A 60,802-nucleotide genomic window follows, 5' to 3' on the forward strand; every position below is an offset into this window, starting at 1 on the left:
AAACTCTTTTATAGTCCTTCCCAGCATGACCATCTTGGTTTTATTCACTTTTACCAATACACTCAATGTACATTCATGTTATGATATTACTTACAGTATATTAATGAAGCTGGAGTGGCCAAGCAAGGAGCTATAGCATGTACACAGGTATGGTACTTCTAGTCTATTTTTCAGCAATCATTACCTGTTTCTCCTGTAATTATTTACCATGTTTTACTGTATGATATGTACATTGTTTCGGCGACCATTGCCTGTTTCTCCTGTAATTAATACCATGTTTTACTGAACTGATGAACGTATTTAAGAACAGTAGGTATGATTTCAATCATATTTTTATTTATTTTGGTTTATGCAGCCAAGAAGAGTAGCAGCCATCACTGTAGCCCAGAGAGTTGCCATGGAGAAAGGTGTAGAGTTAGGAGCAGAGGTAAGTGAATGGCGCCCTCAAGTGGTGATGTAGAACTTATGTACATTTGTACTTTGATGAAAAGACAAATAAAATAATTGGTACTTTTCAAATGAGGCTCTAGTGGTGAAATTGAAAAGGGATACAGTTTCCACTGTATGATGCCCCAAGGGATAAACTATTCAATACTTATTCCTGGCATTAAGGGCACTAGTAGATGTCTATTTACCATGACAGCTGTTATGTAGCAAGTATTTCCCCAAGGTTGAAAGCAGAAGAAAACATTTGTTACATAACTGCACAAGGGGGTAATATGGCATTTACTAGTGCCCAAATACAGGCAATAAATGTTTTATAACACATCACATTCTTTAAGGCACACATTCTTTCCATACTCAAGCAAACCACCAATAAGACTCCCATGCTACATGGATAGTGCCCTAGAGAAAATATAAAATAATAATGCCCACTCTATGCAAATTGAGGTCACTAGTCCATATTTTATGATCTAAGCCAATCACCGAAGGCTGTATGAAAATGATGTTTTATAAAACCAATTATCTGGGTAAAATGACAAATAAATAGACTTTTACTATGAATGACACCTTCTAAATGACACCCTCTAGATGACACCTTCTAGGGCTGCTACAACAGTTATAGTTAGTTGAAGACATAAATGAATAGACGTCCAATATTTATGGCCTTTGGTGAAGGTGATGGTGATGGCAATAAACCCTCCCAATGAATCCTGTCCTGTTTTATTCTTGTTTTCTATAGGTTGGTTACTGTGTAAGATTTGATGATATGACATCATCAGACACTGAAATAAAGGTAAGTAACAAAAGACCTTGACAATAAATAGCGCACTGTAGAGTTGTAATGTAAACGTGAATGAAATTTGTAATTCAGACTGGAAACAACTTTATGTTTGATCCTCTACAGCAACTAAACTAGAAATACAGGAGTACAATATCTTGTTTTACAGGAAACAGCATCAGTCTTAGGTACTCCTGTAGAGCTTCTGAATTTATGAAACAGGAATATAGCAGACATTTTGAACAGTAATTTTAATTTGAAATGATTGTGTTCAGTATTTGAAATATCTACCGTTAATGTTGTAATATTGGCTGTAGTCAGGGGAAAGTTTATCTTACCAAGTACCGGTGCATTTGTTAGCTTTTCAGTTCAACGTATAAATTAACTTCATAATCATTTCATTGTAACAGTACATGACAGATGGTATGTTGCTAAGGGAAGCCATCTTGGATCCGTTGTTGCTAAGATACAATGTAATCATCCTGGATGAAGCTCATGAGAGGACTATACATACAGATGTTTTGTTTGGAGTTGTCAAGGATGCACAGAAGAAGAGAAAACAAACTTCCAAGCGTCCTTTGAAGGTAAAGTAATATACCATCTTAGAATGTACTGTATTTGCTTAAAATGTTATTGGTGGTATTTCATGCGATATATTTCTGTTATGTGCCAGCATAATTCAGTACCTAAAGACTACGTTTACTGATTATGATACAATTGAATTATTATTATTATTATTATTATTATTATTATTATTATTATTATTATTATTATTATTATTATTATTATTATTATTATTATTATTATTATTATAATAAAATATCTTTATTCAGGATAAAGTTTAGACTGGCACCATGTTCACCTGACTCTTTTGCACTCACTCACTCACTCACTCACTCACTCACTCACTCACTCACTCACTCACTCACTCACTCACTCACTCACTCACTCACTCACTCACTCACTCACTCGCTCGCTCACTCGCTCGCTCACTCGCTCACTCACTCACTCACTCACTCACTCACTCACTCACTCACTCACTCACTCACTCGCTAAAATCATTGTTTCACACAAAAGAACACACTTGTATTTTTAAAAAAATGTTTATTCAATTAAAGAATGAAAGAAAGTTTGAAGACTTGGGAATGTCTAGGCAAAAACTCAGTACTCAGTAATCATTACAATGTATGGCATTACAAACAGTGTGTCTACTTCTTGCCATTGAGGCCCACATATATCTACAATCACATAATGAAAATCAACTTAAAAATCTCAATAGATACATCAAAAATAAAAATATAAATACATTGTGATAATATACAGTATCTCAAGACATACACAGTAAAAATTAGACAGGAAAATTGTCTCAATAATTGTTGTTGAAATGTGTATAGTTTTAACCTGGTGTACGTTCAGCTAACTAATTCCAGATATTTCCATCAACAAAATTGATATTTCTATTTTCATGTTTCAGATCATTGTAATGTCAGCCACTATGGATGTAGATCACTTCTCAAATTACTTTAACAGTGCACCAGTCTTGTATTTAGAAGGAAGGCAGCATCCAATAGAGGTACAGTATGAGTTTATTTGTTCTGAACAAAAATCACTATTTTCATGTATGTCCCTGTTGTGACTGAGAGAGATAGGGATGTCTATATACATATACCCAGTACATTTCGCATGGTTTTGTCAAAACGTAGTAATTTGGGTTCAACACTTAGGCTGTAAAACTCAAGAATTAAGCAGAAAGAATATTTAGTAATAGATTTTATTCCCCTATATTTTTCTTGGCTCAGCCAAGGAAAATATGAGTGACCTGAGGGGCCTTTGTCCTTACAGGTCACTAGACGAGTAGTGACAAAACCTTCATCTTCATTTAGTTTGATAAAACTCTGATACTTGTATGATAAGAAATAAAGTGACTGAATTTTTGCATGCTTAGTAACATCATACTGATAGAGTTACTGACCATGTGTTTGTTTGTTTGTTTTTTAGTTATTTTATTCTGGTGAATCACAGAGTGATTATCTATTTTCTGCTCTGGTGACAGTATTTCAAATACATCAGAAAGAACCACCAGGGTAAGAATCAATATCATTTCTGATTTGTACCTATAGAGGGTGCCCTTCTATGCCAACTACAGGTGGAACACTAGATATTTCAAGTGATTAGTGTTTATGACACTGTCCCAGACCAAGTGAAGACAAGTTTGAGAGATCCATAAAGTGTATTGTCTTTTTCACATTTTTTCACTGCTATACACGGGACAATAAGTACAGATTTGATTTGATTTGAGTCACGGCTAAATTCCACTTATTTGGTATCATTATTTTTAAACATCTTGTCATCTTTCTCCACTATAGACATGATATTCTGGTGTTTTTGACTGGTCAAGAAGAAATAGAAGCCATGGTGAAATCAGCAAGAGACATAGCACAAGATCTACCTCCAGGTAGGCAACAAACTTTTCAGACACTTGACAACTTGTAGTGACTTTCTTTCAGTTAGTACTAGATAGATAACTAGACCTTTTGATAAAGAGCGCCCTCAATTGAATTATCTTCAACTTTGTGAATAGATTGACACTTTCAAGTGTCTTGATAGTCAAGTGAATAGACCCAGCTGGTAGATAGCGCCCCCTAGTGGTGTACTTACATCAACATGACAACTTTCGGAACACAAAGACCTTTTGTGATTGACTCCTGTGTTGGAAATAAATCTGACTATATATCTCTTTGATATACCTTTTCATTTAGTAACATACATTGATAAGCTATGAAGTAATCACTGCTAAAGTGATGTAATCTTGTTAGGTACCCTTACATACCCCAATCCTGGTAACATTTTAACCTAAATATCACCTAAGTGTAAGTGACATTCAGTTAGCTGGATACACTTATCATAGACAGCTAGTTGTCTGAAAATCTGATAAGCATGCTGTGATGGGACACCCTCATGAATTGGCCAATCCCTTTAGGAGTAGGCTGATGATGACAGAGCAACATGGCGTATCTTTGAGTCTAATTTTCTGATAGCTATCGTACCCCATCTATAGTAAATAACCCTGTCGTACACTGCTGTCAACTCTTTATTTAAGATATTTTGTTAATTTGAAGAATGAATGTTATGAATGTAAATTAATACTCGTAACAAATTAAGCATCTCATGACATTCTCATCTCTATATCTTGTATGTATTGTTTAGATTGTCCACGTCTTATTGTGTGTCCAATGTATGGAGCATTGCCTCCAACTCAACAAATGAAAATATTCCAGCCAACACCTATGGTAAGGATCATACTGGATTTCTCTACACTTATATAAACATCATCCCTGCAGGCATATATATCAAAATTGAAGTAAAGGAGCACAAACTGAGTTTATATGTTTCTTGGCATAGGGATCCATCAATTCAATACTTTGTTTGCCATCCTTACATTTCCCCAAAAAATTATTAGACAGACAGGGGTTATAGGTATAGGTATAGGTATAGGTTATACCGTGTTACCTCCATTAGTCGGATCAGTGGATGTTTACACTCACGGCATAATGCATTAAATTTGGGAAATAGTGAGTTTGTTCTAGCAAGCTACTAATTAATGCAAAGCTGATAAACTCAGATAAGACATTGATATCAACACAGTCAAGTATACTTGTCTGTGATATCAGGTAGGAAATAGAAAGAAAAAAACAGAGGAAACAGTATTTAAAACTTTATTTGAAATATACAGAAAATAATATTAGAAATCCGCAAAATCGCGACAAAATTGATTATTTGTCCTTTTCCCTGTGCCATAGGCTCGATTACCAGAGTAATATATACATGTGTTACTGCTAATGTTTCATATTTCCAATGTTGATATCATACAGGGAGCTAGAAAAGTTATCCTTGCTACAAACATAGCAGAAACATCAGTAACGATACAAGGAATCAAACATGTGGTTGACACAGGCAAAGTCAAAGCCAAGTAAGTCATAATATGTTCTTATAATGTGAACGAGTAATATATGTGATGTCTTTTTTACAAACCTTGATACATGTAAGGGAAGGGGACCTTGTAGAAAAAAAACCTTTCCAGTAATTAAGCATTGCAAAGCGAATCTGTTTCAGTGGCTTGACGATTTAAGTTAAATTTATTTTGTCACAGGTGGAACACTATAAGCATACCCAGCTTAATGTCCAAAAAAATTAAATTATGAACATCAGAATAAACTTTTGTATTAATTTTATCTGTGAATGCAGCACATGGTGCTACTTAGCATAGTTTTATTATCAGTAGAATTAATATACTGTGTTATATGTTTTGTCAATCTATGCACATTGATGTAATGTAAATAGCTGTGTTTGTTAATTTCTGTTAATATTTGATGTTACAACCAGTTTAATAAAAATCATGTCTTTATTTGCAGGAGTTACCAAGCAGGCAGTGGTTTAGATTTATTGAAAGTACAGTCAGTTTCTAAAGCACAGGCCTGGCAGAGAACTGGTAGAGCTGGTCGGGAAGACAGGTATGTATGTTGAATACATACGTATGTACATACATACATACATACATACACACACACACACACACACACACACACACACACACACACACACACACACACACACACACACACACGCACACATACATACATACATACATACATACATACATACATACACACATACACACATACATACACACACACATACATACATACATACATACATACATACATACATACATACATACATACATACATACATTTTTTGTTTTTGTAAATTTTTCATTACACGCAAAATCAATGCACATTTCATTATATATGTATCAGTATATATATGACAATAAAACACATATCATACATACATACATACATACATACATACATACATACATACACACACATACACACACATACATACATACGTACGTACATACATACATACATACATACATAATACAAACATCCCACAGACTGACAGAAACACATACATTCACATCATTTTTCTCTCTTTCTATCTGTCTCACAGTGGTACATGTTGGAGACTATACACAGAAGATGAATTTGAACAATTCAGAGAAAATATGATACCAGAGATACAAAGGTCAGTTTCGTATTAAGATTGATTATTCTCCAAATTATTGATCTTTCTCTATTGAATGATGTTAGCTGTTCATTTTCTTTTAATGGGAGAGTGTAAAATTATATAACAAAATGTAATGGGAACACAGAAAGATAAACAGCCAGACAGCCACAAGTGGTCATTTTTGTAAATCATCTGTGTATTAGCCATATGAAATATATAATATTGTAAAGCTTGTGGACATATGAACCACATAATTTTAAATGCTAAGCTCACTCTCATCAAATGTATAAGCATATAATTGGCAGTTGTTACAATTATGCAAGATTGAAAATATATTGTAATATAATGTACCACTGTGACATCATTACATGCACATACCATTGGTGTTTGTACTGTTAGTGTAATGCCAAAACACACTGAAAGGCAACATTGATGACCTATGGACGATTTTTTATGACATCCCTAAAATTTCCATTCCTGAATTAATATTTGTTGACTTCTTGTTTTAAGGTGTAATTTATCTAGTGTAGTTTTACAGTTGCTAGCACTGGGTATACCAAATATTGTACACTTTGATTTCATGGATAAACCATCTGCAGAGGTAAGCTTAGTTTTGTATCTTTTGAAGTTGATAACACCTTTTGAACTTGGTTACAAACTATAGTTGTTTATAGTAGAATAGAAATTGAAGTTTTTAGTAAAGATGCCTATTGGAATCTAGTTTTTGAAGCGAGCTTTCATCCAAATCACTCAGACGTCATCAGCATAATGATGTTATGCTGTTTGGTCAGGTGACCTCCTGGTGGAGTCACCTGACAGTAGACTGTTGTAAATAGGTTAGAGATGGTATCCACATAGTTGTGCCTTAATTAACATAGCATTAGTCCTGTAGCTACTCATTGACCAATCACATGAATTGATAGCTGTGCACATGAACAGTGTCTAATTACCATATAAGTCATATGACTACTCTCTGACCAATGAGATTGCTTGTCATGAATGAACATCTTACAAGATAATATTGTCATATGTTTGCAGTCAATAGTTGGAGCTGTTGATGAACTGCACATACTTGGAGCTGTTGAAAAGAAGGACCAAATTCAGGTAAATTTATTATTGTAAATGTAATATTATTATCATAACAAAAGATTCCATATTTTGAATTTACATTTTTCTTGCTATAAACATGAATCTGTTACTATGGTGATAATAGTAGTAACATTCTGTCCAAAAATCAAAGTGCATGAATACATGTAATTCTAAAGTATCAGACCATTTATATGACAAATGGTGGATTTAACCATATCATAGAGATAAGCTGTGAGAAGTGTCACAGGGCTTACCAAGTACACTATCATGGTAGACTCACAAATAGGGAACTTGTAAACCCGCCATGTTGAATGGTGCATCATGGGAAATGCGATAATAAATACTAATCAATTTGTATTGTAAACAATAATGTTACATTGTTTTTAACCACAAATGATCAATTCATAGTCTCCCTGACCATTGTGGGAGGTTTATTTTATTGGTAGCTCCTGATTACGTATTACGATAACTACAGATAATCCCATAGTCCTTTGCGTCTGAGCATGCTCAGTCTGGATTGCAAGTTCCCTACTGAATCAAACTTCTTTGAAAAGCCTTTTGAGGTGCAAAACCAGTGGAAAATTCAGGGTTTTTTGGGTTTTTGTACTCATTTACTGCTATGCCCTTTATCGTGTACCCAAATCTTGTATAATTTTAATCAATGCCATACATATATATCCATTTTACAATTCATTTGTGCTCTGGTGATCTTTTCATTGACAGTTGACACAACTCGGGAAGAAAATGGCCATCTTTCCACTTGAGCCAAGACTATCCAAAGTTGTAATGATGGCAAAGGAACATGGCTGTCTGTAAGTTTATTCCGAATAGTTTATGTGATAGTTAGTTTGTTTTATTTATTTGTTGTCTGTGGCCAAGTAGTAAACTACCTGTCTCTAACCACTGTGGTCTGACATTCTCGCAAACCAGAGCTGTTATTTCTTCCTCGAACTGGGGCATGTAATGGACGGTGCCGTAAAAGAGGCCGTGGTTTGTGACGATGTGGTCGGGGTTCGAGCTCTCATCTCAGTCTGTTTACATTTGCCACATTATAAGAAAGATTTGTACACAAGTTCTCTTCCACTTTTGATTGAGAAACAGGCATGTTTTGAACAAATCACTTGTCCTTCTTCAGTGTCTAACTGGATCTGAGAGTAAGATATAAATAATATGTTTGTCATTTAGTTTGACTCTACTGAACAGTGCAGGTTCCCCCCCCCCCCCCCCCCATCGTAGTAAACCACAGGCCTCTTTATGGCACTGTCCAAAACATGCTCACCAGAGCCTGATACAGAATCGAAATATGTGCTCTGGTGCACTACAAGGGAATGTGTGGCTGTGATCACAGCCCAAATAATTCCATATTTGTTTTCACCATATCTGTACCATTGATAAATGCTATATACCTATTTCATATCTCTGATTATATCTGTTTGTACCCTGGTAGGGATGAAGTCCTGACAATTGTATCTCTGTTATCAGTAGAATCAATCTTATTCACACCTCACAACAAGGTAAGAGCTACTTTTGTACATACTATGATAGAACCCTATGACACACAAGTTCAAGTGTGGCGTACTCGGGGTATGTGCTGAACAGAACTGTACGTTTATCCTGGAACTTCCTCATATGACCTGATGACAGCATTGTGTATTCGTATCCCATGAATCAGTTTTACACTGGTGCAGATGAAACACTTCGACACAAACATTTTCAGAGATAAATATAAATGTATTCTTTTTGATCTTCTGTTTTCTTTACTTCCTGGTGCAAGTTATCTGAAACTGTTGATAACTTTAGTCACTGCATTGCATTGCATTGTTGTGTGTGTTTTCATAATATATATATGTGTACTGTTCATCCAGTGTATAGATATCATAGTATCATAGGGAAGGAGTTAATAATGAAATAAATATTTAACACCAAAAAGACAAACATGGTTGTGTTGTAGACATGGTATATGTCTGTCTGTCTGTCTGTCTGTCTGTCTGTCTGTCTGTCTGTCTGTCTGTCTGTCTGTCTGTCTGTCTGTCTGTCTGTCTGACTGTCTGTCTGTCTGACTGTCTGTCTGACTGTCTGTCTGTCTGTCTGTCTGACTGACTGACTGTCTGTCTGTCTGTCTGTCTGTCTGTCTGTCTGTCTGTCTGACTGTCTGTCTGTCTGTCTGTCTGTCTGTCTGTCTGTCTGTCTGTCTGTCTGTCTGTCTGTCTGGATGACTGTCTGGATGACTATACATGTGGATACAACTGTACTATTGTGCTACAATGACATTGACTCTGTTTTTCTCCAGCGTGAAAATGCTCTGGCAGCTCGTAAGAAATTCACATCAAGTGAAGGGGATTACATGATGCTACTCAACATTTACAAGGCATACAAAGCAGCTAAAGGAGACAAGGTAGGGCACATTGTTAATGAACTTTGACCTCATTTACATATATGAATATATGTATTAGTATGCAAACGTCTGCATATCTCTGGGGTTCATATAAATGGTATGACACAAGCAAAGTTTAGCAAATAATTAATGCAGTGTTTAAATGAGAACTTATATATAATTCTGTATATGATAATACAATGCATTTGTGTGTCTACGTATAAGTTTTTCTATCCATTGTATGTGTTTAATTTCAACATTAAGTAAATTTTGTAAAAGTACAGGACCTTGGTAAATGTATTTGTCCAATGTCTGTGTTTTAAATACAGTTTTCCTATATAGGAGTTGACATCTTTAGATGGAGACTTATTGACATGTTGATATGGCTGTTAATGTAACACAGTTTGCAATTTTATTCACTTCTCAGCAGTAGAATAATTAAATACTCAGGGTTCTTTTCAACACTGAAAAGTGAAGAGGTTGGCTCATTTACATACTAATTTGCATATCATTAGAAAAGCTGTATATTTCAGATCTTAAGATTTGACAAAGAAAAAAATGTTTTCAACATAAAAAAACTTCAATCAAATAAATTCTTATTTTTGGCAATGATCCAATCAGCAAATGAGAAAAAAAAAGTATAAAGAAAATTTCAAATTACTTCAGTTCAACAATTTCAATCATGGCAAAACAGAGGGATGGCCCACAGAGACAGAGGGGTGCTGCATGAAAACAGAGGAGTGGTGCACCCCTGAAAAACCCCTCGTAGAGAATACTGAATACTAATTTAACTGAGTAATACTTACAAAAGTTCTGAAAGACGAATTTCTCATGTGAACTAATATATTGGTTCTGTTTATATCAACAGCAATGGTGTTTTGAAAATTATATAAACAATCGTCATATGCAGACAGCTTTAGATGTACGCCAACAATTACGTGAAATGTGTGCAAAAGCAGGGCTGTCATCACAGTCCTGTGGACAAAATACCAGTGCTGTAAGGTGAGATAATGCTTTAGATGTATGCCAATAATTACATGAAATGTGTGCAAAAGCAGGGCTGTCATCACAGTCCTGTGGACAGAATACCAGTGCTGTAAGGTGAGATAATGGTTGGACCATTAATATGCAAGTTATATGTAGTCAAATTGATCAACATAAAAGTAAATTGCAATAGTTCTGTGGGCAGATTACTACTATATAAAATGATTAGTATTTATAATCACATTTCCCATGATGCAACATTCAACATGGAGTCATTTATCCATTTCTATTCTACCATGTCTCCATATGCTAAAAGGTATGTATTTCATCGGGGCAGGAGTTTTGTTTTGAAAGTTGGTCACATGCTATAGTGACTTAGTCTAGCTGTTATTGTTTTCAATACGACAAGTGACAAAAGGCTGCTTTATAGTGGGTGGAACACCCATGATCTAGATAAAGTGATCTCTGCATTCAATAAATAACGGCCAAGCAGAGAATCTCATTGACGACTAGCACAAACAGAGGATTTTTTTTCATTCATAGTCAGCTTATAAAGTCAGTTTGTGTCACTTTAACAAAAGTGATGAAAAATATGGTTTGTTGTTCTTCCGTTCAATTTATTTGACACAGCAGGATATTTTATGATTTTATGATTTTATCTCATATTTTATAAAAATAGGAAGTGCTTCACAGCTGGCCTTTTTATGAACAGTGCAGAATTACAGAGAGATGGAAGCTATCTCAGTGTAAGTGGCTTATTTATTTATTCATCATAAACATCTGGCAAAATACAAAAGAATTGTGTGTTCTGATACCCCAACTGACCCTAGTTCAAGTGTCTGATCCTAAACAGTTTTTAAACATTTAAAAAAAAAACTTGAGATAAGAAATTCTTTGTCTTCTTGACCTTCATACACATCTGTTTTCATTCCCCAGTGATGTCTGTACATATTTTATCAAACTATCACAGAATGGGTATTCTGGCCGACCAGTGATGTCTGTACATATTTTATCAAACTATCACAGAATGGGTATTCTGGCCGACATTTCGTTTGGTTTTGTTTTGAATCAATACTTCTCAAAAACAACAATTAAAAAGACAAACTAAAGTAAAATTAAATCTCAACCTACCTCCCCTTTTTTCTGAGGCCATGTTATCGGAAACACACAATTTTTTTTCAACCTATTTTTTGGTTAAAATCTATGAGCCAAGTTGAATGAACCACTCATATTTGCATGGCTAGCTAAGCAGTGATGATAACAATTAACATAAATGATGATAACATATGATAAATGATGATAACATGACATAAATGAACAGTTATGTAAGAAAGAGGATAAGAAATCATAATGTTTAAAATGTCTTCTGTTACGACTTTTGTGAAGACACTTATAGCATGCAGCACTTGCTGACACACATGTGAAATATTATACCTGAATTCAACATCATTGCCTCTTTAATGATGAAATAATGTTCAAATTACATTAAATATTTCTACTGTAAAGCACTTCTTAGCATGATTTATATGTTTCATTTTTCAATGTCGTAGTATTCATGTCTGTTTGTGTGTAAATATTATCTTTTGTTAATATTTCAGCTGGACAGAAGACAGACGGTTTCCATTCACCCATCATCATGTCTATTTCAAAGTAAACCAGCATATGTACTATATAATGAATTAGTTTATACAACAAAGTGTTATATGAGGTAAGCATAAACTAGAAGTCGGTCTATAAAAAAGGAAGCCATCCACATTAAACCAGCATATGTACTATATAATGAATTAGTTTATTCAACAAAGTGTTATATGAGGTAAGCATAAACTAGAAGTCGGTCTATAAAAAGGAAGCCATCCAAATTAAACCGGCATATGTACTATATAATGAATTAGTTTATACAAAAAAGTGTTATATGAGGTAAGCATAAACTAGAAGTCGGTCTATAAAAAAGGAAGCCATCCAAATTAAACCAGCATATGTACTATATAATGACTTAGTTTATACAACAGTAAGCATAAACTAGAATTCTTTCTACAAACTTGACAAGAATACAGGATGCACAGCTATAAAAGCAGAAATTTGATTTTCAGAGTTAATACTTTGATGTAACAAGTGAATTAAATTCAACAGTTGTCAATAACAAGACAAATCTTGTTTACCAAAATGTGAGAACAAAAATAAATAAATAAAAAAATTTACCCTTAAAATGTAGTAGTCAAAAGATCTAATCTCTAAACTGTTCTATATTAGTTTTAACAAAATCTTTTGTTTTTAATTCCATCAATAAAATATTGTTTGATAAGTTTATCTATTTGTTTACTTATTGACTCATTGTAATGTTTCGTACCTTCATGTTTTTCTTTATCTATTGAAGGAATATATGTGTAGTTGATCCAGAATGGTTGTATGAAGCTGCACCAAACTATTTCAAGAGGAGATTTAAAGAAGATAGGTGATATATAGAAGACAAACATGTGACCACTTATATCTTATGATGTATATCAAATGTGAAAGCACTTGTTTGAAACTGTCCAACCAAACTTTATCATACCAAATGACAATTCACGAACTATAACATTTTCTGACTTTGAAAAGATTTATTTGTAGTCATTCTCCCATTTCACAGCGTTACATTTAATACAATTTGGACAAAAGCGTTAAGTATCTACTTCATATTATAAATCTGAACAATTCTTTTTAGTTATATAAAATGGAAATTAGCAAAAAAGAATATTTTAATGTTGTAGATTGATACATAGAGAGAATACATGCAAGTAACAATATTGTCATCAAAACTGTACTGTTTATACATTATATCAATGTCTCCCTCTACCAAAATTGTACTTAAATTGGTATTGAAACTGGGAAAAAATAAACATGCTTTCATATAATTGTATGACAGAACACCAGTGTAGGTGTTGTGTAGGTGTAGGTGTAGGTGTAGGTGTAGGTGTAGGCGTGGTGTACTTGGGGTAGTTGCACAAGTACTTGCAGTGCTCTCTGGGAAAGTTTCAGCAGAAAACACTGCAAGTATGAATTCAAATACCCGCGAGTACCCACACTGACTCTCAAATGGCATAAGTTCTGTTATTATTACAAATGTTTATCTGAAACAGCAAATTTCCCTAAAAATAACAATATGTGATCATATGCCTTTGTGTAGAACAAATAATGTTTTCTGTATAGCACTGCAGTGCAAATACACCAAGTAATATCTAGTAGACCTGTAATAATGTAATTTATCTTTCTATAACAGTAGATATTCACATATCTTATTTTCTGCCATATAATTGTATTGAATTCGAAAAATCATGTCAAAAATTCTATGATTAAAAAAATGTATTACATAATCTTTTGTTGTTAGAATGATTAATGAACACGCACACCTTCACCTACACGGTTGCCGCCTCACACTCCAAATATCATACCAGTTGATACAGTTGTAAACTCAAATAAACTTTATTACACACACATAACGGAAAGGACAGGAGCTGAAGTACAAAGTGAAATGATACAGGTAGGTTGTTGCCTTGCTGGCTACACAAAAAATGAATGTACCGGTGACCTGTGCGTTGGGCTTTTTATACCTGACACAGTACACCTAAAAGTATTTGACTATCTAATGAAATTCATGAAGGTAAAGAAATTTACATAAGTACGAGGACAGAAAGTTACATAACTAAAACAAAAACCTAACACTGAATAACAAAACACTTAACGGTAAATCGTAACTGTGACATACTCCCCCGCTTGAGGAAATGGCGTCCTCGTCATTTAGACTACTTTGTACATACATTCTGGCTAGACGTAAAGAAAAATTTATAATTCAAATTTACCAATCTTTGTTGTCTTAGGGATTTCTTTTGGGTGATCTATTAACATCACAGCACAAACGTAACTCTACGAAATGAGTAACAACGATTAAATATAACAAAAATCGAAAAGTATTTCTCTCTCAAATAAATTGACTTTAAATTTCTAAAGTGAAGTATGGTTTAAGCTGCTGGACATGTTGAACTAAATTTCTATCCTCGGACATCGTACCTAACATCTGAAGCAATGTTTGCTTAAACCTTTCACACTTACCATTACCTTGAGGATCCTACACCTACACCTACACCTACACCTACACCTACACCTACACCTACACCTACACCTACACCTACACCTACACCTACACCTACACCTACACCTACACCTACACCTACACCTACACCTACACCTACACCTACACCTACACCTACACCTACACCTACACCTACACCTACACCTACACCTACACCTACACCTACACCTACACCTACACCTACACCTACACCTACACCTACACCTACACCTACACCTACACCTACACCTACACCTACACCTACACCTACACCTACACCTACACCTACACCTACACCTACACCTACACCTACACCTACACCTACACCTACACCTACACCTACACCTACACCTACACCTACACCTACACCTACACCTACACCTACACCTACACCTACACCTACACCTACACCTACACCTACACCTACACCTACACCTACACCTACACCTACACCTACACCTACACCTACACCTACACCTACACCTACACCTACACCTACACCTACACCTACACCTACACCTACACCTACACCTACACCTACACCTACACCTACACCTACACCTACACCTACACCTACACCTACACCTACACCTACACCTACACCTACACCTACACCTACACCTACACCTACACCTACACCTACACCTACACCTACACCTACACCTACACCTACACCTACACCTACACCTACACCTACACCTACACCTACACCTACACCTACACCTACACCTACACCTACACCTACACCTACACCTACACCTACACCTACACCTACACCTACACCTACACCTACACCTACACCTACACCTACACCTACACCTACACCTACACCTACACCTACACCTACACCTACACCTACACCTACACCTACACCTACACCTACACCTACACCTACACCTACACCTACACCTACACCTACACCTACACCTACACCTACACCTACACCTACACCTACACCTACACCTACACCTACACCTACACCTACACCTACACCTACACCTACACCTACACCTACACCTACACCTACACCTACACCTACACCTACACCTACACCTACACCTACACCTACACCTACACCTACACCTACACCTACACCTACACCTACACCTACACCTACACCTACACCTACACCTACACCTACACCTACACCTACACCTACACCTACACCTACACCTACACCTACACCTACACCTACACCTACACCTACACCTACACCTACACCTACACCTACACCTACACCTACACCTACACCTACACCTACACCTACACTTGTTTTTGCCATTACCTATTCTTGAAATTAGACCACATGAATTTTGGTCACCCATCCAAGTGTGCTACAAAGGTGATTGTAATGTTAGGCTTTGAAGTCACCCACTACACCCTATAATCCCCTTGTGATTACCTATGTTATATGAAACCTTTATATCCTATGTTGATCAATGGCCATGAGGAAAAAAATTGTCCACCTCTTGTGGGAATCGAAACCTGTACGCATTTAACAGGCTTGGGCTTTGAAGTCCACAACTATAACCATTACACCACATGGATCTTGTGATTACCTGTGTTACATAAACCCATTATATCTATAGAATCAATGGCCATCAGGAAAAAAATTCTCCGACTGTAGTGGGAATCGAACCTTTAACCCTGATATAGGCTTTATAAGTTTCAAAGTCCAGAACTTAACCACTACTCCACATGTGTTACATTAACAATTTTTTTAATGATAACTAATTGCCCTTCAAATTATAATGGCAGTTGAACCTGGACACATGTTACGGGAAGGGGATCCTAGAAATTGAAGTTTAAGGACTAGGTCTGTAAGGTACGCCGTGACGGGGCGCCCTCAAACATCAGGCAACTCCTAACAGACTCGAGGAGGCTGGTGAGGGCGAAACGTCACAACGTATCTTACAGTCTACAAAAGTGCTATCTGGTGTTATTTTAAAGTGATAATAATACCTCTTCCTGATCACAATTGAAATTTGAATTTAGAAAACCAAGACTGAGAAAACTTCTCAAAGTACTATATATTTGTTGGATACGCCATACAATTTAAAATTACACTATCATGAAAAATAACTGGATTCATTCAAGGTAATATAAGGTTAAGTCAGCATTCTTAGTGATTCGATTTGATGTTTCGTTTATTTGCCAACAGTTAGTATAAACCTTTGACGAGAAACTTTAAAAGTTAAGATGCCGCCGCGCCGCTATCACTGACAGGGGCTGGCGCTATTACCACTAGAGGGCGACCCGAAGGGTTGCCTAACGACAGTGTCAGAAACACATCATCTATCCGATAACTTGACATTTGTAGCTAGTCTCTACACTTGTAGTACAACAAGTCTTTTTTTTTTAGCTCATACTCTGGAAATATTTTATTTCTGTTTTGAGTTGGTCAGTTTTCCTGCTTTTGGCCAGCAGAATTTTTTTTCTCGAAAATCGTCCAGCCCCACCCCAGAAATCAATGATGTGCTGAACACCTAAAGCGTGCAACCATCGTGCGATGTTGTCCAAACTTGATCTCAGACGTCAACAAGTACTTTTCTCGATGTATTATGACAATTTAAAGTTGCTGTAATGCAGAAGTTTATCATAAGTGGATACATCACTGTGTCATTTCGATAAAAATATTCTGAATCTTCGTACAAAGTAATCAATATTTTCAACATGTTTTGCATTCCAAGTCTCTTCCAGATTACAAATTTCTAATAAATTTCTAATTTCTCCTACCCAGATACCCCTAGTACATACACCACAATTTTCTATCGGATGGCTGAACATGTCATAGACGTGACATGTGTCATTCAATGTTTAAATATCTTATCCCCTTTCTATTTTAATAGGGAAGTTGCAAACCCGCCATGTTGAATGTTGCATCATGGGAAATGTGATGATAAATACTAATGAATTGTTATTGTAAACAATGTGTTTGTAACCACGAATGATCAATTCATATTTACCCTGACAATTGTGGGAGGTTACTTTTATCAGTAGCGCCAGATTAGGTATTATGATAACCACAGATAATCCCATAGGCCATTGCATCTGAGCATGCTCAGTCTGGCTTGCAAGTTCCCTATTGATCTGTGTTACCCTGTAGACAGTATGTTACATAGTTCAGTCGTGCTAAAAATCAACGTGAAACAACATTGACCAAGTCAGTGTTTGTAACTCATTACTTTGCAGAAAGATGAAAAATGTGTAACAAGTTTGTTATTGTATGTACAAGATCTTAAACATTTATTACTGTTTTGCAATTTATGTTTTGCAATGTATTGAGTTACAAACAAGGACTTGGCATATGTTGTCTCACATTGATTTTTCAAGGAGGAAGCCATCATGGTAAAATTGTTTTATAAATGAAAAGTTCATGAATAAATACCCAATCCTCATCCATAATAGCCACTTTTAGCAAAACGCTGACACCCAGCTGCTTCTAATTGTAAGTAAAAGCATTTTCTTTTCAAAATTCAACCAAAACAGCGTAGACAACAATCATTCAGGGTAGTTTTAGTTTACTCATGTACTTTCAAAGGAATCAGTTTGCCTAGTGTATTAAGGTTCATCGTGACAGGGCGCCCTCACGCATCGGTCAACCCCTTGGGAAGCCGGTGAGGGCGGAATGAGACAACATATCTTACAGTCTACTTGCCTCCAAGATGATAAACACGTTTTGAGTCCATTTGATATTAAGCATCATTTTAACTTTCAGGTACAAACTTGAAAATCGTTTAAGGCCTAAAAATACCACAAGCCGTATAAGATAACGTAAGAAGGTCAGGCGAAACTGTCAGAGTATTAGCAACGGCATTATACGTCAGTGTGTTCACGTCACTATAACTGGAGCTGAAGTATCGAAATCCCTGAAAAGTTCTCAACGATCGATAATGTGAGTAAAACGATGTGCTTGTGGCATATGCAGAAGTGATTCAAGATTTTAAGGCAGAGGTAACATGCCAGGTGTCTAGAACGTACCCACCGGAACACAGTCTGCTGTCCTCATACGACTTGAATCCCTCGTTTACGGTCATTGTCTGACCGATGACATATGATATAGGTAATTGAAAACATCGCAGTCCGAAGTCGGGAGTATTACTGAAGTCGGCAGAATACCCAGGAATTCGGAAGACCAAATCCTGTATAAAAGTGCATATTGCGTATGCACACTGTGAAAATCGATGTGCATACGTACACACATTTTTTTATATAAATATCTTCAAAATTATGACATGAGAAAATTATATATTTTAAGGGACCTGTTCCAACACCATCCAAATACCGTTTTCACACAGTGACAATTTGTAATTTAAATTTAATTTAAAACATATTCTAATTTCTTGGGTAAGAACCAACTACCGTACCTCAGAAAATGTTGTACCAAAATAGTTGCACAGCCAAGAGTGTCGGCATTCGGTCGATAGTGGCATAGATTTGAAAACACCAAAGTCATTAGATAGATGACAAAAAATGTTTTCGCGGGTTACAGATTTAATGTGCTGTGTTTTTTTATGACAACAGAATCAGGAAAACTCGGTTCAAAATTATATGTAACGTCACAAATTACGTCTCATTCTAGGCTTTCTGTGAACCTATGCACGTCCACACAATCTGGAGTTGGTTGTGAAAAGTCATTGATTTTCCCATTATTTTCCTTGGGTGTTCTTTCAAAGTATCGGTTAAGACTGTTTTATAATCGATTAAACTTGTCGTATTTCCAAATTAAACGTCTCATCTCAGAAAACAGTAAATAAAATCACATACATCACGTGCTCCTCCGACTTATCCCGAATGGGTACGAGTATCACTCGAGCTATTTCAAAACAAAACAATGCATACGTACGTACGTCGTGGTGAGTTTAGTTTAATCTCCGGTCTGTGTTTCCGTATGGCCATCCATATGTTGTCAGTCGATGTCATTCAAATCAAGATTATTATAATGATATACATTCAAAATATTGCAACGATTTATTTTGAATATCTATAAATATTAAAATAATACTGTCCACTGTTCCCATCGCAAGACATACATTACTGGTTGAAAACAAAATAACACTACGCTCCTGTCCACTGAGGGCAGTATACATTATTCACGGCATGCTGTAACAAACTTGCACATCAACATAGGACAATGTACTCGTTATTTTTTATCATCTTGTGAATATCGAGACGTGCTAGTTTGGCAATAGTTTATGACTATCTCACCAAAGATCAGTCTATTACAACAGGCATTCAATAGAGTGTCTGATACTTCTTTATCTCAAATAGAACTGTCTGACCCAGTTATGTCTTCACAACCACATGTACCAGTGGGTAAGCCCCAAAAACACGACAAAAACAAAATTTTGGAGATATAACAGTTTAGTTTAGAATGAAATGATATGATCTATTCAAACACATCTCAAAGGTAGGTATAACTACAAATAATCAAAACCTCACAACAAAACGTTGCCTGGCCAGACAAAAATCTAACTAACATTGCTACTTTTATCATTCCGGTGTTTCACAAATTTTATCAACATACCCCCCCCCCCCCCACCTTACATAGCAAGATAATCATCTTGTGGTGCGAAAAGCATCTTAACCAACATTACTACACTTTCTTTGCACCAACGGTAAGTTACCATTATCAGTTAAATGTACAAGGACAACACATGAAGGTAAACCTAACAACGGTGTGTTCATTCTGATATTTTTGAGACAGTTAATTGACTAAAATGTAACAATCGTACTTCAATTCTTGTCCTGCCAGATGATAACATGTGGAAATGTAAATTAGATTTTTGGTCGAACCAGATGATAAGATTTAGCAACATCTCTGGGATATTTGTCTGGCTAGATGATAAAATGTAGCAATGTTAATTAGATTTTTGTCAAGCAAGACAATATGTTGTTTCAAGTTTTTTGGTTGTCATAGTAATATACAGGTCTCATAATATATGTCAATAAAATTATTGTCTGCACACAAATATATGTTATATTGTTATTTCACTTCAAATATGTAAAGTATTTTGCATAAAACTTTTTACCCCTGATATATTTCAAGACAACAGCTTCCCAGCTACAACATTGCTTGTTTATGACTTCAATCATATCATAAATGAATAGCGCCCTCTGTAGATAATACATGTTTCATGACATATGACCCAGGTCAAAGGTCAGTAATTTGAATGCGATTCAACTGGATTTCACGCCAAAGTTGTCCTAGATCTTAGTTAATCCAGTGTTCTCTCCAGAAAACAATGTTACAGTTGTAAATTAGCATAACAACACAAACCATTGTTATATTAATTGATTATTATTGTTTTATACAAATAAAAGGTTGGAATCCACTTTGTATTAAAGGCCTGGGGTGAACATTTTTATAATTTCTTGGGTTCATTTTCAAAATATACACTGGATTGACTGCTTGTTATGTTGAGAAGGGCATGTTTTTTTAAAAAAGGATTGCGTTTGAGGCACAAACAAAAGTAACTCATACACTTCACCACTAGAGAGCGCTATTATATTTTATCCCACTGCAGTGTCTTAATCTGTCTCCTCTGCGTTGCTTTCACTGGCTTCTTCTACATACTTGATGACAGGAAAATCCATGTCTAGCCGATCACCCTCCCTACACATTACTTTCTCTATCACACCATCTATAGGTGCCATTATTTGATGCTGAAAGACAAAACAAAACAAAACAAAACAGAAATTAGGCAATGAAATGTCCCTAGCTTCTGATCTGTCAGTTAGTCTGCTATCTCAGCTGATTTTAGTCTCATCAATACAGTCCATTTCCCAAGACCGAGTCAAAGCTATTAAATGAACTATCAAGATCAGTGAACCTGATCACAAGGTTTCCTGTTGAGATAGACACTTAAACTAAATAAATGGCCCACACAGTGTAAGTGATGTTTGTGTGTTATCTTTATGATATGCAAATGACCAATCAGGACTCCACCGCCAGTCTGTTTAAACTAAAATCACGTGGGGACGTGATGACATCATCATGTTTATATGAATTGGTTTTACAGTTCCTTATTGACCACAAATTTGTTATCCATTAATCTACACTCCTTCCACATTTATTTGATTCTGTCGTTTCTAGTAAAATAATCAAGTGACACTGAATTTTCATTTAATGACATTGTTAAATGCAAAAACACAATAAAATACTGAAAATTATTCTGGAGAAAATCTGAGCTAACAGACTAGAATAGAGTGGGGTAAGACATACACAAGGGGACATGATGGACAACAACAATTTGGTGATTCCAAAATAAATGGTACCACAAACATTATATCAGTTGCTTGCTAATCATGATTCAAAATGATTATGGTCAATTAAAATATTAAACAAAATTATGTTGTGGTAATTTTCTTTTAGATATGATGTAGAATAAGTTTTTAAGAATTGTTGGTAGAGAATTCCAACATAAAATTTACCATTATAATATACCATTAGAAGTGTAAGACTATCAGAATACATTAACACCGACTGACTCTTAATAAAATCTTACCTCCATCTTCATGGCTAGTACCACAACCAGTACCTGTCCTTTCTTCACCTCTTGGCCATCTTTTACATCTACTTTGATGACTTCACATGGCATTGGTGTAACGGCCTGGTGAGCTGTAGAATGACTACCTCCTCCTATAAACTCTGGTAGGGGTAGAGCTATTTCATAATTACCGTCCTGAAATTAAACCACAATATAGACATTGCAGAATGACTACCTTCCCCTATAGAAAGTCTACCTCCCCTATAGAATGACTACCTCCCCCTATAGAATGACTACCTCCCCCCTATAGAATGACTACCCCAACCCCCCCCCACCCCCACCCACCCACCCACCCACCCCCATAAACTCTGGTAGGGGTAGAGCTATCTCATAATTACTGTCTAGAAATTAAACAACAATATATACATTTTAGAACAGTCTCACTGCCAAACTTCATGACTTATGTCTTCCTAACTAGGTGTACATAGCGTGCCCTGAGTGATGAAGCCATGAAAGTGAGTGACACTGTCACATAGTCTTACTAGAACAATTTGGAAAAGAAGTTGATGTCTGTAAAGTTGGTTGGTTAGCCAAAATATGCAAATAACTTGTCAAACTAGGTCACCATATGTAACCATAACAACGACATGAGTAGTCTACAGTATTTCTACTATAAAAGTTGGTCTCAATCTCTATCTCAACAAAAATCATAAACCCTGAAACAAAACGTCACCTGGCTTGACCAAAATCTCACTATTAATGCTACAGTTTTTCTCTGGCTTGACAAAATATCTCTTTGATATTGTAAATCTTCTCGTTTGGCTCAACAAAAATCTAATTAATATTTTCATCTGCTGGTGTCTAGCACAACAAGAACTGAATTACAATTGATACATTTTAGTCAATTGACTCTCTCAAAAATATCAAAGAACATGCCAACATTATGTTTACCAGGGACATTTAAATTTGGTGATGACCTCTTTAGACAATGGTAGCTTACGCAAAGAAAGTGTAACAATATCGATAAAGATGTTTGTCATGCCAGATGATTGAAGAAACACTGTATTGGTAAGATTTTTGTCTAGCTAGACGATAAAATATAGCAATGTTAATAAGATTTTCGTTGAGCCATGCAATGTTTTGTTTCAGGATTTATAATTTATGATTTTCTTTGTATGTATATTGTGGAATAACTACAAAGACTCCCTCCCTCTATAAACTCTGGTACATGCAGAGTGACTTAATATCAATAACTGCTATCTTGAAAAAGAAACAAACAATGTGTATATTTGTATTATCACCAGTAAGGGTTTTAATTTCACTGGAATGGAAAGCTTTCAAACTTTAAAAAGAAAGAAAAGAAACATCGATTAAACTGAATAATTCCTAATCCATATCATCTACCTAACATCATCACCTTCAGGTATGTGTTTTCAACTTTTAATTTCACTGAAAAGAAGTTTTCAAACACTTTTTTTTTTTAAAAACAGACAAAAACAATACTTACTAGTGCAAAGAAATGAAGTTTTTCATCAAAGAGAACAGCAGTACCAACACTCAGCTTGTTATTAATATTACTAATTAGTTTATATCCACCGTCAATTTCCTTTAATTCGCCACTAACAGTGTAGGTAACATCGTTCACCTGATCAAAGTAAAACATAAACTATTAGTTTGAATTTGTTATAAATGAGGAAAGAAAAGTGACACATGTAGGAATTGAACCCCTAAACATCCCCTAAACACTAGTCAGAGTGCTCTAACCAGCTGAGCTAACGTGCCAACTGGTAGATACCGTGAATTCAACCCACGTCCCCCAAACAGTAGTAAGAGTGCTCTAACCAGCTGAGCTAACGTGCCAACTGGTAGATAACATGAATTGAACCCACGTCCCCATAACACTAGTCAGAGTGCTCTAACCAGCTGAGCTAACGTGCCAACTGGTAGATACCGTGAATTGAACCCACATCCCCTAAACACTAGTCAGAGTGCTCTAACCAGCTGAGCTAACGTGCCAACTGGTAGATACCGTGAATTGAACCCACGTCCCCTAAACACCAGCTGAGCTAATGTGCCAACTGGTAGATAGTTTATCATTAGTTTGCTGGGGCTTGGGAACCAGGTAAGAGAGGCAGAGAGAAACCAAATGTAGTAAAACTTGCATAGATTTCCATAAATTGTACAGTAATATATTGGTGTAGAATCTGGGTTAAAAAGTTGGGGAGCTTGGGTATTACCAGTAAAAGTTACATACTTTCAATGTATCACTCATAACAAAACCATTGAATTATTACAGTCCATTTAAAGTTACCATTCAATGGCTCTGTTTGATACAACCACCAGAAAGCAATAACAAACTGCACATTCTACACTAAGATAACAAGATCACAGTTTCTTGCTACATTTTTTTGTTATTATGAAATAAACCATATAATGGTACTGTAACTAGATGCAGACATGCCAGCAATAATGTTTTGATGTCTGCATGGTGGCACATTAGTTCATCACATTAGACAAAATATTACAAGAAACTATTCATTCAATCTTGCTGTCTTTAAAGTGTAGTGTGTGCAGTTTCTTATCAGTTTCTTTGTGACATAGACACAGGCAGATACATAGACACAGACACAGATACAGATACAGATACAGATACAGATACAGATACAGACACATAGACACAGACATATACATAGACATAAACATAAACAGACACATACAGACACCTACACATACACAGACACCTACATACACATATGCATACAAATACACAGACACAGACACAGACACAGACATAGACACATACACATACATACCAATCTTGGAGAAAAGTAAATCTCTAAGTTACCTTAATCAAATACTTATCACCATCCAGATAAGTGACATTAATTGCTATATCATCATCACTCTCTTTGAGTACAATCTTTCTAGTAAAGTGATCATTTACTCGATGTCCAGTTGTAAGTGAAAATGGTGAAAATTCATCTGAAATTTGAAAAAAACAACATTCACTAAGACCTTTTCTATGGACTGTCTGTAGTAACAAAACTTTGACTGTTTTCATATATAGGCACAAATCTTTAAATCTTTTAGAATATCTTGAGGCTAGCTCTGATTTATAACATCATATTCAGATTGTGTTCATAAAATTTTACAAAATGTCCAATGTTATAAAAATCAGTAATCTAAGAGTATTTGGTGTGAATAAAACTGTGTAAAATAACAAAATATCAGTTTCATTATTTCACAAGTACATGAAGAAAAGAATCACACAGGGACAGGGAAGATACAGATGCATGAAGTACATACATAGTTACTGGTTACATACATTGTACATTGAAATTCTGACTGTCTATTCTGGTTAGTTATTTTCACAATAAGTGTCACAAGAAGGCATCCAAGATGAGGAAACAATGAAGTCTAAATGTTAGGAGTGGATGGCAATCACATGGGAGTTTGTAAAAAAGTCAAGAAAATGCATCAAAAACAACTCTGTAATCCTAACAATTATATCATCTAATGTGAAACTGATGATTTTTTAAAAAATTGTATAATTTTTGGACTGGTTGACAAATAACTGCAAAATGGGGAAATGACAATATTTTCAGAGAAGGCTGCAGTAATCAACTATCATACCCCTCACTTGTGGTTCTAAAGTTCATTTCAAACAGCACTCTTAGTGGCCAAACTATACAATCTTTTGTCTTTTTTGTAACTGTAATACTAATATGGCCTTTTCAAACAGCACTCTTAGTGGCCAAACTATACAATCTTTTGTCTTTTTTGTAACTGTAATACTAATATGGCCTTTTCAAACAGCACTCTTAGTGGCCAAACTATACAATCTTTTGTCTTTTTTGTAACTGTAATACTAATATGGCCTTTTCAAACAGCACTCTTAGTGGCCAAACTATACAATCTTTTGTCTTTTTTGTAACTGTAATACTAATATGGCCTTTTCAAACAGCACTCTTAGTGGCCAAACTATACTTTTGTCTTTCTGATTACTTGCATATGAAGTATTCTTGCATATTACCAAAACAAGTTGCTCTTTTTCTAATGTTCTTCTTTAATTAAAAGGTAAGACTTGCCTAAAGACTTGGCAATCTGGCTCGATAATATCATTCACCAGATGTCAAGTCAGCTTTCCTAGTCTCTGGACTATGGTAAGTATTAAGGTCAGTGACAGGAACTCATCTAAGTACTCACCTTTAGCAGATACTGATTTGTGATTAGAACTTTGGTCTATCATTGTCAATGCCAAGGCTGCCTGGGCTACCACTTCTGTTGATAATGTCTGTTCATCAGGAAATAACTCACTATAATGCTGTTCTATAAATCCTGTATGTACATTGCCTGCTTGGAATTGTGGATGAGATGATAACGACTTGAGGAACTCCATGTTGGTTCTAGGACCTACAATCTGTAAAAATCAATCAATATAATCAATCAATCAATCAATCGATCAATCAATCAATCAATCACTAAATTAATCAATCATTCATACATTCAATTACTCAATCAATCAATCATTCATTCAATTACTCACTCACTCACTCACTCACTCACTCACTCACTCACTCACTCACTCACTCACTCACTCACTCACTCACTCACTCACTCAATCAATCAATCATTCAATCACTGAATCAATCAATCATTCAATCACTTAGTCAATCAATCAATCAATCAATCAATCAATCAATCAATCAATCAATCAATCAATCAATCAATCAATCAATCTACCAATCTATCAAAAACATGTCTATAATACTCTAGTATAATAGTGTAAATGTAAACTTACGTGATAATCATGCAATGACTTCTTGAGTTTACTCAAAGCAGTTGATCGGTTTTCAGACCATACTATCAACTTAGATATCATTGGGTCATAGTAAACACTGACTTCATCACCTACAAACAAAAAAACAAAAAAACAAACAAACAAACAAACAAACAAACAACATTTGAATATTAGTTAGTGTTATGTGGTAACAGTTTGTGAAGACTGAAGGACCTACCATTGACAAACACATGACACACACATGATACACACATGACACACACATGACACACAACACACATGACACACACATGATACACTCATGACACACACATGACACACATGACATTGACACACATGATACACACATGACACACATGATACACACATGACAAACACATGATACACACATGACACACACATGGATTCAGTGGTCAGTGTTGTCTAAAGATTATCATTATTAAGTCTTGACATTTCACTATTAGCTCACTATTACTCCCTTCACTGTACATCAGTATCCAATTGGATTGTTGCACAGGAAGACACCCCCCCCCCCCCACTTACATTTTTAAAAAAAACCAGGGTGAGCCCCTACTTATCTTATCTGCTGCTCCCTCCACCTTCACCAACAAAATTAGCTGTTCCCTAAATTATCTATTTCTCACCTTGTTGTACGCCAGTGTCCAATCGGATTGTTGCATCCAGTAAACCAGGTGGTTTATGGTATATTAGAGGTCCTGCACCTGGTATAAAGTTCTTCTTTGGATCTTCTGCATAGATTCTAGCTTCAAAGGCATGTCCTTTCAGTCGAACCTCCTCCTGTTTAAGAGGCAAACTCTTACCAGAAGCAACCTGTAATATTAACAAGACTCATGTAAAGTTATATTATACAAAAAATACATTTAGTACTCAAGGATAGGCTATTCTTCAAAACAGTATACGTTCCATTGATGTTTTACTACATATCTCCAGTTTCTTTTTGATTCCTAAACAAAGAAATGCTGTGACCTAAACAAAGAAAAGCTGTGATCCAGAAAAATAATAATGCAGTTACTGTACCTGGAACTGCCATTCCACCAAATCCAATCCTGTGATCATTTCTGTGACAGGGTGTTCTACTTGAAGTCTTGTATTCATTTCCATGAAGTAAAAATCCTGCTTAGCATCCATAATGAACTCTACAGTACCTGAAATGTACCCAGTCAACGACATTAAATTTTAATCATGGCTAATGAAGTGCGCCCCCAGTCAACAGTCACAAACATTCTCTTGTTTTCATAAAAGATTTGACACTTTTTGATACTATCTCCTAAACATACTATCTTAACAGTATTAATAGTGCCAACATTCAATTCAAATTAGAATTATGGTTAATATTGTATAAATGAAGCTTGATGCTAAATAATTCATTTTGTCACAATGAATGTTTAACTTTAAGGGGTATGGCACAGAGATCTACAACTATAAGTTATTTTCTTTGTACTTGTTAGAAAGAGATGATGGTGTAGTCACTGTCATCATTGCTTTACAACAACCTAAATGTAGCTATGACATGATTTGACTTACCTGCACCAACATAATGTACTGCCCTTGCAGCTTGCACTGCAGCCTCCCCAATTCTGCAGCGAACTTCCTCACTGATTCCAGGCTGTCACAAGAAAACACACTAATGTCAACACTACTTCAAGTTCATTGACAAAACAACATCATATATGGTTCACACATATTGTACGTTTCACACATACCCCTGAAAATGCACTTTTCACTAATAGTAAACATAACCCTCCATACTGTTACACTGAGTCACTTATATAAGAGTAAACACAGTAACATGTACATGTACAACAACACTCACAGCTGGGGCTTCTTCTATAATCTTCTGATGTCTTCTCTGTACACTGCAATCTCTCTCAAACAAATACACATAGTTGCCATGGTGATCACCAAATACTTGTACTTCTACATGTCTGAAGTAAAAATAAAAACATGAAGGAGTGGTATCCATATTTTCCTAATCTCAAATGTTCCTCAAATTTGTCTTCCGAAGTTGATGAGGACAGCTGTGGTGTCAATATTTGCTAGCTGCATGGGTACATAGTAATAATATCCTGGTGACGTGACAAAGTGATGGATAACCAGGTTTTAGTACATCCGTTTGGTTCTACTGAACTTGTGATGTAGACAAGCACTGTTGTGATGTAGAAGAGCAGAAATGATGACATAGACACACATTGTCATGATGTACGACTACAGAACTGATGACATAGACACACATTGTCATGATGTAGGACTACAGAACTGATGACATACATACACACACATTGTCATGATGTAGGACTACAGAACTGATGGTATACACACACATTGTCATGATGTAGGACTACAGAACTGATGACAAAGTCATTTTGTTGTTCAAAATACTGTAAATTGACATGGATGGTTGGAGTTTATCTACACTCATACTACCGTATTACTTACATGACATTGAGAATAGCAATAACTGACATGTACTTTACCTTGGTGTTTCTATATATTTCTCTAGTAACATTGCATCATCTTTAAAACTAGCCATGGCTTCTCTTCTAGCTGATTCCAACTGAGATTGAAATTCTTCTCTGTTCATTACAATACGCATTCCCTGATACAAAATAATCAAAATCACTATGATTAAGAGTATTTTGAAATGATACTTCCATTTAGGTAAAATGCACCTCTGGGACTTATTTCCCTGAAAATCAAAGTTTTTAAAATCTCTCCTTTGAAATGATGAAATAAATTTGGGGGCTCACCATCTTGTTTTCAAGAAAATAGTCAATCTTGTATTTTTCCATAGAGTTAACACAGTATTCGTTTGCCATATTGGATTCGGCGGCCATATTGGAATCGGTGGCCATATTGGAATTGGTGGCCATATTGGAATTGGCGGCCATATTGGATTCTAAAATGGCTTAACTTTGATAACATTTTGAACCCTATTTCAATCATTTGTACAGTGACCCCTGATTTTTCTCTCTAGATCTTAACTGAGAATAGGTGCGAGATTTCTTGGACAAAGTAACAGCAAAAGTTGAAAGAGTTCATTTCTGAGGTACATACTAAGTTAAATAGTACATTGAGTGATACACACTGCACTGGAAGTGGATTAAAAATTGCTGATTATTAGAGAACACATCACAGATTTGTTATCTTTATTAGGAAACAATTCTCCAGATTTTGAAAACAGAAGTGATCTCAAGTTGTTAACAATAATTCATGATTATCATTTGAACAATTTAAAACAGCTTAGCAATCTTCAAGTGTACACACTATAAAACACATTCCCATATCGTTTGACGCAAATCATCATTACATCTACATACCTTTCCACCACCACCACGTACAGCTTTAGCCATTAGAGGATAACCAATCTTATCAGCTTCAACTTGTAACCTCTCATCTGACTGTTCATCACCATGGTAACCAGGTATGACAGGCACCCCAGCAGAATCCATGATTCTTTTGGATGTACTGCAACATCAACCAAATATCGTATCATTGTTTAACCCCTGAAGGACTTGGTTTCTAGTAAGCCTATTTAACTGTACCGGAATCAAATTCTAAAGGGCTCATTTTCAATGCCAGGTCAGTGTCTTGCATGGTTGGATGTATATGAACAGAAAGTATGGAATTTACGCTTTGGTTATGCTAAATCATAACCAATCAGATTATGAGAATCAAGGGTTCATCAAATCAGCAAACACCTGGACTACATTTAAATAAGGCATTTACATACAAATATGATGAGAACCAATTAAATGAGATGCATCCAGTGTACTACCAATCAGCACAACTCTCATCTTTTAAAATATGATGAGAACCAATCAAATGAGATGCATCCAGTGTACAACCAATCAGCACAGCTCTCACCTCTTAATACCCATATCTCTGATAGCAGATGCAGGAGGTCCAATAAAGACAATTCCTTCTTCTTCACATAGTTGGGCAAATTCTGTGTTTTCTGACAAAAAGCCATAGCCTGGATGAATGGCCTGAAAAGGGAAAACATATATCAAAAATCAAGGATTTTATTTCAGGAAAGAACTCACTCACTAAACACTGATCTAACTTATCTCTCATTATATCAACAAGGCAACCAATCCATAAGTTCAGTTTGTCTTATTTCAGATAATGTTTACACTATTCTACTTATATCAGTATATGGGTCTATCTCATTAAAATCTGATGTGGTGGTGAAAGTAGCAAGATATCTTGATTTACCTCACCCTATTTCCATTGCTTTGTGTCGTTTGTTTTGATCCAGGTGATCGCTACCTTCCCAAGTGATCACCCGGAACAAAAAAAAACAAACACAAAGCGATGGAATAGAGGTAAATATTAAGTAAATAAATCTTGCCACTTTCACCACATCAGATTTTAATCTATTATTGGCTACGTGTATACATTTCCCTTTTAAACATCATAACTTCATGAATTCTTCAATTTCAAAACCTAACATTTCACAACTACAATTGACAAAGTCACATGATAAATGTGAAGTGATTTCAGCTATTTACATTCCAGTGTATTCATCTCCTGTATATTACTGTATAAAATAACTCTAAGCATACCATGGGGTGAATGGAGGGTTGTATACAATATAGTCTTACCTGTGCACCAACTGCCTTTGCTATATTTATAATTCTATCTTGGTTCAGATAGCTGGACTTAGCTTCAGCAGGGCCAATGTTATAGGCCTCATCTGCCTAAAATGAAATTATGAAAAAAAAGTCAATTTAACGTATTTAAATGGACTCATGTATATGACATTATAAAATGCTATATCCAGAATTGCCACTAAATCATGTTTAGACAGACATACCTTAAAGTTCATTCAGAGTTATCTATTTAAATGAAGTGTTTGTTGTTTGTTGACAAACATGATGTGTCACTCTTACCTATCCCAACTTCCAACTATCACATTTGGCTTATGTTCACAAAAAATCTTTCATAAATCATGAAAATTTCTGCTCAGAAACAAAAGTTTTTTGTTTGAGCATTTCAGTTAAAAGCTAAATTTTCATAGCATGGGACCCCAAGGAGTGTGCTTGAATGGCATGACAAATCATAGTTGCGAAAATTCAACAAAAACTCCATGGTGACAACATATGCATAGCAACATAAACTAGCTGAACTTACTGTAGTGACATGAAGTGCATGTTGATCTGCATCACTGTACACAGCAACTGTACGAATACCTAACCTTCTAGCAGTCTGGATCACTCGACATGCAATCTCACCACGATTTGCAATCAACACCTTCTGTATATCATGACTGGCATCTGTAACAAGATCAAATATTACCCTGGTTGTCGAACTTTTTGTTTTCTAACATAGACACACGCTAAAACTATTGTCACAACATGTTGATACAACAGTGATAAGCTATTGAATGGATGTTGGTTTATTAAAAGTCTCAGTAGGGAGATGTCTCTGAAAACTAGTTTATTTAGAGTTCAATGAACTTGCAGTGTTGTTTTGGGACTTCTAATGTTTACATTATCTTGATCACAGGCTGATTAAAATCACACAACAGTGGAACCGCTATCATCCACTTGTGTAATCTACCCACAATAGATTTAGTTTGCATTCAAGTCTCTAAGTAATCTGATGGCTGCATTACCAGTGTCATATATTTAAGTACCAAGAACTTGAAACTGATCAATAAATTGTTATCTTACAAGACACAGGGAAATATCTTGTCAATGTGATGAAACTATCTTTCCACTATCTCTCAGATTCATAACATATGCCTGTGTGAGTGTATAAATCTAAGGTACGTGTACACTGATCTCAAACTTTACTATTAAAATTCATTCATTTTTATTTTACAGATGGCTCACTTCTTCAATTGGACTCACTAACAAATGGGAGATGAGGTGGAATGAAAATGATTGAGTGTCTCAAAACATATTGAGAACTTACTTGACAGAGAGGTTGATGTACTGAAGGGTAGTCTGAAATAGAATAAAATGCATTTTTAATATGTGTGTTACTATAGTTGTGTATGCTGGGATTGTGTGAGACCTTTCCAGAAATCTAATTTACATATGTCACCACTAAGGGATGTAGCTAATTTTACAAGTAGGTGGCAAAATGTGAAAACTATGTGGTAATATCCAGGAACGAGACTCATAAATCTGCCTAGTAATGGAAATATACTTATTGACACAGAGGATTTTAAAATAAATCCTGAAAAGGTAGCCATTGCAGAGTAGTTGGTTGTTTTTGTCAGCTACCAACCATTATAATTTATATACACTATACTGTCTCTGCACCAACAGGGTGGTCACTTGTCTCTTTTCACTCATATAATACAGTAGGAAAGCCTCCACTGTTAATTACTTCAACTCATCTGCAACCCTTCAAAATAATTCATATTATAACCTTGCTGCAATAGTTGTAATATTATTTTTTTTTATTATGAGCTTTTTTATCTTTCTGCCATTTGTTACTTTTGAGTACACACCTTGGAACTGTAAAAAGCTCAGAACCCCCCCCCCCCCCACACACACACACAACCCCCCCCCCCCCAAAAAAAAACAACAACAAAAAAACAAACAAACAAACAAACAAACAAAAAAAACAACAACAAAAAACAACCTGCTACAATTATTACAGCTAACAACTATACAAAGATCTTTCATTTTTGGAAGTTCATATGAATGTCCCATCATACTATTAATGCTATTGATTTTATACATCTCTGTCAATAAAATATCAAATGTACAAGCTAACAGGGACTGCTTCCTAATGTATACACGTTTGTTCTGCTTGTGGAGTATTAGTAGTGCTAGCACAATCTAATATGCAAATTTAGTGAATAGCAATATACTTCAGTTGACCTATTTTGCCACCTCACCCTGTACTCTGTACATTGGCCTTTTTTCTAGCGATGGGAATTTACCATGCATACGTAGATTACCATACATGATGTTTTAGAAATGTCACTAATTTAGATTTTTGTGATGAAAAATCTAACCAATTCCTACCTCACCCTACTGTACACATTAGTTAAATATCATTATCAACACTGTTGTGGAAAAATTCAACACACAATGTTTCTACCTTAGTTATCAAAATCAACACCTTTTTATTTTTTCATGACACATAAGTGAAGATTAACACCACAGTTCTCGTCAACATTTTGAAGTTTGTTTGTGGAAACCCTTACATTTCCTATGTAGTGTGTTTACAACAAAATGGAATAAGAATGATGGGGTGATATAAAAGACCGGGTGTGAAGCGAAGTCTGACATTGCAGCACTGCCAGCAGTGCAACGACACGAAACTGCATGTGTCGATTTTCAAACAATATGGGATAGATAGAAAATATAAGGGTGACATTTATACCCCGTATATCAATGTCAAAACATAGCGATATGATAAAATGCACTGACCTTGCGGAACATAATTTAAATGACGATGAAACACTAGGTCGAAGCAGACATCCCTTGAAGAAGGCGGCCATTTTTTGTGTTGAACTTTGACATAATATAAAGCGCCCTCATGCGGTCCTGAGTTTCTAAGGAAACACATAAACAGAAATGGCGACGTCGGTGAAGCTAAAGACGGGTTCAGAAATGGTGAGTAACAGGCAAATTTATACATATTTACAACACATCCGTTGGTATGGGCACAGTTTTCCTGATTCTAAAGTAGTGATTTCGTGATTTATGTATTGCATAGCGGGTCTCTGTCGAGGAAAACACGATACAGCCGGGCGTGAGTCGAGTGTGGAATCGCAGATTTCAAGTTTCTACTTCAAGAAACGAGTTTAATTTCAAGAAAAAATATTTAAGGTCGCAAGCGGCTATATTTACTACTTTTAAAGTCAGGTTTTAACATCAAGGAATCACACGTTAAGTCATGTTCGTCTCATGTCATCAGAGGTTGTGACCTGTTTGTCGCTGTATGATTGCCCAAAGGCCATACTTCCGACGTCGTGTAGTGGCAATATAAAAATGGTGTCACGCCTCCACATTGTACACAATGCACCATAAACACCTTGCAACTCCATTTGATTAGTTAGTTTTGGATTAATTCCAACACCTGTCTCTGCAGTCTAGACAAATGTTTCGCATTCACACATACCTCAAATGTATGTAGATAAGTTCATTTTATTCAATATTTTACAAATTGCCAGTTTTGGAATATATTGAATTTTTAAATTGTTGTTGAAAGAAATGGCTTTCCTCATATTATTATGTAATCCGAATACAGTAAATGCTTCAACAGAAATTCATACATGTATTGCATTTGCTAATTTGTTTTTATAGAAAACAGAAATTGTAGTTACATATTTTGACTGGATCAGATAATAGTGATATCGATAAGTAACTTTTATTTCATTTGAATTTTAATCGTAATTTTAAACAAAGATAATCAAGCAAAAGTGTATCAAAAATGGTCATGGCAAAAATACTATTGAATCAGGGTAATGTCACATGAATATTGACTCTATGTACATGTAGATGTTTATTAAAAATTCTTTTTTTTCTTTTTTTTTTTCAGAGGAAGAATAAGAAGAATGGTGGCCTTCTTCGGAGGCCTTTGGCCCCTGTAGTAAAACCTCAAAGTTTTGATTTGAAAGACTTTAGTACAGAGACAGTAGAAACATATCTAAATGCCTACAGTTCTGATAGAGATCAAATGTCTCCCATTCCCAGTGTAGCACCAAGTTTGGCATCAGGATACCACGAATCAGAAGTCCGAAGGGGTACTTCCTCCCATTCTCCAGTCAAATCGGATCAAACAAAATTAAGCCCACAACAGACTTTACCAAGCCGTATTCTTCCAAGGTCTCCTGTCAATACACTTGATAGTCGGTATCTCCTTGAATCACGCTTTCGTCCAAGAACAGACACTGGCACAGTTGGTGCATTGTCGATAGTGAAACCATATAAACCAAGGGGACCCGATGCATTGCCAATTAGGCAACCAAAACAGCTTCCTGAGATCAAACATGAGTACACTTACCAGGAGGAGTTTGACTTTGCGGTTTCAGAACAAAGATATCAAGTCATTCCAGATTTTACTCTACAGGATTTCCTTGTTGATATACATGAAATAAGAAGAATGCCAAAAAGAAAGTTAAAAGAAGCCATGGTGTCAAAACAAAATTACAAGAAGTTAACAACTTTATTTGCAACTTTCAACGAATTGCCAAAACAAGATAAACTCAACACAGTCGAAATGAAAAGTAAGTAACGTATTCATTACATACACTTTCTGGGTTTGAGATGTATTTACGTTTATTTCTGTTCCCATAGCAACTGAATGTAAAGTACAGTTTGAGACTTTAACTAGTTTCCCACACAGTGGGTTTTCAAAAATTTAGAATCAAATTTATTTGTGTTCCACACAGCAGTTTTCTAGAGAATGAAAGAGACACATTTTTTGAACTATGTTTCCCATTTTTAATATGCAAATTTGAAGGACTCCATTAATGTTCCACAGAGTGGGCAGCTGACCATATTTTATGATAAAAGTTTCTCCAGCAGGGATATAGGAATTGATAAAAATAAAGAGAAAAGAAAAAATGCTGTCATGTCCATGTGATTACAGTAACTATATGAAGAGAAGAAATCTCAAACTTGTTAAAGGAAAATACTAAAAATATAAAATGCTTCAATTGTTTTTGTCAAATATGTTTATTTGCTTACATAATTGATCATTGGAATTATGTATGTAAATAAACATATAAAATAGAAGAGATAGTTCATGTAGAATTTAATCATATTGAGTGATGTGTGCAATGTCAACAAAAATTAAAAACATAAAAAAAGTTAGCTTATAGCAACTAAAAACCTTATCATATATGATAGAAATCAGATTTAATACTAACCGACTGTGGGCTCAAAATTAACAGTAGTGACTACTCCCATGCCCACAGACTACCAATTCTTGTCATTGGGCTACCAATAGTACCAATTTACAGCTGGTTGCCCACTGAGGCTAACACTGATTATGTGATGAAGATGGAAGACTTATGGACATGAAAGTATTTTAATAACACACATATTTCCAACAGAGGAAATCTGTTTTGAGTTCAGGAATATGAGACTACAAGTCACAATCCTTGGACTACCAAAGGAAAAATTTAATTTTGAGCCCTGCTTAAACATTACAAATCTGACTACTGGGACAAGATGCAAGATGGTACACATGTGGTGTTCATGTTCTCTTTTACCAAATTATGTATTTCTTCACTGATTTCCATTGTACCAGAATACAATAGTAGTAACTTTTTTTTTTAATAATAATTTTTTTAATAAAATAATAGTAGTAACTTACTATAATACCATATTAGTTTCATATCACACGTTTTTAAGTACCATAGTTGTACTAAAAACAATGAATATTTCAGAAAGAGTCAAAACTTAAAGATGTTCACTCTTTGTGATTATTGATTATAATATCACTAATTTTCTTCAATATTTCTCAGCTGACAGCATTCCTAAAGCACAACTAAGAATACCTCAGAGACAGTTGTTGCTTGAAATGGCATTCGGACTAAAGCAACAAATGAGAGATATGATGCAAGAAGATATGCAAGCATTGATACCATCAGATACTGCCATGTAAGTAGACTACACATGTAGATAGTATCTTATATCTGGAGTATGTCAAACACATACGTATCTAACTACAGTAATGTACAATATATGTTGAAGGACATCCTAGGGAATTTACAGGACAGACATTAATATAGTCATGATCGTAATGTCATGAAGAACTGCATGATTTATATTACGAAAGTGGCACTTTGTGCATGTACATGTATGTATCGGTGTGCCCTCTCAGCCAATTTGACATATGCCACTACTGATGCACATCAATTTCTTGTGATGTAGCACCATTTGGTGTACCCCTATCTCTTACCATGTAGTGAATGACAAGAAAACCCAGCGTTGATAATTGTGACTCACAGCAAAAAGGTTTGTCTTTCATTAAAGGTCACACTGGTACAATGTATGTATACCCACATTCATCAAAAAGAGAATATATGTATAGAAGTAAAGTTCTGTATTTTGCTAGGGTTTGTGGGAGAAATAAGGCAAACTATTATGAGCAACTGGCACATGATGACATGTCGACAAACCATTCAACAGTCAGTCAGTCAGTCAGTCAGTCGGTCACAGTGCTATGCCTGTATATGTTAAATTCAATGTCATTTCTTGTAACAAAACAATGTTTAGTTAGATAATTTATCTTTGTCATTTGATCACAGGATGGAATACCCAGACAGGGAAGCACTATTCAGTTCACCAACATCCAAATATTTCCTAGGTGCTAGACGAAGCCAGTCTCCTTTCAGTAAGTACTAAATATCATAAAGAAAATAAATCACCTGTTACTATGACAACAGAGGATTTTGGAGAAGTGCTATCTTGTGTAAATGCACTCAAGTTGGTTCTGTAGTTTTCAGAAATTATTTCCACCTACATTTGATGTATATTTGTCAAACACAAAATAAGATACAATCTATTGAACTACAGTTGACTACAGGGTTATTGGTGGTTAAACCACTTGCCTCTTACCACTGTGGTCGGGGTTTGAACCCTTTCAGGGTTTGATTAAATTTACCGCTCTGTAAGTAAGAAGAGTGTCGTTCAGTTTGACTCTACTGAACAACGCAGGTTTTCCCTGGGTACTCCGGTTTCCTCCTGCATTAACACTGAACACATGAGGGATGGCCCTCACTATGCACCGGACTTCTTGGGAGATAAGTGTTAACTATCCAGTATAAATAAAAGATTATTATTACATGTGAAGTCAAACTAATCTTACTTGCCTTTTAATCCTTATAATACATATCCCAGGAACAAGTCAAATTTCAAAAAGTTCAAAGTTATTAGTACGTGAAGTAAACTCTATTAATCTAATTATCATAAATGTGTATTTTATATTTTTGTAGATGATGATAATAATTCTAGTGTGATAAGTCCATCAGAGTTAGCTATCTTAGATTGTTTGGTAAATGGTGGTAAAGCACTCAGTCTCAAGGTAAGAATACATTTCCAATTTTCCATTCTTACTTTTGTTTTTTCGTTTCCACATTTCATTTGTTATGTTTTAGTCAGAGCATGTAGACAGAATATTTCTCAAATCTGGAATGGATGATAATTTATCTTAAATACTTTTGTCTGTTGCTAGAAAAAAAATTGTACCTTACACAACATTTCATGTTCCTTTAATATCAACCAAGTCATTTTTTTATTCAGATCTGATTTCTGTATTGATAAATAGATACTTAGTACTGAAATTTCTACTCGCAGAGTCAAACGTCCCAAATTTTCAACAACGTCTTGTAAGCATTGTCAGGGGTGTACAACAATGGACTATTGTCATGTGTCTCAGAAGAGATATGTGAAATGAGCGTGAGAGAAACAGCTGGGATCTCCATGCCTGCATCCCAGTTTAGAGTTAAATAAATATGTTTGTGAACACTCCATTTCATTAAGGTTACATGGTAACATGTTATTTTAAATACTAATTGACAAATAAAACATATAGTCTGAGGATGCTGGTAAATGTGGCAAGTTTCTGGCAAGTCTAACAATATCCCATAAACAACATGTTGGTTTCTGTTCATTTACATATCTATAATGTCATGTGCATTTTAGTCATGTGTATGTGAATTTTGTATATTAACATTGAAATTTCATGTTTGAACAAAATGTAATAATTCTTTTTCTATATTTTACCTGCAGGCTCATTTCATAGGTGCCTTACCAGACATGACAGTACTAACCAGTACCTTGGTATACCTAAATATATCATTTAATGAGTTCAGGGTAAGTCTACATCTACCATCATTACATTGATCATGTAAATACTTACACAATCCATAGAGACTTTTGAAGTCCCCGTCCCAATCAAGATTAAAATTTGCCAATGAGAAGGACATAAGATTACGCTTATTTTAGAACCTGGGATTGAATCACATGCCTTTATGCCGTAGTGTTGAAATACCATGGTTTAAGATTAGTAATATTATCTCATCAGTGGAAAATTTCAAGTAGTTTTCAAGTTTGTGTTTCAACAAAGTTCAATTCGATACTATAGTCGGCAATACATTTAGAACATTTTGACGCAAATTGTTGTTTTCATATCCCATGTAAATAACAATACATTGACAAGTAGGCAACATTTTGAAATCTAATGTTATTGTCCTTTATTTGTTTCCAGGTTTTCCCAACTGAAATCCTAGAAGTCCATGGATTACAAGTGTTGAAATTACGGAATAACCCCATCAAGGAGATACCACATGACATCTATAAATTAAAGAAGTTAAACACATTGGTGATGTCATTTAACCAGATTTCATCACTACCAATGAGGTGAGAGGCTGTCAAAACAGCTTTTAACTTTTTATCTGCTTTATTATTCATTTCATGTATGTACAATAACAAACATTTTAAACATCTGTTTTTGTTTTTTGCAATTTATTGAATTACAAACACAGACTTGGTCTATGTTCTTTAATATTTTTGGGGTTCACCATCAACTTCCAGTGAACTTACTACATTACAGTAGTGAATGACATCTTTAAACTACTGTACTCTCCTGCCTATTGATTGATATCTATTGTGATAATTTATACTTATTTTCTTGTTGTCTCTTTTATCTCCTAGTCTATATACATTACCATTGGTGTTTTTGGATCTGTCCTACAACAGGATATCATACCTACCAAATGAAATCAGACAACTCGCGTAAGTTTCCTTCAAGTCAGTCTATGTGTATTTCAGTTTCATACCTATTGTAATCTGTACCATCTCAATGTTAGTTTTGTAGACCTCAGAATGGTACATGAGATGTCTGACCAAATCTGTGAAACCCAATTTATTTAGAAAAAGGGAGAACTTTGAAACAAACATCTTTTCAGCAGATCTTTCAAGATGTAACTGTACAGTGCCTCTGAACTTTACTTAGTAGTGGATACTGGTACTTTATTAATGACTTAGTTGGTTGATTGATTGATTGATTGATTGATTGACTGACTGACTGACTGACTGACTGACTGACTGGTTGGCTGGCTGAGTGACTGAGTGACTGAGTGACTGACTGAGTGACTGACTGACTGAGTGACTGATTGATTGATTGATTGATTGATTTAAGTCTGGCTATCTGTGACATCAATAGAAATGATATTGCTGACTCAAAAAGATGATGTTATTTTTGAAATACAACGAACATCCCCATCCTCCCTAAAAACTACTACAAACAAACAAAGCAAATAGTCATTTACTAAGTGAATATTGTGTATTATCTGTAGGAAATTGAAAGAGTTGAGTCTGGAGGGAAACCAGCTGGCAGCGTTGCCATGTGATTTCTTCAAACTCAGAAGTCTACGTCATTTGAAAGTGACAAACAACTACATGCATCCATTGTTCTGGAAAGAAAACAGTACAAATCAACCACAGGTAGGAAGACAGTCAGTTTCATTTTGATTTGGAGTTGTTTCAATACTTACTTACAACACACGGACACAGACACAGACAGGCAACAACTTTGCACTACATGTCAGTTTTCGTTACTATTAAAATCTATCATTAAAGATGGTCCTAAATACCATATCAACAACATGAAAATTGTCCTGTATATGTGTTTCAAGTAGTAAATGCCAAGCTTACTGTAATTCAAAAGTACATGATACGTGAGAAAAAAGGAGTCAATACTGGCCATCAGAAGTCAACTAAGCAGCTGAAATTGATTTTGTCTAACACTTTTTCAAAGGTTCTAATTGTTTACACATTTGTACTTGTTTCCACAGAGATTGACAGACATGGCTGCACTCATAGTCAAACAATACAACCTGGATAACACACCAAGTTTACCAGAGAACATCAAACAGATCATGTCCAGGTAAGCCATGTCAGTTGAAGTAATGTAAAATAAAAATTCAGGCTCGATAAAACAGTGTTGGAAGAACTATAGAATAAGTTGGTCCAGAACAACTAATAATCCTTTTAAATCTGCTTCCGTATGGCTTCTCTGGGAAGATGCACTTATAACTCTAGTAATGGAGTCTTCGGTGTACTAAGATAGACACAAACTAAAACTATTGTTGCAACATGTTGATACAACAGTTATACACTATAAAATGGACATTGGTTTAATTATAGTCTCAGTAGGGTGACTCTCTGAAAGGTATAGTTCCATAAACTTACAGTGCACTGTTTTCAGATTTCCAATATTTACACTATCTTGATCACAGGATGATTACAATCACACAACAGAGGAACTGCTATCACCCACTTGTGTAATCTACCACATTAAAAACAATAGATTTAGTTTGCATCTATCTTCATAAACCAAAGGCTCAATTACCAGTGTCGTATTTGGGAACCTGGGGTTGACATGGTGGACTTCAAATTATTTTCTAAAATTTTAAACAGATCAAGAAAGAACATGGAGAAGAATTTGTCGTCATTTGATAAGCCAACAGACCCAGCATTGTTCAACATGTGTTTATTGATAAAGTTCTTTTTTTCTGATCTAGCTGTAGTGGGTATTATGTATTGGTAGGCTTCATGAAATATAGAGTTGGTCAAGTTATGAGAAACTGAAATAAATACAGCCCCCTTTATGGAAGGCTAGGTTTTGAATATCTTTGGAATTCAGTCATCATAAAAATATGTTGAATATGTTAGAGTACATGCATGCATATATCAAAAGCTGTACTTTGCTGAAGAGACCACTTTAATGCTAACCCATACTATACACTTCTTTTCTTTTAGTGCATCAATATGTGATTGTTGTAAAGGACCTCTATATGGCTCTGGACTCCGTTTGATCAGACCCTGTGGTAAGGCCTTTGGAATCCGTAATGTGCCATTCTACTTCGTGGCGTGTTCACCTTACTGTAGAGACGTCTTCATGTCAAGTAGAGCATCATTATCAAATCTATTGTATAACTATGACGATAACAATGAAGATAAAGGAGAAGAAACAAATACCAAGTAAATGAGAGAGAAAAAAGGTCTTGCCACAGTGGTTTGAAAATTGGATATTTACATACAAGTTTGGAAGATGAATAGTTATTTCTACAAGGAAGAAATTCAGAGATTGTGAAGAATCTTTGCCTTAGTTTATTGTATTCCTTCCTGTAGGAGTTTTCTCCTGCTGACTTGTGTTCTAACTATCGGTCAGTTGGATAAACGTGTTCCTGACTCAAATTTGTCAATATTTTGGTTTTCACCAAAAAAGATTACCATGGTTGGATACAAAGGTGCATCAAATAATATATATATCATAGAAATCATGTGAGAAGTAAAAGTGATTCTAAATTAATAGAACAATGACTGGCCAAACTGTCTATACAAGTCACCATGAACTTGACAAGGTGATGAACTAATGTATATAGTGAAAAATATGTTGTGTCCAAGCCAAAAGATACCATATCGCTATTCTCAAATTCTGGTGGTCATATCTCGAATTTCTCTTCTGATGGTGGGGATATGGACGAAGAAATACACAACTTTTCTTTAAAGTACAGTGTGTGTACATACAGAGTAGAGTACACATCAGAATTTTTCAAGGTCAATAATTTTGATGTCATATAGTTTGCCAAATTTCAATGTAATAGTATTAATGAAGTGCCACAATTTGTCTTTTTGTATGTTGTGTACATAAAGTGAAATAATATTCCTGTAAATATTTTATACTGTACATAAAATTAACAATAAATGGTTTGAATAAATAAATTACGCTTGAACATATTTTGCTGTCTCAGGTTTTCATCTGAATCAGACATTTTCAATATTCATGCATTCCATTGTATTACTAAATGATACTACCTAAGAAATAAATAATAATGTATATTTATAATGTGCTTGTCCTTCTGAGAGCTCCAGGTGCTCATATTCACAACCCCTGGCATGGATCTATAGCAGTGCAAAGGCCCTTTAACTTCCTCAACTTCCTGGGGAGCATTCACATTGTAACCGCTATCTAACCAGGTCCCTAATTATACAGCTAGGTTGACTGAGGCACAATCATGGTTTAAAGCTTGCCCAAGGACTCTATGTGCCCATATGATTACAGCATTCTATCCTATCAGGTCCTCCATTATACAGCTGGGTTGCCAGGCACAATTGTGGTTCAAATCTTGCCCAAGGACTCTGTGTGCCCATATGATCATTCACATTGCAACCTCTATCCTACAAGGTCCCCAATTATACAGCTGGGTTGACAGGCACAATTGTGGTTCAAATCTTGCCCAAGGACTTTAGCCATTCAAAACAAACGGCAGTGACAAGGTTTTTTTCATCCAGGTTGTATATCAACTAACGTAAGCTGGATTTCATTCCCTCTGAAAGTTATGATAGCAAAACAATCACTATAAGGTTTACTAATTCAGTCAAATTAAAATCTATAAAGTCAAACTGCCCCTTATTCCATATGTAACATAAATGGTAATGGATTGCAATGTAACCATTGCTCTTTTGAGAACTGGAATGTAACATGACATGTATATCTTTACAAATAACACCCAATAAAATACCTTAAATTACAAAAAAAAAAGTCAAACTGACAACCAATTGTTATAAATATCATACACATTTTATTTATCTAAAGGCATGTATAATCTTGCTTGAAGTACACTAAATTACAACACAAGGAAATATGTGGTAAGTTTAGCATTACACAGTTAAAAAACACTAAAACAAATCTCATCTGGTTCCTGAAAAGGTCTATCTTCAACACTAATTATTAACCCAATGTGTTTGGAAAAACTCAAACCAAAAGAATATCACAACATATTCTCCAATGTAGTTGAAATTCTGTAAAATAATAGCAAATTGTCCAGGGCAAACTTACACACACGGATTTCATAAATAGCGCCCTCTAGCATCGGATGTGGCAATTGACTGCGTGGCAATCAATTGCATTTATATTTCAAGTTGTTTTCTTTCTCAAAGAATCTATCAAACTCACAATACAGTCAGTGTGTACAGTATAGTAAAGATAATTCTTTTGTCACTAGGGGATATTTGTTTTTTAACAGTGTAAATTGTGTTTTTTCACACAAAAATTTCAGTTCACATAACATCTTTTCTTTATTTACTAGCAGTTTTCTCCATTAGATCTTTTGCTTCGTTTATCTTTGCTGCAATGTAAGGAGAGCCACCTGAAATACAGAGAAGAAAATAAAATGAGAGAACACTTCCTTTGTGTATACAAGGCAGTTTAACATGATAACAAATTGTGAAATGGAAACATTATCTTTCTATTTGTTTCACAAACCATGTACAAAATTTATGCAAAAAAATGTAATTTTATACTTCAATATTTTAATATATTTTTAGTAACGCAAAGGGAGTACTCTGCATAATTAGATACTATGACAGAACCCCATGAAGCATGTATCATGCAATATGACATACTTTCAATATTTGCATGAGTGCTTGCGATGTGAAAGCAGAAATGTGAATGGTAACAAGCATTAACATGTTACCCGATTTGATGATTTGGTACATGGGATTCCATGCACATATGACTGTGTCCATTTGTTGTGTATGCAAAGCCACTTCTTTTGCAATGTAAAAGGTATAAATGAACCCTACTGAATGGTCATTGGCAATAAATAGATCAAGCAAATAGAGAATTTGAAAAAAATCTGGAATCATAACAGGCGAGCAGTTATTTGAAAAAATGTGCTTTCAATATTGATTGATTTTAGTTTTAGGGTTAATGTGTAAATTGGATAAACCTGATAAACCAATGATGGTATGACAGTGGCAACCAAGGTTTTGTTCACTAAGATAGACAAAATCTAGGACTATTGTTGTGACATGTTGATATAAGCTTTTGAATGGATGTTGGTTTATTTATAATCATAGTTGGGTGGCATTTCTGATGATGTCAATAAACCTGTAGTGTAGGTTGTGAGGACTTCCATTGTTGACACTACCTCAATTACAGGGTAATTACATGTATATTCACACAATAGAGGTATGCTACATGTATAATCTACATCACATAACAAAAGTTTTAGTTTGTGTCTATCTCAGTTAGCAGAAACCTTGACTGTCACTTTAATATTAAGTTCAATACATTCAAACCTTACCTCTATCAGGATGGTTAAGTAACATTATCCTGCGATGTGCTTCCCTGAGTTTTGGTCTGCTAGCTGATGGACTGTGGATGAGAAGAAGACACACACACTAAATAGACTATTCAACTATGTATGAGGAAAATAAATGATAAAATAAATGACGTCTTCAATGATCTGGTGTACAGGTATCTACACAATATCTAAGAAATTTGAAAAATTTACAAAAGCAGTAACTCTAAATCTATCCTACATTTCTGATGACGCATCACTGAATGCATTTGGTGAGGAATGGGTCTATCTAACACAACTTGAGATGCAAATACTAAATGAAATCTGCCATAAAGTTATCCATGCTATACTTCTCTGTTCAATACTTAAATTGAAAGTGAGCTAAAATACACCATCCTGATTCTCCTGTAGGTAAACGAGTCTATAAATCAAATATGTAGGATAAATGAAGCCATTTTACAGAAAGTATTACTTTGGGTATTCCATCGTGCAATGTCTTGACAAAAGGAACATATACACAACAACAACAACAACAACAACAACAACAACAACAACAACAACAACAACACACTCTTTGTAAATTGGTTTATATCTTTCCTGTGGTTCTAACACTGTGTTTGAGAAACAGATATCCAGTTTAGTTCTCTGTGACAGCAAGTAGCAATCACAGATATCCACAGTTTAGTTCTCTGTGACAGCAAGTAGCAATCAGGAAGTTGACAGCTATAGCCATAAAGAGGTGTTATTATAAAGTGGAAGAATTTGATGTAAATCAACATTTTTACACACTTCTCTACACTTCAAAGTTGTGAATAGAAAACTTGTCATAAAACTACAAACCTGACTCCAAGAATTAAACTAGCTTCTCTCTTTGTCATTTTCATATCAAATCCACCTCTGTAGTATGCACTGAGAGACTACAAGAAGAATACAATAATAAACTTTTTGTTATAGAAAACTGAGAGCTGTGTCAGTGATTGTTATTGAATGTATTTCATAGCAAACACTGACTATGTTCCATCTTTCTCAGTCATAACTTTGGCCTAGTTACAGGTAACGATGGAGCACCCAGAATATCTGGTATACAATGATTCTGATTGGTTAGAGGAGAATGGAAATGAATGATATCACATGCTTGCATTATTAATAATTGCATCAATATACTTTTTTTTAAACTGTGGAAACTTTACAAAAATGATTAAATTTGACTATGATATGGTTTATGAAATACTTACTGGTGTTATTTTTGGAGCATTCTGTTGTATTACTTTGCCAGCTGAAACCAAGGCACGACCTGCAAAAAAAAAAGGAAAAAGAATTATGTATCACTTACAATACTGTATAAAGACATCTTTTGATCTATGGTATAAACACTAATTTGCTTGTACAGGGTTCTGTACTACAATGGGCTATTGTCACTTGTCTCAGAAGGAACACATGAAATGAGTTTAAAAGAAACAGCTGGGATCTCCATGCCTACATTCTGGTTTAGAGTGGGCTTTCTTTGGTGAATATATATTATATAGATATTTCATTGACATGGTGAATTACAGGACAATTTTATTTGTAATTATGTAAATTACCCACTATGGAATATATATAAAGATTATAACTTCTCTGGCTAACACAGGTTTTAGTGTTCACATAATGAACCCCACCCCACCCCCACCCCTTTCATTGCCATATAGTGCTGAGGTTTCACTGCACCACCACCTCCTGTCCATCTCTGTAGGGTGGAGGTTTCACTTCATCTATCAAAAATTTTATTAAGAAACTAAAAGTAATGTACATGTATCAGTAAACAGTACCTTTTAGGTTTAGAGTTATTAGTGACCTTAGGCCAATAGACAATATATGTGTTGTTATACTGTTGAGAATGGTGGTGGTGGTAGGGGGTTTACAAGAGAAACTGTTTATGCCCAAGGAATACAAAGCATAATATTTTAATAATGTACTAGATAAAAAAATATAAATGTACTTTCTTACCTGCAATGGCTACACCCGCAAGAGCCAATCCAGCCAAAATGACATTGCCCGACTGAAAATGAAATAAAAATAAAAATACAAAAAGTTAATACAATCATATTACTTGTTACCATTACAATTAATGGGGAAAAAAAGTTTTCTGCAACTGATACTCTTGTAACTACATGAAATTATGCACATGGTACCTTGCTATTACTAAAAGAGGATAGTGTCAGATTCGAAATTCGCTTACTTGACAAAACAAGTAATAATACTAATATCTGTAAAATTTCGTAAAAATTGCGTCATCATTCTGTCTTTTTCTCTAAAAGTAAAACACGTTTAAATGGTTTATCTCTTTAAGTTACAGGAAAACTATATACTAGTGAATTTCTAGTAAAAAAAATACATGTTCACGACAGCGCTACCGACTCAGTATTTGATCTCTACAGATACTATCACACAGTATCACTATCAGTTACCATGCTATGGATGGCCGACCGGCCGAAGCTGTGATCAAATGTTCATGCGGCTATACACATTTCTCTGGTGCATTTTGAACCCTTCGAGGGGGATCCCGTCACTGTATTATACAGTGTATAAATGGTTCTAACACATATTCAAACCAATACTTACCATTTTTATCAATAGGATCTGTCAACTTGGACCAATTTATTGCTAAAATCGTCAGCTTCGCCCAACGCACATCTCTTCGTCTTTTACGCAATGCTAACGTATATCGTCCTCAAGGTCAGAGGTCAATATTTTTTTACGACAATAAATTTGTTCTCAAAATAGATATTAGACATCTGGCGCGTCAGTATTGCTATTAAAATCAATGAGGATTTTGAAAAATGTCGTTAAAAGTGTATGTAATTTTCAGGCAAGTTGCTTTTCAATCGAAAGGAAGGAAGGAAGGAATGGTCTAAAAAATAATAAAAGTCGTAAAACAGTGTGTTCAATGGCGGCGTGCATAGATGTAACATGCCCGAATATTGCATGGGCACTGAATGGCTTTTACATCTTTTAAGCTCAGAGGTTTTGAAGTCGATGATTCTGTTTTCTTGTCTATATTTGTATTTACCACAAGGCACGTATTTATTCTAATTGCAACCTGTGAAATAGAGTAAATACTTGTTAAGGACCGAGAACCGATTCGGACAAACACACTGCCACGCTGAATGGACGGTATACCCATAGATGCCTTCGTTTTTGTGTGATTTTCATGTACACGTGTACGAAGAGAAGACTTTAAAATGCTATTTACGTTGAAAGTTTGTCGAATTCATCGATGTATTAAACTGTCTCGACTGTTCGAGTCCACCATATCGCGTTGTAAGTATGGAACTATAGGTGTGACTAACAATGTCAGAGTGCGATTCGCACCTAGTCCAACTGGGCGTATTCATTTAGGTGGACTAAGGACTGCATTGTACAACTATCTGTTTGCTAAATCCCATGGAGGAAAATTTCTTTTAAGGATAGAAGATACAGATCAGGTATGTCAAGTTTCCTTTTCACAATTTCCAAGAGAAAGAAGAAAATCATCATCATCATCATCATCATCATCATCATCATCATCATCATCATCATCATCATCATCATCATCATCATCATCATCATCACCACCACCACCACCACCACCACCACCACCACCACCACCACCACCACCACCACCACCACCATCATCATCATCATCATCACCACCACCACCAGCCACTACCACCACCACCATCACTACCACCACCACCACCACCACCACCACCACCACCACCACCACCACCACCATCACCACCACCACTACCACCACCACCACCACCACCACCATCATCATCATCATCAGTAGCAGTAGCATCAGCATTCAAACATTCTAATCTGATAATCACCCACATCATTCACCCATGACAAAATTGTTATATCTTGAGTTTGAGAATATGTCTGTAATTGATGTCCTAACATAATGCAGTCATCAAGTTACAGTATCAATAACATGCATGACTATCTTCTCAGGATAGTTCCCTTCAATATTTCCAGTTTATCATTTTCTGACTTAGTTTGTCTGTATATTTCATGAACTCTGACTATGAAGTGTTTTTGACTCTGTATTGTGTTGTAGAGTCGTTTAGTACCAGATGCAATGGAAAACATTGAAGATACACTGAACTGGGCAAATCTTATACCGGATGAAGGTAATACACAGATATTACAGTACTGTAGTGCTCAAATGAGACATAAATTGTTGCATTTTTATTTCTTTTCAAAGAAGTAAGTCACAGACTAAACCCAGCCGTGCATTATGTTAAGATAATTATTGGAAAATCAAACAGTATTTCACGAGGATCAGTTGATTCTTAGCGCCCCCCCCAAAAAAACAAACAAACAAACAAACAAACAAAAAACCCCAAAAATAAACAAACAAACAAACAAACAAACGAAAAACACAACAACAACAACAACAAAACATTTTGTTGTTGATGTTAGAATTTAATATTGTGGCATTCCTTTTGAAACAACTTTGTGACAAAATTGAACCAGTTGCAATGTACATGAGCTGTGTAAACCAGTGATCTATCCATGTAGAGCATATAAAGACTAATTTTATGCAAAATATTGACGTTGTGATCCATCTTGTCATTATTGATTGTGTTTATTCTTTATAAAATATAGATATCAATCTTCACCAACAAAGTCTTTATTATTCAAGTATGACTGACATTCATAAATAATTTTGTCTTTTCTGCATCACTTTTTATTTTTATTTCTGTAACTTTGACAAGGACCAAGCCAAGGAGGTGACTGTGGACCATATGTACAAGTGAGTACACCAAGGTCAAAGGTGAAAGGGCATGAAGGAAGGTCAACAAAAATGATGATTCAAAGTGTGTAAAGAAAGTTTTACTTTGAGGGATATTTTTATTCATTGGTCTCTCATGATACAGATTCAATTATCTCCTTTTCAGTCAGTATTACTTGTTTCTTTGTTTACTACTGACTCTTAAACTTCAGGACACGTGTCAGTCGTTAGGCCTAAAAAAAATAATTGTTTGGTTCCGGTTACCCAACCCAACCTAGTTTTTCATTGCCGACCCTGAACTTTTTTTTACGTATTATTCGAGAAAAATATAATAAAATCGCAAAAAATTGTGAAATTTCGTAAGAAATAGTAAATGCGGAAACTGACATCAACTTAAAAAGATGATATAAAACTGTTCTTCCAATCTGTAATGGCTGTACATCTGATGAGAAGAAACCAATAACACAGAGACCATATGGAAAACAATGGAAAACCTGAACTAGACACTCACACACGAAAAAAAAAAGATAAAATAAAAAAAACCACCTACCCCACCTATTCTAAAATTGAGCTAAATCTGAACCACACAATTTTTTTTATTAGGCCTTATGGTCAAATAGTTACAATGGTAGGTTCAGAATCTGCAAGTTGTTGGTTCATACCTTGCTTTGATTATGAATGACTAGAGTCCAGTCAACCAAGCTGTGTTTGATATTGAGGACCTGGTATGACAGAAGTTGATAACCGTGTGTGCTTACAGAAGCTCAAAGTGACTGTGTGCCCCGGAGAGTTCACGAAGTATAATGTAGTACTGTTGTAGGTTCATGTCTGGGGTAATAACATGTAATTCATTGTAAAGCTTTGAACACAGTGTGAGAATGTGGTATAGAGGAACTAACAGTATCCTTGTTTATGATATGGTAGTGTAACTTAGTATCTTGACCATGATAATTGTGAAAATGCAGGTAAGATCTCAGTGTTGTATTCATTCAGTCCATGCAACATAACTGCATCAATCATGTCTTTAACTATAATAACATGTCATGTCTTAACAATAACATGTCATCATACTTTGTTTCAGTCTGAACGACTTCCTATTTATAAAGAGCATGCAGACATTCTACTAAAGGTAAGTCTGACCATGTGAGGAGCAGCTCATACACATATAAACATTATCAGCTTGAACAGAGGTGTGGGATGAAACCAAGTACCTGGGTTCTATTATCATCTGTTGCAGTCTACCCAACTATGTCATTGAGTCCCCATCTACTACTATGCCCTCTAGTGGTAGCAAGTGAACAAGGCTAGAGGTTCTAGTCAAAAGCTTCTATACAAACGCTTTCGTATTTGCAGTTGTGTGAAATTTGTTAAAAACAATTTTCACAGGGTTTGCATGGTCTGGAAAACCCTGGAATTTCAACAACAACAACAACAACAACAACACCCCCCCCCCCCGCCAGAAACGGCAATCGACCCCTGAAAACTGAAAAATCGATCGATGTTAATATCATAAAGTATCCATTGTTGTTGAATATTTTTGTGACACATTGTGGGAGCCCTCTATGGTGGGGAGCGGAGAGTACCCTAGAATATTAGATAGTAGAAATGATATTGAGATTGATATATGTTATATACAGATGACAAAAAATGATGTGAGAGATACCATATTTTGTTTGTATTTCATCTTTGTTTTTAGAAGGGAAAGGCCTACTATTGTTTTTGTTCACAACAAAGACTACGTCTAATTCGCAAAGAAGCTGTCAGGAAGAAAGAAACACCAAAATATGACAACAGATGTCGACATTTGACTCCACAACAAATACAGGACAAATTAGACCAAGGTCACAGTCATGTCACCAGGTTCAAGGTAGGAAATAATTATTATGAAATATGAAATCACTCGCTACCCCACAGGTTGGATGATATTGCATAGTATTAGAAACAACAACCCAATGGATCTTTAAATTAGGGCTAATGTCCAGCAAAAATTTGCAAGACATTCTCAGTACCTCAGGGATCTATTTCTTAAAAGCATCAAGGTATTCTGTGCTAATGGAAATATAAGCTTTTTGAAATCTATGAACCATGAACATTACTACTTTGCAAATCTTTTGGTTGCAGTCATAATTTTGCCGTCATAATGGTCACATTTCTTGTGTATTTTTTATAAAAAATCGTTGGAATTTCTCAAAGTAAGTTTAATGTATAGGTCACTGGCTTAACTACTTTTTGCATAAAAATGACTCCATTACAATCAGAGATGATTATGCTTGATTGTCACACAGACAAGGAAGAAAGTCTGTGAGTGTCATCACTTAACACTATTTCCTTTAATGCCACAGTTAGATGATGGTGCTGAAACTTTTGAAGATTTAGTTTATGGTGTTGTACAACAACGACCAGCATTAGTAGAAGGAGATCCGGTAAGATTTGAAGTTTCAAATCAGTAATTTGTAAACTGAAAAAAAAATTGATGTTGTCAAAAAGCAAAATATTCAATACTTCATGTAATGAATGAAAGTTGAAACTGTTACCAAAAAGAAGTGCCACTTAGTCAAGTATTGTAACAATAGTTGTGAAAAAGTCATGACAAGAAAGTGAATAATTTAAGAAAGAAAAAATGAAAGAGTCAAATGTTAACATTTGCAAATGTTACAAAAAATGTTAGAAAATTAAAAAAAAAAGTGAAAAATAACACATGATAAATGCATTGCACAATACTAGTTCTCAACTGTTTCTTTCTAACTTACGTTTGTTTGTCTGTCTGTTTGTTTGTTTGTTTGTTTGTTTGTTTGTTTGTTTGTTTGTTTGTTTGTTAAATCTGTTTATTTCAGGTCATCATAAAAGCTGATGGTTTCCCTGTCTATCATTTTGCCAATGTTGTTGATGATCACTGTATGCAAATATCGCATGTACTGAGAGGTTGGGTGAGTAAAATTAGATTTTGTATTTTATGCAATTACAGTTTTAATGTTGTGAGAAGTTTAAAAATGAAAATGGTCTGTACTGCAGGTTTGATTAGTGTATATTTTCAAAAGTTATAAATTTGAACATTGAGTTTATTTTTGTCACTACTGCATGACAATAATAATAGTGACATATTTGTCATTTTGAGCACCTTTTAAAAAGAGTACCAACAACTATAAATCTTTCATTTCACAGTAACAATTGTCATATTCATTACCAATCAATCAATTAAACGCGTTATCTATAACTAAAATACTTGTTTTTGAAGAACAGAATGTAATGTGCTGACAATATAAAACACATTTGAAATGTTGCCAAGCAACTACTCTAAACTGTTTAATTATGCAAATGATGTGTTAGGTCGAAGGTCAAAATTATGAGTAAATTCACTGTATCTGCTACAGTCAATATAACAAAGTGTAATAAAATTTTGAACTTTTCTAGAAAAACTTTGTATGATTTATGCATTCTAGGAATGGTTGACCTCAGTAGGCAAACATATCCAGTTATACAATGCATTTGGATGGACACCGCCGCAATTTGCACATTTGCCATTACTACTCAACAAGTAAGGTGCTATTTTCTTATTTCCTATTTCAAAGTATTGATTTATGGTCAGCAGTTAGTCAGAGCCATCAGCACAACTTTGTTTATTGCACCAGAACTATTTGTGTTGGATAGTTTTCAATATACAATTAATATATATTAAAGTGGCCATATGGATGAGAATTTAGTATTTATTTTGGATTTTTAATTGATAAAACAGCTTCACTATGTTTTTCTACTTGAAAAAATAATGTGATATAATCAGTAGTCAGTCAGTACCATGAACAGAACTATTTTTTGCTGAAATAGTTTGTCTAATATATGATTTCTCTCGTACAAATGATTTGTAAATTTTCTATTTTGAACTGAAACTGTTTAGATGTAGTTTAATTTTACTCTGCTGTGTTAGTACTGCTGCTACATTATACCTTCAACAGATATAAAAGAAACTGATAAAACGTTGTTTTAACGTACATCAGAGGCACCCGCTGTTGTTCTTGTATAAGTTGTATTGTTGTTTTTACCTGATTTTGTTTTCACGTGGAGTCTTTCGTTGTCTCACTTCATTCAAGCAAACAGACTGGTGTTTTTTGCAGGTTGTATATTAGAAATGCATAGACTGCATTATTAGTCTTATACAAATGTTTGGTATTTTTTTTCAGAGATGGTAGTAAATTGTCCAAAAGACAGAATGATATTGGTGTGGATTATTTACAGGTAAGTTTTCTTTTATTTAGATCATACTTCCAAATTCAAACCTGCTGTCATTTTTTATTTTTTGTAAAATTTAAGTTTTGCTGTTCGAGGTCAAAGTTCATATTTTATTGTCAACTATTCATTCCAGGACAAAGGTCACTCATCAGAGAACATCCTCAATCTGATCACTTTCTGTGGGGCAGGTTTTGAAGACAACAGAAAAATCAGGACTTTATCACAGATGGTTGATGAGGTAATAATATTCAAATTTTGTCAAGGGTGTTAGATATGAAATTTATTTGGTATACCAGGTGTTCTCTGTAGTGTTTTGTTGTATGCTATTCAAACTGTGACTGTCACAATGTCTACTTTTATAACTAAGATGTGCCCGCTGTATTAAAAGGTATGTATTAGAATTAGGACTTATCTTGGTGGTGCTTACCAATGAGAAATATCACAGAAGGAAAAAATATGCTTGTGGAAAAGGAGAAATATATGTTTTTATGTAGAAAGGGAGATATATACTTGTGAAAAGGTAGAAATCTGCTTGTGAAAAGTGAGAAAAACATGTATATATGTAGAAAAGGAGATACAGACTTGTGAAAGGGGATACAAGTACAGGTAAATTAATTGTCTTTAACTATTAAAGTATTACACTTCCTTCTATCTGAGGTTGTAAGCCTGGAATAGTGAAAAATTACTTATAAATATAAGCATTCAAAATATCAAACTTGTAAAGGGACATGGTCAGTAACTCCTGAGCATGTCTCATCATTTTTGTTTGAAATAAAAGGTTACTTATATTTTAGCATACATTATCACTTGTCTAAAAACCAGCAGTCACAATGGCAAAACTCCCACTATATTAACTGCTGTGATACTGTTTTTTCATACTCTATGAATAAAATGATGGCGTTTTATTCTTATATATTAGACAACAGTATCACAGTAGTTTATGTATGTGGTAAGAGTTTTGCCAGTGGCTGCAGGTTTTTAGACAAGTAATAGTGAATGGTAAAATATAAGTAACCTATTATTTGGAAATAAGAATGGAGAAAAAATACTTGCTGTTGCTGAACATGTCCCTTTACATTGTAGGTCCATCAATATCAAGCTCTGTATTATTACAGATGCAACAATGTATAGACCTCTGTTGAATTGTAATAAATTTCATAAGTTAGTATTAACAACTGATAATCTTTTATCTCAGTTTTTATTAGAGAGAGTTACCCAACACTCAGCTATTCTGGATATGGAAATGTTAGATTATATAAGTCAACAAGACATGCTGAATACAAGTCAAGTCACAGAGGGAATGCAAAAACTTGTCACAAAACTACGACAACTTGTCATAAACACATACCAAGAGAGGTAAGCATAATGTTATATGAATCCACAATCCGATGGCTATCCTACCTTGTCACACCTATGGTTTGGTATAATCCAATTGTATAGCTCAAACCATTTTATGATTTTTAGGGGGGAAAGAGTTACACCACATTATTCGTAATATCGTACACCCTGAACTAGTATGAAATCACCTGTTAGTAAATGTATTTGTGTAGCTGTACACATAATATTTTACAATAAATCCAAACAAACTGATTTTTGGGTCCATACCCAAAAATCATTGTTGTAATGCGATCACAATTTCAACCTGTTTCTGTACTACTTCTGGATAGAATCAACCCAAAATGAGCATGTACAATGTCCAATTATTGGTATTTTCAGTGAATTCATTAATGGTAATCGTATTACTGCAGCAATATTACTCCATGATTTACAACGAGAGTAGCTTTAATGATTTACTGTCATAATAATGATGTAATTAATCTTATCATATACCCAATATCGATTCCAATGCAATTCCGATGGAGAACACATAATCAAACCTGGGCAATAATTTTCCGTATCACGGCCCGGCACACTTTGCCCAAATATGGCAAGTGGCGCGCTCATCGATATCTGTTCACTCAGTGATTTGGCTTTGTTAATTTCTTCACTATTTTGATGTTTCTGTGAATATAATAATATTTCAGTGACAATTTATGTGATTGTGTGATACAAATGATGTTTCCGTGCCACTGCATGGGGTATATGATAAAAACTTTATGGTACAGATATGGGATTTGTGGACCTCGGTGGTACTGCTTACGAGCCCTCCTTAAGTTTGGCCCTTCTGCCAAACACCTCAGTCCACAAACCATATCCATAGGCCGTACAAATTAATGAATTATATTCTGATTTGAATTTACAGAATACAAGATAGTATCCAACTAAATAATGATAAACACTTACATAATATTATAGAAATTAGAAAGGTAAGTTACCAAGAATTCATTATGTTTATTTCAGATCTGATGGATAGTTCTTTTACCGTTGGAACGGGATTAAAACAATTCTATATCAAACAAGATTCCAGCAATTTCCATTTTTGTATATCTTTCACATTGTGATGATTTCAAATACATTTTATTTGTGGCATCGTTCTGACTTCCCAATATTTATGTATTAGCTGCATTATTTCTTAGTACATATTCACATGTCATAACTTATATTTGAATTTACATGTATATGATAGCAAATTAAGTTATGTAAATTGCAAGAATGTAGAACGGTGAACTGACTGAATAATAAATATTTGGAGGATATAGTGTTTGAGATTGTTAATAGAGAATTATAATATATTGGAGAATATATTGTTCATGGTTCCAAGAATCAGTAAGACAGTACAATATAGTTACTTTGGAACGGTAAATTGGAAATCAAGGAGACATTTCGATTCTACTACTACAGACCGTGATTACACAAGGATTTACATGTTATTATTCAGTATTAATGTCACTAGTAGTAATAATCTTTATTTATACTGGATAGTTCTTTAAGTATATAAACACTTGTCTCCCAAGAAGTCCAGTGAGGGCCATCCCTCGTGGGTTCAGTGTTAATGCAGGAGGAAACCGGAGTACCTGGGGAAAACCTTCGTTGTTCGGTAGAGTCAAACTGAACAACACTTTTCTTACTTACAGCGTTGTAAATTTAAACAAACCCTGAATGGGGTTCGAACCCTGACCACAGTGGTAAAAGGCAAGTGGTTTAACCACTCAACCACGGACAACCCGCAATATGTTCCTTTTATACATGTGGAGTCATGATGGTCAAATAGTTAGAGTGGATGGCTTGAATCTGTAGGTTATAGGTTCGAGCCCCGCCGTTACTGTTTGTTTCTGAATGGCTAAAATCCTTGGGCACGATTTGAACCTTGACTGTGCGTCAGTCAACCCAGCTGTATAAATTGGGGGATCTGGTAGGATAGAGGTTGAAATGCAAATGATTTAATCCTATGCACTTACAGAGGCTGCAATGGATTGTATGCTCCCCATGGAGTTGAGGAAGTATTAAGGGCTGTTGTGCTGCTATAGATCTGTACAGGGGCAATAATTATAAAGCGCTTTGAGCACAGAGTGGGAAAGACCAAAAAACATAAAATACTATGCATAGTTTGATTCGTAATCTATAGTTACTTTCCATTTTCAGCTTCATATCAAAAGTCTAAATGACTTGGTGTCTGACAAATACACATATTTATGGATTGCACCAGACACCAGCAGAGAGATAGTCAAGGGTATTCTACCACAACCAGGTACTGATTTCATTGAAATAATTTTGCAATGATTGAAGATGAATGGTGAATTAAAAAAGTCATTGCTGCCTTTATTGGTACAACTCAAAGATTCTGAAGTTTCTGTTTGCTGTCATAGAAACTGAGAATCATGAATCAGTGTAACTTTATGAGCAGGAACATGTTAGAAATATATATACCTGTCCATTAGAACTCAAAGAGCAAGAATCCTGGTTCCCATATGATATTCATGCACAAAGCAGAAAAATACTCAATATCAACAGCCTCAGGAGAACTTTGTTAAAATTATATGTCTTCAAGTCCACCTGGCAAGATTGATTTTATATATTTGCCATGTAGTGTGTTTTTATGTGCATTTTGTTAGCTTTGTTTGTTTGACATGTTTATGTGTTGTCTATTGTCTTTTTCTGGAGTTTTTCATTTTTTAGGAGCCGGTTAATGGGACTTGGTCTTCCATTAATGGGACTTGGTCTTCCATTAAATCAATAAATTAATAGAATAAGAAAAATAAACTAAAACATGATTTTCGTGAAATTTTTGTCTAATTTACAGACACATTTTTGCAACACTTTGTCAAATTATTCACTGAAGTTCCTGAAGGAGAATGGAAGCAGGAGAATCTTGCTAAACTCCTAAAATCTTTGAGGAAAAGAAAAGATTTTGACTTTCCACCATTCCCTAAAATGATGAAAGTGGTCAGGTACTCACTAACAGGACAAAAGGTAAATCTACAATTTATAGAAAACATGTCATCATTTGCCTCTTTTGGAGAGAGTTGTTGGATACACATGAGAAAAATGAATAAACAAATTTCCAAATTTAATTGGATGAATAAAGATTATTATTAAACCTTCCCTTAGGTGTGTATTTGGTATCAGTGGAGAAATATATACACTGGACAGAAAAATATAGTCACTTTGAAACAGGTACCTTGAAAATGAATACGACTTTTGGATCCTTCTATTCCAGACCTTACTCTTGCAAATCAAGGACCCTAGTAAACAGATCCAGACATTGCAAACATCGCATTCGTTTCCAAAGTACTGTTCCATAGTAACTATTTTACTGTTCCATAGTAACTATTTTACTGTTCCATAGTAACTATATTTTACTGTCTTATTGATTTTGGCGCCATCAACAATACATTCTCCAAATATACACATATTCAAGAATTTTTACATGGCCATTTTTGGAAGCATATATATATGTAAACTAATATAAAAGTTGATGAATTACTTGTATTCCACCCAATCAATAATATAAACGTATTACCTGAGTGCAAGCTGAGGTATCTGTCCACATGTAATTCATCATCATCATCATCATCATCATCTTCTTCTTCCATAACTGGCCACCTTCAACATGTTGAACATTTTGATAGTATGTGCACAACAGAAAATGAAAATGAAAATCAGCAAGTGTGACCTACAGTAAATAAATAGATAACAAGAAAATTGAATAATTGCTTAGTTGTTTAGATATGATGCCACTTGAGAGTTGAAAGCATCATGTGATCATACACTTACAATGATTGATTGTTCCAAGCCATGCCATTTTTCCTTGTCTAATTCCATACTAAACAAAATAAGCTGTAGAATTTATTCAGAAATAGAAAGCCTTAGTATACTGAATATGTATGTCTTTTAATCATTCCAGGAAGGTCCTGCTGTGGCAGAAATTCTGGAAATGTTGCTGAAAGCAGAAGTGCTAGAGAGAATAACAAGAATAATGAAAACTTAAAAGTTGTTTGTTTCTTTAAGATCTAAACTGGAGGGAATTGCAAATGTTATCATATTTGGACATAACTTTTCATTGTATTTTGCACAGTGAGATTGCAAACATAGTCACCCCAACCTCTGAAGAAACATTTCAATTTATGAAACAGGATCTTGTCAGAATAAAAGAGTGCATTTCTTACGAAAGACATGAAGTGAATAAATTGAACATGTCTTGAATTAGT

At 35.0% G+C, this 60,802-nt stretch overlaps 5 protein-coding genes across 5 annotated transcripts in view; 3 read left to right on the forward strand and 2 right to left on the reverse strand.

The window, feature by feature from the left end:
• Positions 1-13,198, forward strand: part of LOC144442396 (ATP-dependent RNA helicase DHX33-like) — a 13,621-nt gene extending 423 nt beyond the window's left edge. The window contains exons 2-21 of the mRNA XM_078131730.1: positions 97-147; positions 356-427; positions 1,184-1,237; positions 1,633-1,806; positions 2,697-2,795; positions 3,221-3,306; positions 3,589-3,677; positions 4,430-4,512; positions 5,095-5,192; positions 5,635-5,733; positions 6,239-6,313; positions 6,806-6,896; positions 7,334-7,399; positions 8,108-8,196; positions 8,832-8,898; positions 9,675-9,779; positions 10,627-10,760; positions 11,422-11,488; positions 12,341-12,450; positions 13,117-13,198. Of these exons, the coding sequence (XP_077987856.1) occupies positions 97-147; positions 356-427; positions 1,184-1,237; positions 1,633-1,806; positions 2,697-2,795; positions 3,221-3,306; positions 3,589-3,677; positions 4,430-4,512; positions 5,095-5,192; positions 5,635-5,733; positions 6,239-6,313; positions 6,806-6,896; positions 7,334-7,399; positions 8,108-8,196; positions 8,832-8,898; positions 9,675-9,779; positions 10,627-10,760; positions 11,422-11,488; positions 12,341-12,450; positions 13,117-13,198 (1,791 nt within the window). The remainder of the gene's footprint in view (positions 1-96; positions 148-355; positions 428-1,183; positions 1,238-1,632; positions 1,807-2,696; positions 2,796-3,220; positions 3,307-3,588; positions 3,678-4,429; positions 4,513-5,094; positions 5,193-5,634; positions 5,734-6,238; positions 6,314-6,805; positions 6,897-7,333; positions 7,400-8,107; positions 8,197-8,831; positions 8,899-9,674; positions 9,780-10,626; positions 10,761-11,421; positions 11,489-12,340; positions 12,451-13,116) is intronic.
• Positions 13,199-19,844: 6,646 nt separating this feature from the next.
• On the reverse strand, positions 19,845-34,624 carry LOC144441916 (methylcrotonoyl-CoA carboxylase subunit alpha, mitochondrial-like). Its single transcript, XM_078131173.1, has 17 exons — positions 34,554-34,624; positions 33,079-33,110; positions 32,293-32,435; positions 31,764-31,859; positions 31,024-31,145; positions 30,477-30,624; positions 29,634-29,755; positions 28,973-29,084; positions 28,684-28,765; positions 28,177-28,304; positions 27,783-27,969; positions 27,139-27,248; positions 26,544-26,757; positions 25,183-25,319; positions 23,845-23,982; positions 22,356-22,532; positions 19,845-21,513 (listed from the first exon to the last, which is right to left on the reverse strand). Exons 1-17 carry the CDS (start codon positions 34,622-34,624, stop codon positions 21,379-21,381), a joined length of 2,154 nt encoding a protein of 717 aa, XP_077987299.1. The 3' UTR covers positions 19,845-21,378.
• Positions 34,625-34,682: 58 nt separating this feature from the next.
• LOC144442465 (uncharacterized) lies at positions 34,683-43,847 on the forward strand. Its single transcript, XM_078131825.1, has 11 exons — positions 34,683-34,739; positions 35,668-36,355; positions 37,601-37,736; positions 38,387-38,472; positions 39,074-39,162; positions 39,870-39,953; positions 40,348-40,499; positions 40,794-40,874; positions 41,438-41,585; positions 41,936-42,027; positions 42,903-43,847. Exons 1-11 carry the CDS (start codon positions 34,701-34,703, stop codon positions 43,126-43,128), a joined length of 1,821 nt encoding a protein of 606 aa, XP_077987951.1. The 5' UTR covers positions 34,683-34,700; the 3' UTR covers positions 43,129-43,847.
• Positions 43,848-44,747: 900 nt separating this feature from the next.
• LOC144442477 (mitochondrial import inner membrane translocase subunit TIM14-like) lies at positions 44,748-48,937 on the reverse strand. Its single transcript, XM_078131839.1, has 6 exons — positions 48,833-48,937; positions 48,218-48,269; positions 47,467-47,525; positions 47,072-47,148; positions 46,235-46,305; positions 44,748-45,295 (listed from the first exon to the last, which is right to left on the reverse strand). Exons 1-6 carry the CDS (start codon positions 48,833-48,835, stop codon positions 45,225-45,227), a joined length of 333 nt encoding a protein of 110 aa, XP_077987965.1. The 5' UTR covers positions 48,836-48,937; the 3' UTR covers positions 44,748-45,224.
• Positions 48,938-49,452: 515 nt separating this feature from the next.
• On the forward strand, positions 49,453-60,582 carry LOC144442655 (nondiscriminating glutamyl-tRNA synthetase EARS2, mitochondrial-like). The gene is made up of 15 exons (XM_078132032.1): positions 49,453-49,695; positions 50,313-50,385; positions 50,974-51,011; positions 52,072-52,119; positions 52,687-52,857; positions 53,333-53,413; positions 53,825-53,917; positions 54,431-54,525; positions 55,166-55,220; positions 55,348-55,452; positions 56,410-56,570; positions 57,457-57,520; positions 58,737-58,842; positions 59,395-59,564; positions 60,499-60,582. The coding sequence occupies exons 1-15, from the start codon at positions 49,453-49,455 to the stop codon at positions 60,580-60,582; spliced, it is 1,587 nt and encodes a 528-aa protein (XP_077988158.1).
• The last annotated feature ends 220 nt before the right edge of the window (positions 60,583-60,802 follow it).

Source organism: Glandiceps talaboti, chromosome 11 (assembly GCF_964340395.1).
Source record: "Glandiceps talaboti chromosome 11, keGlaTala1.1, whole genome shotgun sequence".
NCBI lineage: Eukaryota > Metazoa > Hemichordata > Enteropneusta > Spengelidae > Glandiceps > Glandiceps talaboti.

Bases quoted from the DNA above. Each gene is read 5' to 3' on its own strand.
- LOC144441916 (XM_078131173.1), bottom strand. From the start codon at position 34,624: ATGGCCGCCTTCTTCAAGGGATGTCTGCTTCGACCTAGTGTTTCATCG. The intron at 30,625-31,023 runs GTGAGAGCTGTG...TTGATGTTGCAG, and splicing joins AGAGATATGGGTATTAAGAG to TACATCCAAAAGAATCATGG. The intron at 23,983-25,182 runs GTAACTTAGAGA...TACTTTGATCAG, and splicing joins GTGATAAGTATTTGATTAAG to GTGAACGATGTTACCTACAC.
- LOC144442465 (XM_078131825.1), top strand. From the start codon at position 34,701: ATGGCGACGTCGGTGAAGCTAAAGACGGGTTCAGAAATG. The intron at 39,954-40,347 runs GTAAGTCTACAT...ATTTGTTTCCAG, and splicing joins TATCATTTAATGAGTTCAGG to GTTTTCCCAACTGAAATCCT. The intron at 41,586-41,935 runs GTAGGAAGACAG...TTGTTTCCACAG, and splicing joins ACAGTACAAATCAACCACAG to AGATTGACAGACATGGCTGC.
- LOC144442477 (XM_078131839.1), bottom strand. The intron at 47,526-48,217 runs GTAAGAAAGTAC...TTTTTTTTGCAG, and splicing joins TGCGGGTGTAGCCATTGCAG to GTCGTGCCTTGGTTTCAGCT. The intron at 46,306-47,071 runs GTTTGTAGTTTT...TCTCATCCACAG, and splicing joins AGTTTAATTCTTGGAGTCAG to TCCATCAGCTAGCAGACCAA.
- LOC144442655 (XM_078132032.1), top strand. From the start codon at position 49,453: ATGCTATTTACGTTGAAAGTTTGTCGAATTCATCGATGTATTAAACTG. The intron at 49,696-50,312 runs GTATGTCAAGTT...ATTGTGTTGTAG, and splicing joins GGATAGAAGATACAGATCAG to AGTCGTTTAGTACCAGATGC. The intron at 59,565-60,498 runs GTAAATCTACAA...TAATCATTCCAG, and splicing joins ACTCACTAACAGGACAAAAG to GAAGGTCCTGCTGTGGCAGA.